Source organism: Lathyrus oleraceus, chromosome 1, assembly GCF_024323335.1.
Source record: "Lathyrus oleraceus cultivar Zhongwan6 chromosome 1, CAAS_Psat_ZW6_1.0, whole genome shotgun sequence".
In the NCBI taxonomy this organism is placed as follows: domain Eukaryota; kingdom Viridiplantae; phylum Streptophyta; class Magnoliopsida; order Fabales; family Fabaceae; genus Lathyrus; species Lathyrus oleraceus.
The window spans coordinates 103,171,686-103,243,774 of record NC_066579.1 but is presented as its reverse complement, the minus strand read 5'-3'; the positions used below and the strand labels follow the sequence as shown (position 1 = coordinate 103,243,774).

Sequence of the window (72,089 nt, the reverse complement as noted above, 5' to 3'; positions counted from 1 at the left end):
TTTCATTTTATTAGATATTACGCGGTATTTTCTTTCTATTTATCTCAGGTGGTTTATTTGAAGCACAAGTAAAAAAGGAAGAAAAGGAGGTGCAAAAAGGAATGAAAAGAAGCAAATATCAAAAGCCAAAGCCCAGCCCAAAAAGCACAGGCGTTGTGCCTGTGACGAGCGTCATAAAGGCTGTGACGAGCGTCACGCTTTACACATTTGTGTGACGAGCGTCACACATGGTGTGACGGACGTCACACCATTCCCCTATATTTTTGGCACCAGGAACGCAACAGACCACGTTGAAGCTACTTTCACGCTTGACCCTTGGAACGTGAAGACCATGTACACGGAAAACCCTTGGAAGCAGTTACAAAAAGTAGCAGTATAAATAGTAGCTTTTTGGAAAGCTCTCGGTTCCACGCTTCTTCGCCGTTTTCTCTTTTTCGCAATTTTTCTCTTCCAGCAGTACAAGCACATTTTTACAGCATTGCTTTTACGATTTTTATATTGTTTCCTTTGCAATTTCTATTTTCTTTTTCAGCACTTAGTTAATTCTTTTTTTTTTCGCACAATAGTTTCTACACCGGAAACTATTGTGTACCTTTCACCGGATCTAACCTTACGTTAGAATCTAGTTTTTTATTCCTTCGCTTTTATTTTTCTGTTTGATTGAAGAATTCAAGAACAAATCCAACCGGCCTGTGGTGGAGTGTTCAAGACTGCTATTTAATTTCTCAGGTTCTTTAATTATTGTTTTAATTTATATATGCCCTGCTTTACTGTTTATTTATATTATTTGCCTGAGATGAATCTGTTTATGCATGATAATTATTTAAGTCTGCTTAGCATGTCTGGCTAATTTATTTAGGTATCGGTATGTAAAGTAAGCGGAATGAAGGAATCAAAACCAAATTGGTTTAATTAAGTTTAAAATTAAAATCACTCTTTTTACGGTCTCAATTTACAGGTTTAATAACAAGGTTTTTGTACGAAAGTAAAAGACATAAAGAAGTTAAAAGCATTAGAACGAGAGTTTGAGTTTTCGACTGGACAGTGTAAATTGGACATTAATTCTAGATCAGGGCGAGAGCAATTTTTAGAGTTAATTAAATTTTAATCTTTTTCAAAAAGTATTTTTAAAGATTGAATGTGAGGACGAGAGTTAAGCATTTGAATTTAATTATATAACCTAAGTCAACAGAGCGAGAGTTTGAGATAAGGGTGTTTAAACGATTAGTGTTTTCTTAAAAAGAGTTTCTACGGATTCTATTGTTTTCAAAAAGTGGTTTTTGACTTAACTAATAAGTGACAGCTACGTTAATATAAAATCATAGTTTATTCAACAGAGCGAGAGTTTGAGATAAGACTTTTAATCAATAGTGTCAACTGAAAGGATTTATTTTAAAACCAAGAAACCAACATAGAATTGATTCCCTAATTACGACGAACTACATACCGATATCCGCTTATTAGATATTTATTTTAGATCTTATTTTAGTTTTAGCTTTTCCCCCAAACAATCAAAGTATTACCTGCCTTAGCTTTACGAAGTAACCTTAGATAACGGTATATTGATTCATAAGTCCCTGTGGGATCGATATCTTTTAAAACTACGCGATAGAACTGTGCACTTGCAGTTTGTACCCCAAATTCGACTCATAAAGTCGCGATCAATACTCACTTATATCCTTAGTGATGGACAATGAGTCTTCCATGCTTATTATAGGGTTAACCCCTCACTAGCATGTTGAAGCTATCCTCACATGGTGGATTTGTGGTCTGGTTGAGTTTTCTCCCTTTGATAACAAAAGACCTTAAGGCTTTTTGATCCCTCAATTCATCAATTCATTTTTGAGATTTTTACCCCGAACTACGAGGTTTTGATCCTAATCTTTTTATAAGATGGTACGTAGGCAATGGGTTTATCCATCCAAACACAAAAAATGTAAATAACTTGTATATCCTTTTCTCATCTCTTCAATCATGTTTGCACAAACAAAAATTTTCACAAGACAACAACCTTTGCAACAAGTATGAAAAGGGCTCCCTAGGAGTACCTAGGATGTTTTGGGTGCCTAACACCTTCCCATTGCATAACCAACCCCCTTACCCAGATCTCTGTTTCTTTTACTAGTTTTGTTAAAACTATTAGGTTTTTGTTCGCTTTCTAACCATTCCTTTGGATAAATAGAAGTGCGGTGGCGACTCGACTTGTATGATTTGCCTTGGATTTAGTCAATATCTCCAATGGTAACGAATACCCCGCTACAAGTATGACTGAGGATGCCTTGATTGAAAATCTGACTTAAGACTTCGAGCTCCACAGCTTACAGAAAAAAGTCTTATTAAGTGACCAAGGGTCTTTTGGTCACTCTAATTAGACTATGGGATTATACAATATCAAAGGATTTAATTGATCAAAATTGTTTTTGATCAATTTAAATTAGAGGGTTTGATTTGATTTTGGGAACTAGGTTAATCCTAATCTAGTGGTTAGAATTAAATCCAAAGGTTATTCCTAAAGGAGTATGCAATTGTTAATCATGGTTTGGTTAAAAATCTATGTCAAAAATTCCTAAGGAAACATACAATTATATGGTCAAAATGTCAAAATGACCCCTAAGGGTAAAAAGGTCATTTCACAATAATATCCAATCATGAACACAAATTTATTTCTAATTAAAATCTAATTAGAACCTACAAATTGATTAAGCCCTAAAATATACTTTAACCTAATGTTAAAAAATTAACTAAATTCCAAAATCTAATTACTTTCTAATTTTTAATCTAATATAATTAAAACTATATCAAAATCCAATTAGAAACTATACAAAAAATCTAATAAAGTCCTAAATTTTAATTTTAATTAATCTAATCACAAAAACCTAATTGGCCTAATTACCTAACTAAACCAATTAAAATGCCAAAAAAACAATTAACCAAAAAACATCAAAATAAAATTAAAAAAGGTAATTAAAGAAAATGGTAATTAAAAATTGTTGGGCCAAGGGGGGTGTATGCCCTGTATAGGGTGTGCAAAGTGGAATTCAGGCGTGTGGGCCTTGGCTGAAAAGCCCAATGCATCTTGCTTCTGGCCTGGGGGTGCATCAAGTAAATACATGGTGCATGAGGAATCTACGTATGTGCCTGATCATAGAGGCTACAGAGTATTGAATTTTGGCCAGGGGTGTAGATGTGAAACTGGTGTGAGAGAGTGAAATTCAATGGGGTTGAGTGAACCAAGCCCAAACACAAGCAATCCAAGGAAGTGGTGTTGACTGGCCAAGAGTCAATAGAAATTTGAATAGCCATTTGCGCGCTCACACTCCTGGCCATTCTCAGATCATCTCATTGGACTTCCACCGTGAGCCACCGCACCGGAAATCGCTTTCGACGGTGGTGGCCACCAAAACACACATCGGAGCTACCAAAATGTTCATCTCCTCACGCTCTTCTTGAATCTTTAGTCAATTTCACGAAATTGGAACCTCACAACCCTAACCGAAGCTCCACTCTCCAAGAACCCTAAAGTGTAATCCTCAAATTAAATTTTAACCTCACTGATTCAAATCTCTAGGTATGAGGGCTTTGAATCCTCTCTTCACTCTCTACATGCTGGTAACCATGAATTGAAGAAATGCGAGGGTTTTTAGAATTACCTTGTCGGAGTTGGCGACGACGATGATTTAACTCCAGGTAATGCTTTTCACTGCTTGCTTCTTGCACTGGTCGTAACCTCTTCTTCTTCTCTTACTTCTGGATTCGAAAATGGTGAATTGAATGCTTTGGTGTTGGACTGAAGAGGCTTAGCACAAGCTATATTGAAGCTCTAATGATGAGCTTCAATGGCTTTGGGATTGTGCGTGTAGTGAGATTTAGGGAGAGGAAGGAATCTCAAATAGTGCAAGGATTTGAGGGTAATGATGCCAAGGGTGTTGAAATGATGACGAGGAGTGAAGTATATATGCATTAGGTTTGGAATTGATGAGTTTTGGAGTTTGTTAGGATCATGTTTGGAAGCTTGCTTAGGAGTTAGTTAGGATGGACTCAGTGAGTTCAAACTGTTAACTCACTGAGTTGGCAGTTAGTTGGTTGGATTGGTTAGTTAGGATGAGTGAACCTGAATTTGTTTTCCTTTGATTGGTTATGACAGGTTGGCTTAAGTGCAATTGATCTTAACATGAATGATGACCTGTTGAGCAGTTTCACCTCTTAATTTCAACTTGATTAATGAACTGGTTTAGGCAGTGTTATGTTGTTCACTGTTATTCATATACTTGTTCTGATTTTATCTTGAACTGCATTGGTCTGTTGGTGTAGGGCATTGGTGTTAAATTGCAATGAATTTGGAGCCAAATTGCAAGTGAATTTAAAGTTGAATTTAGAATGGACTTGTTGTACTGTGAGTTATCCAATATTTTGACTTCAGTGGCCTTGCAGTCATAGCTTCAATGTGTTAAACCAGGTCAGTCTAGAGTACATTCTGGTGTTGGCATTGAGTTGATTGTGCTTTGCCTTGTTTTTTATGCAGTGATAAAAATCCTATTAACTGAACTTCATGGTGGATGCAATGAGTAATTGTAGTGGTAAATTCATGACCATCAAGCTATGTATAAACTTGACGTTAATAAAACCAGAGTCGCCACCGCGCTTTTATTCTTTCCAAAGGAAAAGGGTAAAAGTACGAACAAAACCTAAAGATAAGAAGTTTTCAAATCAAAACTAATAAAATGCCAGAGATTACATGTAAGGGGGTTGGTTACACAGAGGGAAGGTGTTAGCACCCAAAGTATCATAGGTACTCCTAGGGAGCCCTTTTTGTGTGCAAGTCGTTTGATCTAAATGATGTATGATAAAATATAGAGTGGGGGATGAGAAAAGAATTCACTAATTATACTTTTGTGTTTGACAAGATCTTCGGTCTTGTGCCTACGTACCAACACAAAAATGAGGGATCAAAACCTCATAATTCGTGGTAAAAATTTCAAAGAAGTCGGTGAATTGATTTTAACAAAAGTTTAACAAGAAGGCACAAAAGGACAAAGTTTTGAATGGGGTTGTTATTTCTTTTTGTCTTTTGAATTTTAAGTCAATATGTTTAAGTTTACTTACAAATTTGATTTAAGAAAAGTTTTAAAATTCAATGGCTTAAGGCCAAAGTTTCTAATCATTAAAACATGTCTAAGTTTGAAATAACAAGCAAAGAAGATTTTTGAAAAGAGAGAGAGATTTAGAAATTTAAGAAGTAGGGGGGATAAAGAGACTACCCTAAGCAGAAGTTAAAAGTTAAGAGTTAAAAAGGTCTGACCAATGGGATGTAATCCAACACACAAGAATGTCATATATGTCGCAACGCGAAAAACAACCGGCGAAAAAAAAAAGTTTACAGAGCTGCCACCGACGATATTCATCCTATGACGGAAAGGAAACGCAGGACTAACCTAAGAAAGGGAAAGGAACGGTCTTACGACCAGATATTGCAAGGTACGGGAGTCGGTTACGTAAGGGGAAAGTATTAGCACCCCTCACGTCCGTCGTACTCGACGAGATCCATGCTCAAAAGAATAGGAAAAGGTTGCTAATAAACTGCTCAAAGAAATGTACACACTGGAATAGTAAACAGGTGAAAGAAGATGGAGGAAGTGGACTCGGCAGGATGTCGCATCCTGGGCCTACGTAGTTTGTCAGAAACAAACATCAGAGTCAACGTAGTTCGGGGAGATGGGAAACATGCTCGCTAGGACATCACATCCTATGCCTACGTATCTTCTCTATCCAGAGTAAGAATCAGAGCACTCGTAGCTCGGCTAATGCACGCCGAAACAAAACACGGAAAGGAGACGCTGAGACGTCAGAAGAAACACTCAACAGGAAACAGAATGCCAATCCATGGACTTATATCCGACTCCAAACAAAACCCACATAAAAGGAAATAGAATGACAATACATGGACTTACATCCGACTCCAAACAAACAACACAAACAAGGAAACAGAATGCCAATACATGGACTTACATCCGACTCCAAACAAACAACACAAACAAGGAAATAGAATGCCAATACATGGACTTACATCCGACTCCAAATAAGAGCACACACTAACCAGCGAACACCAAAGAAAAAGGTTATCAGACTGACAAACTAATAGGGAGTCTGGAACTCGAGCCTAGTAGCTGTCACACAAACACAAAGAGACGCTGAGACCTCAAAAGACACAAAAAGATTTAAAAAGAAAAAGGGTGCCCGGAGAGATCTCGCTCGATCTCCTGCCTACGTATCTCATCTGGTATGAGAATCAGGGCAACGTAGTTCCCCTTAACAGAGGAGAAACTCTCTTCTAACCAGAGACCAGGGAAATAATAAACTAAGAGGGAGACTAACTCGAGCCTAATAGTTGTCATGCAATCCACAATCCCTAAGTTGAAGTCTCTAAATAGAACCCAACTCACACAGGAAGCAAGTCAGCTCAAAAACAATAACACCAGTGAACAAGTATCACACACTATACACAAACAAGAGGCTCAGACAAATGGTTGGGCTTTAGTCAAGAGGGGTCATATCAACCTCGACAAACAAGCCAAAACTGTAGGGGTATGCTGAAGCTCTTAACCACTAACATTGAGAGTTAGGGTGAAGCTGATCAAAGATGATAATAAGGATGAGACCTCATGCTCTTAACCCTGGCCTGGGTGAGCTCAAATCAAAGAAAGCGTGGGGATCTAGAAAGAGGGACCCTATTCCACTTGACTGAATCTATACAAAGATCTTGGGTACATGTTCTAGAGCATCAGCATGTAGTGCGAGCATAAAGAACGACTCACTGAATAACAGGGGATTGATTGCTAATCCCTTCTATCTATCAATTGCCTCTTCACTTAGGAGGACTTATCAAGTAACATGCCTCACTTGGAGGTCTTTGGCACAAATGTAAACAAACACAATCAGAGCCTCATAAGGAGGACTTCAACCAAAATGCCTGCCAAAAAGGTGACAGGACTTCCAGACTTCATGGAGTAAGAAGGCTAAACTACCTCAGTGGTGTATCAACCACACTCCAAAGCTTAAGCAAAAGCAAAGCTAGCAAGCAACTAATGTACCTGTACAAAAGCTACACAATTAATATCTCAATCAGAAAACCAACAGACAAACAATGGAATCATTCAACAGTTTTACACAATGCAAGGCACAAATGCAAGCACTCAAGTGAGTTCATCACATCAATTGACCTACAAAACAACAATAGTTAGTGCTCAAAGGTATTTGCATCTCACAAAGTGAGAACAAATCCAACCATTAGTGCTAAACGTCCAAACCTGAAACACAAAGCACAATTAGTTATGTACAAAAAACTAGTTCAAAGACTAGGTTCAAAACCAAACCAAATGATCAAAACAGAAGTCAATCTTTTGCATAATGCTCATTCAAACAATCAACAAGATATCCCTAAAAGGACCAAGATCAATTCATAATGAAAGTGCTTCAAACAATTCATGTAAAGCAAAGGCAAACAATATGCACAAAGTTGGACATCCAAATTAGAAAATCCAAATCAAAACAGAAAAGCATCCAATGGTCTTGAAATTTTTTATGTGAATTCCACATGTTCTGAACAAGCAATGTGCAAAAAACTAGATCCAAAAGAGCTCAAATGGTAGGTAAATGAAAATGCACAAATGCAATGCACAAAATGTGACACCAATTGCCACAACATATGTTCATGTGTCCAAAACAGTGATGGCATATGATAAAAATTCCAAACAAAAGCTCAAAAATCATATCACATGTGAGGATCAAGCATACCAAACTTCCAATCAATTGGATCAAGAATGAGCATTTCACAAAGCAATGAATGTAACATATCAAAATGACACAATGCTCAATCAAAATTTACAAGATAAAAATCCAGCAACAAACAATTCATGAAACTAATATCAAAAAAATACTAGAAATTAAAACAAGCATGTGAAAAAAATTGGGATCAATTTGGACACTTCTACTATTTTTTGTGATTTTTTGAAGATGAACAAATAAAATGGAATAATGTGAAATAATGAAGGGAAAATAAAATTTGAATAAAATCTGGAATGCATGAGCTAGGTTCGAACACGCGCGCTGAAGGTAAATGAGAATGCAACAAAATAAAATCAGAAACATGCAATGCGCCAGGATCGAACACACGCTCCCAAGGATAAAAAATGAGAATCCAAATTAAATTCACAAAGCTGCAATAGCCAGGTATTGAACTCACGCTAGCCAGGTCAAATGATAATAATAAGCAAAATTCTAAAAAAAACACACACCAGGGATCGAACGCGCGCCTCAAGGATCACAAACGCCTATGAAACGCAGTGTTTCATTAATACACATGGCGCGCTCAGTCAGCAGTCTTCGCATACTTGGCACGGTCAAACCAATCGTGGCCAATCATTTGGACAAGCAAGGCATTACGTGGCTATAACGTGGACTAAACCCTAGCCTTGAACCAGACGGTGGCGCAACCGTCTTCCCCGGTTGGATCCACGACGGAGCTCATTAATTTTTTTCCAGAATTCGATGAAATTTATACCGAACGAAAGCTCACTCAATGCTGATTCTAAATATCATACTCACTAATCCTAAATCATCATGAATTCTTTGGATCGAGCAAAAACATTATTGACATCAAAACTTTCAACTCAACATACATGCTCAATATTCATCCGTTTTCAAAACTAAACGTATCAGTGTGCTCAGCAATGCAAGATCTACCTAATCATGGCAAGAAATTTAAGAAAAGAGATGATGAATTTTTCACTTACTTGAAGTGGCAGTGATGGAAATCGTGTGTTCAAGCTCTCAAACTTTCCAGATCTTCTCCTATGCTTGTATCTTGAAGCTTTAAGCCAAAGTGCACGGTTGAAATCTCTCAGATCTTGTTCAATTTCAGAAATCTACTTCCATGTTCATGCACTTGTTCTGCTCGAGATCTTGCTCAATTGCCACAAATAATGGATGAATCTTCCTCAGAATTCAACAAGGATCATGAATATGCCAAGAGATTCAAGGTTTGTGTGAAGAAAAATGAAAATTGAAGAGAGAGAAAATTGGTGGGAAAATGGAAAATTCTAGATCTCAAATTCTGTTATGAGCAAAAACAGTTAGGGTTTGGCTTTTATATGGTTCACTAATGATGCTGAAATTAGAATTAGGCAATGGTTAAACATGATTAGTGAGAAATGAAATGAATTGCAAAAATGAATAATGAACTTGCATGGCCATGTCCCACGTGAGAATCCCATGCAAAGGTCCAATTTCACCCAAAACCAACCAATAAACACAATGGAAGTGGCATTTTGTTTGTAGCATCAACCAAATTTGAATTATCAATTTTCCCTCCAAAATGCATATGTGAGCAATGATGATCATATGAGCTTTTTCCATGCATGGAAAGGCTTGATTTGAAAAGTATTGGTCACAAGGAGTATTTTGCAAAAAGAATGGACCAATTTGGAGTTTTGGATCAAAAGTTATGCCACTTTGAACTTCCATGTATGCTTTGTGATCATTTGGCCATAACTTCTCAACCAATCATCAGATGGACATGATATAGGACTTTTTGAAAAGAGGAGAGAAATATCTTCAACTTTCATGTTCACCAAAAATCAATTTGAAGCTTCTTTGATGTTGAAAAGTCAAATTGAATGTGAACTAAAAACTTACCATTTTTGGAAATTTAAAATTACAGGTCACTTTCCATTTTGGGAAACTTTTGCAATGACTTCAAAATCTTCAAGATAGATGCTTGAAATGACAAATGGACCTATTTTGAACATGATTGAGGTGTTTAAATTCATATCCCCAACTCATAGCCCTCAGCTCTTGCATAGTTGACTTTTTGTGGTCCTCAGATGACCTTGACATGCCCTGATCAGCTTAAACCTCCACCACTCGGGGAAATGGTTTAGAAATGAAACCCTAGCTCATATAAGCTCCTCATAGCAATCATATGATCCTCATCCCCAACAAATACCTCATCTCCTTGAGAAACCCTGGTTGACAGAATGGCATTTATTAGGGTTGACCAGAGGTCAAAACCCTAATCCAAAGGAACTTGAGAATGAACAATGAAGCCCTTGAAGATGATAGAACCATGATGATGGTAATATATCCTTGCAAACAAGATAATTCTCAAAACCTCTGAAAGATCAGGAAACCCTAATTGAAGTGCAAACCCTCAGATGGTTGATCATTCATTCATAGAAACCCTCAGGCTTGAATCATACAACTTCTCCATCTTCTGAAAAGACTTTGGAGGATGAATTTCTTATTTTCATATGATATGCAAAATGCAATGCCTAATGCCCTAAAATATGAAATTCAATGTCTCAAACTAGTCCCAAGAAGAGGAGGGCAAATTTTGAGGTGTTACAGCTGCCCCTATTCAATCCACTGTGAACCTGTCGATGTGAACAGCCTCGGCTTTCAGATGATCAGAGTGAAGAGTGGTTGAATACCAAGAACAGACGAACAATTTACGCTCCGCTGGGAATTATTTTTTTTTTTGCTTTTCTTGAACCCCAAAACTTCTTGATTTTTCTTTACTTTTCTTGGACCCCAAAACTTCTTTGATTTTTATTTCCATCTCCGCCCGACGGAAATCCTTCCTCCAATATCGCGCTACTGGGGAATACCGTTGATCCAACGTCACGATGCCAAACTCCTCAGAGTAACATCTTCCAACTTCCATCTCCGCACGACAGAAATTCTTCCTCCAATATCGCACTACTGGGGAATACCGTTGATCCAACGTCACGATGCTAAGCTCCTCAGAGTAACATCTTCCAACTTCCATCTCCGCACGACAGAAATTCTTCCTCCAATATCACACTACTGGGGAATACCGTTGATCCAACGTCACGATGCTAAGCTCCTCAGAGTAACATCTTCCAACTTCCATCTCCGCACGACAGAAATTCTTCCTCCAATATCGCACTACTGGGGAATACCGTTGATCCAACATCACGATGCTAAGCTCCTCAGAGTAACATCTTCTAACTTCCATCTCCGCACGACTGAAATTCTTTCTCCAATATCGCACTATTGGGGAATACCGTTGATCCAACGTCACGATGCTAAACTCCTTAGAGAAACATCTTCCAACTAGCTAAACCAATTCTCAAACGGTAACCACGGCTTGAGACTAGCTTATGCTTGCAATGCTGATGCATGATTTTTTGCAATGGCGTAATGCTCCATAACCATGGAAATGCTACGCAATGAGTTATGCAATATACTATGCTTTTCTAATATGATGAATGCATAAAAATTATCCCCCTCAGGGGATGGCACGAGCTACTCTGTTGAGGAACTCGATATCGCTCCAATCTCCAATCGTGCTTGGGAATAACACTGCTGCTGGGGAAAACAACCCTTACTAAGGATGACCTCCGTTGAACCCGATTCGCTTGGGGACTTCGTTGGGGAAACAGCAACCTCCAGACTTGCTGGGAAAATAACAATCTCCACCCTGCTAGAGGAAACAACAACCTTCAGGCCTGGCTGCCAAAGAAATACCGATCTCGAACCTGCTGGGGAGATACGGAATGTTGACACGGAACACCTGTCGACTCGTCGAACACCGGCATTCACCATCTAACCATAGCATCAACTTTCCACTTCTTCAGACTTTGAAGAGTCTTCTTGATTCATCACCTTGTATTCTCGACTTCTCTCTACTCCGAGACAATCGATCTCCTCAGATTCGGGCCAACTCTTCAGTCCTCAGACTTTGAAGAGTCTTCTTGATTAACCCTCAAGGATCGTCGCCATTCCTTCGCCGTCTTTACACGATTCTTCAATTCCTTGTCCCTGATCGGACCTCAAAGGAATCTTTCATCAAAAAGCTTCACATCACAACCTGCAAGTGAGTGACAATATCTAACAGCACCTGCAAAAGAGATCGTTAGATAAAACGTGCCTCAGACGTGCCAAAATTTCAACACCTAGGTCACTCAACCTTCCGAATAAGATTTCAAGTTCTCAATCCTATAAACATGCATTGGAAGGGATCTTTATGTCTCAAAATGCAAAGATTCTTATCAAAATAAACTGATGTTTTTGCAATCAAAGCGGTAATGAAAACAAAAACAAAATTATTTGACTGAATATGCATTTTATTGATTGAAAAAGGTGGCTCGTAACTGAGCAATACACAGGAAGCAATCCCTGAAAAGAGGTAATTGCGCACAAAAGGAAAATCTATCCTAATGGCAATGTGAACCCGTGATCTCATCGAGTTCCAACCCAATTACAACCCATATGTCCTCAAGACTCTCCGCGCTTTCTGCCTTCTGAACAAGACGCTTCCGACCGATCTCTGTCGTGGATTATCCACTTGTCATATCCAAAGTACAAACGATCACGCTAGACGCAATTGTTCGTTTCATTCCCTCTTTTGCCTGGACCGCCCTCTTGGGTTTTCAGTCCACCGGGATACCCTTTTTTGCCCAAGCCGCCCTTGTGGGGTTTTCGACTTGCCGGGTGTACAGTTTTTTCTCTTTTTATCCCTAACTTTTTCCCGAACCTTTTTTTCATTTTTTTGGTTCGCCGGGATGCCCATTTTTTCCTGGACTATTTTATTCTTTTCGTCCAGCGGGTCTCTTATACGAAGTATTTTTTAACTGCGTCCGCATTCACAGGGGATGGAAAATCCTCGCCATCCATGGTCGTCAACAACAAGGCTCCGCTAGAGAAAACCTTCTTGACCACGAATGGACCTTCATAATTGGGTGTCCACTTGCCCCAATGATCGTTCTGAGGAGGAAGGATCCTTTTCAACATCATATCTCCCACATGGTATACCCGAGGTCGCACCTTTTGGTCAAAAGCACGCTTCATCCGCTGCTGGTACAATTGCCCATGACAAATGGCCGCCAGCCTCTTTTCCTCAATCAGGCTCAACTCTTCATACCGAGTCCTTACCCATTCAGCCTCTTCCAATTTCACGTCCATCAGGACTCTCAACGACAGAATCTGGACCTTAACCGGTAACACGACTTCCATTCCATACACAAGCGAAAAAGGCGTTGCCCCAGTAGACGTACGTACTGAGGTTCGATACCCATGCAATGCAAACGGAAACATCTCGTGCCAATCCTTATAGGTCACGACCATCTTCTGCACAATCTTCTTAATATTCTTAATAGCCGCCTCAACCGCCCCATTCATCTTCGGACGATATGGAGAAGAATTATGATGCTCTATCTTGAACTCCCGGCACAGTTCTGACATCATCTTGTTGTTGAGATTAGAACCATTATCAGTAATGATTCTTTCGGGAACCCCATATCTGCAAATGATGTCTCTCTTGAGGAATCTGGCCACGACCTGTTTCGTTACGTTTGCATAAGACGCCGCTTCCACCCATTTGGTGAAGTAATCGATAGCCACTAATATGAAACGGTGCCCATTCGAAGCCGTAGGCTCGATCTTTCCGATCATATTAATGCCCCACATAACAAACGGCCATGGGGACGACATCAAACTCAACGGGTTTGGAGGCACATGCACTTTGTCAGCATAAATCTGGCATTTATGACATTTCCGCACGAAGTTGAAACACTGAGCCTCCATCGGCATCCAATAATATCCAGCCCTTAACAACTTTTTCACCATTGCATTCCCACTAGCGTGGGTACCAAATGACCCCTCGTGCACTTCTTTCATCAATTGGCTTGCTTCTTTGTCATCGACACATCTAAGCAAAACCCAATCGAAATTCCGCTTGTACAAAACCCCATCCTTATTCAGATAGAATACCATGGCCAACCTCCTCAGAGTTTTCCGGTCCTTTTTAGACGCTCCCTCGGGATACTCTTGGGTTTCCAGATAGTGCTTGATATCATAATACCATGGCTTTTCATCATCAGGCGCTGTGTCGACAGCAAACACATAAGCCGGTCTATCCAGTCGCCCCACCTCAACACTAGGGAACTGATTCCACCACTGCACCTTAATCAAGGCGGCCAGAGTAGCCAAAGGATCTGCCAAAGGATTTTCTTCTCTCGGCACATGGTGTAATTCCACCTTGGTGAAAAACGTCAACAATCTCCTCGTATAATCCCGATATGGAATTAAGTGAGATTGATGCGTATACCATTTCCCGTTAACCTGGTTCACAACCAAAGCTGAATCTCCATAAATGACAAGGTTTTTGATCCGCAAATCAATCGCCTCTTCGATCCCCAAGATACAAGCTTCGTATTCAGCCACATTGTTGGTGCACTCAAATGTTAGCCGGACAGCAAAAGGAATGTGGGATCCCTTCGGCGTAACCAAAACAGCACCAACTCCGCTACCATTCACGTTAACGGCCCCATCAAACATCAGAATCCATTCGAACTCAGGGTCAGGCCCCTCCTTCGGGATCGGTTCCTCACAATCTTTCGATTTGAGAAACATGATGTCCTCATCAGGGAACTCAAACTTCATCGGTTGATAATCCTCAATGGGTTGCTGGGCGAGGTAATCAGACAATACACTCCCCTTTATTGCTTTTAGAGAGGTATACTGTATATCATATTCAGTCAAAATCATTTGCCATCTTGCAACCCGTCCGGTCAATGCCGGCTTCTCAAATATATACTTGATCGGATCCATCTTGGAAATCAACAAAGTGGTATGGACCAGCATATATTGTCTCAGTCGGCGAGCAGCCCATACCAAAGCACAACAAGTTTTCTCGAGCAGTGAATATCTTGTTTCACAGTCGGTAAACTTTTCGCTAAGGTAATAAATTGCATGCTCTTTTCGACCAGACTCGTCATATTGCCCGAATACGCACCCCATAGACCCCTCAAGGACCGTCAAGTACAGGATTAACGGTCGTCCCTCCACAGGAGGCATCAGAATCGGAGGCTCCTGCAAATACTCTTTTATTTTTTCAAATGCCGCTTGGAAATCATTATTCCACCAGACCGTTTGATCTTTTCTCAACAACTTGAATATGGGTTCACACGTGGCTGTTAGATGAGATATGAACTGTGAAATGTAGTTCAATCTACCTAAGAAACCACGAACCTCCTTCTCTGTTCTCGGTTCAGGCATTTCTCGTATCGCTTTTACTTTGGCAGGATCAACCTCGATTCCTCTTTCACTCACAATAAACCCCAACAACTTACCGGACCGCACTCCGAAAGTGCACTTATTCGGATTCAACCTCAGTCTGAATTGTCTCAACCGGTCAAACAACTTGGCCAGATCCACCAGATGCCCCTCTTCTGTTTGGGACTTTGCTATCATGTCATCCACATAGCATTCGATTTCATGATGAATCATATCATGAAACAAAGTCACCATATCTCTCTGATACGTGGCACCGACATTCTTGAGACCTAATGGCATCACCTTATAGCAGAAAGTGCCCCATGGTGTGATGAACGTTGTTTTCTCCATATCATCTGGCGACATCTTAATTTGGTTATAGCCAGAAAAACCATCCATGAAGGAAAACACCGAGAATTGAGCTATATTATCTACCAACATATCGATGTGAGGTAATGGGAAATCATCCTTCGGGCTAGCTCTGTTCAAATCCCGGTAGTCCACACACATTCTCACCTTTCCATCCTTTTTCGACACCGGCACAATATTCGCGACCCAAGGCGGATAATTAGTGACAGCGAGGAAACCAGCATCCAACTACTTCTGTACCTCCTCTTTAATTTTCATGGCCATCTCAGGTCGAGTTCTGCGTAACTTCTGCTTCACTGGAGGGCAGTCTTCTCTCAATGGCAACCTGTGCACAATGATATCGGTATCCAACCCTGGCATATCCTGATAAGACCAGGCGAAGATATCAACATACTCTTTCAACAAGGCTACCATCCTGCTCTTGACATTCACCTCCAAAGCAGCCCCAACCTTCACTTTCTTTCTGACCTCCTCGGTACCCATATTCACAACCTCGACTTGCTCCTCGTGCGGTTGAATTACCTTCTCCTCTTGTTTCAACAACCTCGCTAATTCTTCCGGCAGTTCACAATCTTCTTCGCCTTCTTCTTCGGCATGATAGATTGGATTGTCGAAGTCATATGAGGGTGTAACAGGATTGTTATCAATGAGATCCGGAGAATGATCGCATCTGCATGAATGGTGATTCATGCATTGCTTTAGAGCCGAAATGAGACAGATTAAAAGGATGAAAAATGAAAATAAACATTGCCATTTTTATTATTTTTTAAACTGCAAAAATAAATGAAAAACAGGGAACACCGCTTTTAATGCGAAAAACATCCTTTTATTAATGATGCAAATGTTGCAAAATGAAACACATTAGGTGGCCCTTACAATGAACCATTACGTTTCGGGCAAAACGTATGGCTTTCATGTAAACAGAATTGAAAAACAGAAATATTACTCTTCACGTAGAGTGACAGTGATGATCTTTTCGGCCTTCCAGTTCTGGATCTCCATCCCTGGTACGCACGGTTTTATCCACGAGTCCAACTCGCAGTCACTGTCAATCTCTTCACCCACCGCACAGACGCGATCTGGATCCTCAACAATTACATTCACCGTCATCGGACCATGTGTCGGCATGGGATTAGCATTAACATTCGACGTCGGTGCAAAATTGATGGCTTTAGAATCCACCAAATCTTGAACGACATGCTTAAAAGCTTTACAACCCTCAATGTTATGCCCGGGTGCACCAGAATGGAACTCGCACTTGACGTTCTCATCGTAACCTGCAAGCCTTTGATCTGGTCCTACCGGAGCCAACGTCCTCGGCTGAACCAACCCAAGATCCATCAGCTTCTTAAACAGGAAAGCATATGTCACAGGCGGCCTATCAAACTGACGATCAGTCATCCTTCCTCTCACTTGATACCCCGCCCGTTGTGTTCTCTGCTGAAATGGCTGTCGTTGCTGTTGCTGTTGTGTAGGTTGATTATCAGCAGGAATGGTTATTGCAGCAGTATGCTGGTAATAACAATCCCTACCATGTCCTCTCTGGGCATACACAGCACTTGTGTCACCCTCCTTCTTACGCTGACCGTTCCCAAATGGCTTCTTCAATCCAAGCGACGAAGCATCTCCCTGTATCTTTCCCATTTTCAGCCAGCTTTCAATTCTTTCACCTACCACCACTATGTCTGCGAAACCAATGACGGGACAACCCACCATCCTTTCAGCGAAAGTCCCCTGAAGGGTACCCATGAACAGATCAGACATCTCCCGATCCACCAACGGCGGTTGAACTTCGGAAGCCAACTCTCTCCACCTCTGTGCATACTCTTTAAACCCTTCATTCGGCTTCTGAGACATACCCTGCAACTGGGTACGGCTAGGAGCCATGTCAGTATTGAATTGATACTGTTTAAAGAAAGCATCTCCCAAGTCCTGCCAGCTCTTGATATCCGATGATCTCAACTTGGTATACCACTCCAGAGACCCACCAGACAAGCTATCCTGGAAGAAGTACATCCATAGCTTCTGATCCATAGTATAGGCAGATATTTTTCGGACAAAGGCCTGGAGATGAGTTTCCGGGCAAGAACTCCCATTATACTTGTCAAACGTGGGCACTTTAAACTTTTGCGGGATCACAATCCCCTCAACTAGCCCCATATTTGTCATATTGATAGCCCTAGGAGAGGTATGGCTTTCCAGAGCCCTGATCTTCTCTGCCAGTATCTGAATTTCTTTGTTTGGTGGCTGAATACCGTACTGACCAAATTGCTCATTCAGCACGGAGAACTGATCTTCTTCTTTATCCTTCATGGCCCCAAAGAAAGGAGGAAACTGATTATCCTTCAAATTATTGCCCCCAGGACCTAATCCACCGCCTGCAGCAAAACCAAAACCTCCCCCATTGTTGATCACTACACCAGATGTAGTCGCCTTCCTTCTGGGATCGCCACCATCCCTAGAACCACCAAGACCATCGTTGGAAACACCCTCTTGATTATTGCCACTATTGGCAGCCGAAGCCCGCTCAAGTTTCTCTACCTTCTCAACAAGTGCCTTCTGCCCCAAGGCGAACCCTTGCATGACGTTGATCAACTCTCCCATCTTCTCTTTCAGCTCAAGAATGTCAGCGTTGGATGGATCCATCAGTTTGGATTTGTTGCGCCTGGTAGGGTATCTGTGCGGACGAGCTACGTGCAAAGGAATGATTCTACGTGCGCGAGCAATGATTCCTGAGTCAATCAAACATGTTAGAAACTGACACCTGCAAAACAGAAGACAGGTTATTATGACTCACGCATGAATGCAATGTCTATCCGTATGAGGAACATTCTGTCCTTTGATTCTGGCTTCATCGAGACGGATAATAATTTGACAATAACATTCTGACATCAGGATGTCTCTCAACCAGAATCTCAATCGAGAATGTACCCTGAGTATGGATAGACATGAGTTAGATGCAAATGAATGCAACATGGGAGTGATGCAGATGCATGAATGCAATGCATAATGCCATCCTCCAAGTCATCTGAACATCAACTATATTGGAGTCCGGCCTCTGAACTGATCACAACCATCTGAGGGACCGCGTAACCACACATCCAACTCGGGGTTCCGAAATAAACGAAACGGAGGATATATAACCATCATCACAGAAAAATCACCGAACGAATAACAATAAGATCCTCTGAACAAGTACCCTCAAATTCAGCCTGGGGATTCGAAATAAACGGAACCCGCTCATAAATACCACTGACAGAACTCCGGCGTGTCAGAAATAAATATCCATAAATCCAACTGAACCAACTTCACCATCAAAGAGTCACCATCAGAACCTGTACTTGTAAGAACCAAACCCTCCCCTCACAGGTGAATTCTAATAAGGTCATTCTAAGGCGGATAATGGTCTCGACAATCGGACAAGATACTCAACGGGTTTGCCCTTTCGGGTGTGCCGTTGCAGCTCTCATAAGATCATCTAAACCAAAGATCCGGGAAAGAAAGGTCACCGAAGTCAACAACTCAAAAGAGGTAACCCAACCAAAGTGGACTACTCCACCCAGAAGAGCTCTCTCAGAAGAACCTCGTTCGGCTGTGGTATGTCACGTCGCAACAACATGCTGATCCAACATGTGAGGAGACGTGAGACCACGCTAATCCTAGGTGTATACTCGGGCCTGGGTTTTAGCCCCACTCAGAACACCCACCCCAAGTCAAAGGAACCAAACCTGTCCAGAATCCAGCACAGTAATAATATGATGCATGCAAACATATATGCAAATATATACAATCACAGTATAATAATCATGAATGCAATAAATAAAACAGTAAAAGCAACCAAAACTACCCTAAAGAGCGCTAGGATTGACTCGCTTAGGGAAGATGGACCAGCAAGAGGTCAACTTAGTCCCCAGCAGAGTCGCCAGCTGTCGCAACGCGAAAAACAACCGGCGGAAAAAAACACAGTTTACAGAGCCGCCATCGACGCTATTCATCCTATGACGGAAAGGAAGCGCAGGACTAACCTAAGAAAGGGAAAGGAACGGTCTTACGACCAGAGATTGCAAGGTACGGGAGTCGGTTACGCAAGGGGAAGGTATTAGCACCCTTCACGTCCGTCGTACTCGACGGGATCCACGCTCAAAAGAATAGGAAAAGGTTGCTAATAAACTGCTCAAAGAAATGCACACACTAGAATAGTAAACGGGTGAAAGAAGATGGAGGAAGTGGACTCGGCAGGATGTCGCATCCTGGGCCTACGTAGTTTGTCAGAAACAAACATCAAAGTCAACGTAGTTCGGGGAAATGGGAAACATGCTCGCTAGGAAATCGCATCATATGCCTACGTATCTTCTCTATCTAGAGTAAGAATCAGAGCACTCGTAGCTCGGCTAACGCACGCCGAAACAAAACACGGAAAGGAGACGCTGAGACGTCAGAAGAAACACTCAACAGGAAACAAAATGTCAATCCATGGACTTATATCCGACTCCAAACAAAACCCACACAAAAGGAAACAGAATGCCAATACATGGACTTACATCTGACTCCAAACAAACAACACAAACAAGGAAACAGAATGCCAATACATGGACTTACATCCGACTCCAAATAAGAGCACACGCTAACCAGCGAACACCAAAGAAAAAGGTTATCAGACTGACAAACTAATAGGGAGTCTAGAACTCGAGCCTAGTAGCTGTCACACAAACACAAAGAGACGCTGAGACGTCAAAAGACACAAAAAGATTTAAAAAGAAAAAGGGTGCCCGGAGAGATCTCGCTCGATCTCCTGCCTACGTATCTCATCTGGTATGAGAATCAGGGCGACGTAGTTCCCCTTAACAGGGGAGAAACTCTCTCCTAACCAGAGACCAGGGAAACAACAAACTAAGAGGGAGACTAACTCGAGCCTAATAGTTGTCATGCAATCCACAATCCCTAAGTTGAAGTCTCTAAACAGAACCCAACTCACACAGGAAGCAAGTCAGCTTAAAAACAATAACACCAATGAATAAGTATCACACACTATACACAAACAAGAGGCTCAGACAAATGGTTGGGCTTTAATCAAGAAGGGTCATATCAACCTCGACAAACAAGCCAAAACTGTAGGGGTATGCTGAAGCTCTTAACCATTAACATTGAGAGTTAGGGTGAAGCTGATCAAAGATGATAATGAGGATGAGACCTCATGCTCTTAACCCTGGCCTGGGTGAGCTCAAATCAAAGAAAGCGTGGGAATCCAGAAAGAGGGACCCTATTCCACTTGACTGACTCTATACAAAGATCTTGGGTACATGTTCTAGAGCATCAGCACGTAGTACGAGCATAAAGAATGACTCACTGAATAACAGGGGATTGATTGCTAATCCCTTCTATCTGTCAATTGCCTCTTCACTTAGGAGGACTTATCAAGTAACATGCCTCACTTGGAGGTCTTTGGCACAAATGTAAACAAACACAATCAGAGCCTCATAAGGAGGACTTCAGCCAAAATGCCTGCCAAAAAGGTGACAGGACTTCCAGACTACATGGAGTAAGTGTTGGAAAATTGCCATCCAAGGCGCAGCGGAATTTAAAAATTTCTCCATTTAGTGATCCTTACGAATGGGCATGATCAGTGATAGAATCGTTACCTCTTGTGGCGATTCAAACCTTTGGTGCAGATCTCTGATAATGATCAAAACCTTTGATACAGATCCACGGGGCGATCACGAACGTTGAACGATGACAACGTCTCTACTCAGTCCACACGAACGGATTCCTTCAATCGCAGTGCTAGCTGTTATGAATGAAGGCTTTGAGTGAGAGAAAGAGGGAAACAAAATTCCAAGTCTCTACTTGAATTTCTGTCTGAGTGGAGTGACAATGCTTCTACCCAAGGGGTTCTATTTATAGAACCACTTGTGTGGGCTTCAAGCCAAAAAGCCCACTTAAGTGTATTTTGCTCATATCTCATAATATGCCAAAATCACTTAAGTATTTGGTACCTTACCATATTTCGTTTCCACTTAAGTGCACCGTACCTTACGATGTTCCTTAATTATTCTATCTTTCATCAATCCGTCCTTTGTGTGTGACCCTATAGGTTTTCGCGACGTTGGCAATTATATTAAATCACACATTTAACATAATAAACAGTGAGCGGTATCTAGCAACACATCACTGCTACCCAAGTCACGAAAATGTCATGTGATCTGACAAAACCTCCTGTGATAATAATTATGTGTATAATTACCCCTTTGCCCTTATGTCTATATTGAACACAAGGTATAGACCGTGTCACCCTTGTCCAGTTCAATATTGGGCCCATAGACATTTATCCTGTTATGCAGGATTGGCAAATTCCATCTAGGACACTCATGTCCCTCAGCATGCTTCGTGGAGTACCCATCAACTGTCTTTATGGTTATCCAGTTACGGACAACGTTGGATCAGCAACAAAGCACTCGACTCTACATCTAGGATCCATAGTGGTTTCAGGTCGAAGAGTGGTATACACTATTATCACCATGAGAATAACTTATGACACTTTGCATAACTTTCTATATAGTATTCTCATAGCGGGTCAATCCGGTATAAATATTACTCCTAATATTCATACCTATGTTTAAGACTTGATAACTCTTTATCCATGATCCATGAGATGTGATCATCAGTCTACAAACATAATAGTCTTAATGCTTTAATGTTATCCCACTTCACACTAAAGCTCGACTACGGATACTTTAAGAATAGTGTCCTTATGTTTAATGTGTTCTCATGATTAAGTCACACTTAATACATTAAACGGACTATCTATTCTAGGGACTTTATTAATCAACCATAATAAAGAAAATGCCTTTTATTTTTAATAAGTAATTCGATACAAGTACCAAAAGTATTGGCCTCTAGGGCTTACACCAACAGTAAGAAGGCTAAACTACCTCAGTGGTGTATCAACCACACTCCAAAGCTTAAGCAAAAGCAAAGCTAGCAAGCAATTAATGTACCTGTACAAAAGCTACACAGTTAATATCTCAATCAGAAAACCAACGGACAAACAGTGGAATCATTCAACAGTTTTACACAATGCAAGGCACAAATGCAAGCACTCAAGTAAGTTCATCACATCAATTGACCTACAAAACAACAATAGTTAGTGCTCAAAGGTATTTGCATCTCACAAAGTGAGAGCAAATCCAACCATTAGTGCTAAACGTCCAAACCTGAAACACAAAGCACAATTAGTTATGTACAAAAAACTAGTTCAAAGACTAGGTTCAAAACCAAATCAAATGATCAAAACAGAAGTCAATCTTTTGCATAATTCTCATTCAAACAATCAACAACATATCCCCAAAAGGACCAAGATCAATTCATAATGCAAGTGCTTCAAACAATTCATGTAAAGCAAAGGCAAACAATATGCACAAAGTTGGACATCCAAATTAGAAAATCCAAATCAAAACAGAAAAGCATCCAATGGTCTTGAAATTTTTTATGTGAATTCCACATGTTATGAACAAGCAATGTGAAATAAATTATATCCAAAAGAGCTCAAATGGTAGGTAAATGAAAATGCACAAATGCAATGCATAAAATGTGACACCAATTGTCACAACATATGTTCATGTGTCCAAAACAATGATGGCATATGATAAAAATTCCAAACAAAAGCTCAAAAATCATATCACATGTGAGGATCAAGCATACCAAACTTCCAATCAATTGGATCAAGAATGAGCATTTCACAAAGCAATGAATGTAACATATCAAAATGACACAATGCTCAATCAAAATTTACAAGATAAAAATCCAGCAACAAACAATTCATGAAACTAATATAAAAAAAATACTAGAAATTATGAAGGGAAAATAAAATTTGAATAAATAAAATGGAATAATGTGAAATAATGAAGGGAAAATAAAATTTGAATAAAATCTGGAATGCATGAGCTAGGTTCGAACACGCGCGCTGAAGGTAAATGAGAATGCAACAAAATAAAATCAGAAACATGCAATGCGCCAGGATCGAACACAGGCTCCCAAGGATCAAAAATGAGAATCCAAATTAAATTCACAAAGCTGCAATAGCCAGGTATTGAACTCACGCTAGCCAGGTCAAATGATAATAACAAGTGAAATTCTAAAAAACACACACACCAGGGATCGAACGCGCGCCTCAAGGATCACAAACGCCTATGAAACGCAGTGTTTCATTAATACACATGGCGCGCTCAGTCAGCAGTCTTCGCATACTTGGCACGGTCAAACCAATCGTGGCCAATCATTTGGACAAGCAAGGCATTACGTGGCTACAACATGGACTAAACCCTAGCCTTGAACCAGACGGTGGCGCAACCGTCTTCCCCGGTTGGATCCACGACGGAGCTCATTAATTTTTTTCCAGAATTCGATGAAATTTATACCGAACGAAAGCTCTCTCAATGCTGATTCTAAATATCATACTCACTAATCCTAAATCATCATGAATTCTTTGGATCGAGCAAAAACATTATTGACATCAAAACTTTCAACTCAACATACATGCTCAATATTCATCCGTTTTCAAAACTAAACCTATCAGTGTGCTTAGCAATGCAAGATCTACCTAATCATGGCAAGAAATTGAAGAAAAGAGATGATGAATTTTTCACTTACTTGAAGTGGCAGTGATGGAAATCGTGTGTTCAAGCTCTCAAACTTTCCAGATCTTCTCCTATGCTTGTATCTTGAAGCTTTAAGCCAAAATGCACGGTTGAAATCTCTCAGATCTTGTTCAATTTCAGAAATCTACTTCCATGTTCATGCACTTGTTCTGCTCGAGATCTTGCTCAATTGCCACAAATAATGGATGAATCTTCCTCAGAATTCCACAAGGATCATGAATATGCCAAGAGATTCAAGGTTTGTGTGAAGAAAAATGAAAATTGAAGAGAGAGAAAATTGGAGCGAAAATGGAAAATTCTAGATCTCAAATTCTGTTATGAGCAAAAACAGTTAGGGTTTGGCTTTTATATGGTTCACTAATGATGCTGAAATTAGAATTAGGCAATGGTTAAACATGATTAGTGAGAAATGAAATGAATTGCAAAAATGAATAATGAACTTTCATGGCCATGTCCCACGTGAGAATCCCATGCAAAGGTCCAATTTCACCTAAAACCAACCAATAAACACAATGGAAGTGGCATTTTGTTTGTAGCATCAACCAAATTTGAATTATCAATTTTCCCTCCAAAATGCATATGTGAGCAATGATGATCATATGAGCTTTTTCCATGCATGGCAAGGCTTGATTTGAAAAGTATTGGTCACAAGGAGTATTTTGCAAAAAGAATGGACCAATTTGGAGTTTTGGATCAAAAGTTATGCCACTTTGAACTTCCATGTATGCTTTGTGATCATTTGGCCATAACTTCTCAACCAATCATCAAATAGACATGATATAGGACTTTTTTAAAAGAGGAGGGAAAGATCTTCAACTTTCATGTTCACCAAAAATCCATTTGAAGCTTATTTGATGTTGAAAAGTCAAATTGAATGTGAACCAAAAACTTGCCATTTTTGGAAATTTGAAATTACAGGTCACTTACCATTTTGGGAAACTTTTGCCATGACTTCAAAATCTTCAAGATAGATGCTTGAAATGACAAATGGACCTCTTTTGAACATGATTGAGGTGTTTAAATTCATCTCCCCAACTCATAGCCCTCAGCTCTTGCACAATTGACTTTTTGTGGTCCTCAAATGACCTTGACATGCCCTGATCAGCTTGAACCTCCACCACTTGGGGAGATGGCTCAGAAATGAAACCCTAGCTCATATAAGCTCCTCATATCAATCATATGATCCTCATCCCCATTAAATACCTCATCTCCTTGAGAAACCCTGGTTGACAGAATGGCATTGATTAGGGTTGAACAGAGGTCAAAACCCTAATCCAAAGGAACTTGAGAATGAACAATGAAGCCCTTGAAGATGATAGAACCATGATGATGGTAATATATCCTTGCAAACAAGATAATGCTCAAAACCTCTGAAAGATCAGGAAACCCTAATTGAAGTACAAACCCTCAGATGGTTGATCATTCATTCATAGAAACCCTCAGGCTTGAATCATACAACTTCTCCATCTTCTGAAAAGACTTTGGAGGGTGACTTTCTTATTTTCAGATGATATGCAAAATGCAATGCCTAATGCCCTAAAATATGAAATGCAATGTCTCAAACTAGTCCCAAGAAGAGGAGGGCAAATTTTGAGGTGTTACAATATAGAAACCCATTTCCCCTTGGACTTTGACAAGTAATAAGCAACATTCAAGCATTATGTGAAGATCAAGACATCAAATAAAGATAGCCAGAATATCCAAGCAAGCCATCCAATAGCTAGCAGCCTTCAGTGTCTTTCCCATGTAGCAGATGAAATATTCCTTGATCAACTCAGAATAAAACATTAGACATAGACAATAATAACAAAACAATTAAGCACTGAGACAGAGTAGCAGATGAATCCAAGGCATCCAAGGTCTTGTATCAGATGAATGCACAAGTAGAGGTAGCTCAGTCTCAAATGTTGGCATTGGCGAAGTCCTTTAGCACAGGGAACTATGCCTAATTTTAATCCAAAAAGCTCATATCAAAGTCCAACAGTCCACCAAGATATTTTGTAGGGTTTTTATGGTTATTAGGTGTTTTAAGGTCCTAAGACCACAAACAAAAACAAAGACAAACAAACAATATATACAATCACAAGATATGACTCAAGTGAGCAAAGTGAAAATGACTTAAACATAAATAAGTTGCATGAAATGTAAATGGCAAATGAATGGTAAATGACTGAAATTTAAATTGCATAAAGTAAATGACTTGAAATAAAGAGAAAAATGAATAAAAGTTAGTCAAGTGTTAGTCAAATGTTAGTGATGAGTTTTGATTTTGTTAATTCATTCTTTGGAGAATACTCAACCATTCATTCACAAGTATGGATCCTTGAACCAAGACATCATCCATGAGAAGAGTGTTGGTGTAAGCCCTAGAGGCCAATACTTTTGGTACTTGTATCGAATTATTTATTAACAATAAAAGGCATCTTTCTTTATTATGTTTGTTTAATAAAGTCCCTGGAATAGATAGTCCGTTTAATGTATCAAGTATGACTTAATCATGAGATCACATTAAACATAAGGACACTATTCTTAAAGTATCCGTAGTCGAGCTTTATTGTGAAGTGGGATAACATTAAAGCATGGAGACTATTATGTTTGTAGACTGATGATCACATCTCATGGATCATGGATAAAGAGTTATCAAGTCTTAAACATAGGTATGAATATTAAGAGTAATATTTATACTGGATTGACCCGCTATGAGAATATTATATAGAATATTATGCAAAGTGTCATAAGTTATTCTCATGGTGATAATGGTGTATACCACTCTTCGACCTGAAACCACTATGGACCCTAGATGTAGAGTCGAGTGCTTTATTGCTGATCCAACGTTGTCCGTAACTGGATAACCATAAAGACAGTTGATGGATACTCCACAAAGCATGCTAAGGGACATGAGTGACCTAGATGGAATTTGTCCATCCTGCGTAACAGGATAAATGTCTATGGGCCCAATATTGAACTGGACAAGGATGACACGGTCTATGCCTTGTGTTCAATATAGACATAAGGGCAAAGGGGTAATTATACACATAATTATTATCACAAAAGGATTTGTCAGATCACATGACATTTTCGTGTCTTGGGTAGCAGTGATGTGTTGCTAGATACCGCTCACTGTTTATTATGTTAAATGCGTGATTTAATATAATTACCAACGTCGCGAAAACCTACCGGGTCACACACAAAGGAAGGATTGATGAGAGATAGAGTAACTAAGGAACACCGTAAGGTACGATGCACTTAAGTGGAATACGAAATATGGTAAGGTACCACACGCTTAAGTGATTTTGGGCATATTATAAGATACGCACCAAAATACACTTAAGTGGGCTTTTTAGCTTGAAGCCCACACAAGTGGTTCTATAAATAGAACCCTTGGGTAGAAGCATTGTCATTCTACTTGGAATTTTGTTTCTCTCTCTCTCTCACTCAAAGCCTTCATTCGTAGCAGCTAGCACTGAGATTGAAGGAATCTGTTCGTGTGGACTGAGTAGAGACATTGTCATCGTTCAACGTTCGTGATCGCCACAAGAGGTAATGATTCTATCACTGATCATGCCCATTCGTAAGGATCACTAAATGGAGAAATTTTTAAATTCCACTGCGCCTTGGATGGCAATTCTCCTTCAGTGGTATCAGAGCCACTTACGAAACCATGAATCTGATAACAGTTTATTTTCTGTATTAATACGATTAAAGACAGAATGAATCAAAGATTAAATTGAGATCGATCAAGTTATATATATGATATAAGTAATCCTGATGCAAAATACATTATATATGATATAGTGTTCTTGTTTCGTTCATTCAAACACTCAATGGTTGTTTTCCTTTGAGCGATCAATGGTCGTTTGCTTCTTGATCCGACATTAGTATGGTGAAGCAATAACGTGTTGATCAATCATACTGAATCAACAATCGAGATATGTTTGACGGTCTGAAATTGGTGCATCAGGGTTAGTGACGGCACAGGGTTGTGTTGTCAAAGAGTTATGCGATTGAGGTTGTGACTGCACAAGAGTTGTGCTTTCTAACACTTCTTCGAACAGTGTTAACCGGTTAACGCATATGGTTAACCGGTTAATGCAAGACGAAATACAACCTTTTAAGTTTTTCAAAAAGTGTTAACCGGTTAACGCATTTGGTTAATCGGTTAACGCAAGACAGAAAGAAAATTTTCTAACAGTTTTTCAACAGTGTTAACCGGTTAACGCATTTGGTTAACCGGTTAACGCAAGGCAAAATTCACCCGTTCGGCTAACTCTGCGTAATGTGATCGATCGTCGAAATTTAATTTGGTTTTAATTAATTAAAAGAATTAATAATAATAATAATGTGTTTATTATTGTCTTGTGATGATCGGTTATGGTCTTAGTTTTCCTTTATTTTGTTTTAGGTTTTAAAATACGACCTGCGTGTCGTGCCTCTCTTTTAATCTCTCAATGTAACTTCTTTTCTCATCTCACTCCCTCGTATGTAAAACGAGTTTCTTTATGTAATGTAATGTTATGAAGAAAGCAAAGAAGTCAGTGCCAAAGGAGGACAACCTTGAAGATCTTGCTTGGAGAAGCTTAGATCGTTATTAGGTTAGCTTAGGTTCTCTCATTGGCTTAGGAGAACAATTGCGCTAGGGGCCATAACTGTTTCATTATATATGTATGTTGATGCATGTGTATGTATGTTGATGCATGTGAGAGACGATTTATATGATAAATAAGCCGGTGAGATCAGAATAATTGCAATTCCCTCAAACTAAAATATTAAGTTTATGCTTTCCAAGTTTTAACACTCATCAAGACTAGTATCGGATAATGTAGGTTTCACCTACGCGAGGTGCATGTTCTATATTAGTAAGGTGCGATGGGATAATTGTAATATCCAATTGTTAAAACAATGGGTCAAACTTGACTAAATAAATTATAATAAGATTATATATGTTTAGAAGCAAGAGTTGGGAATTATCCATGTGACGGATTGGAATAAGGAGTTATTCACCCAACTGAAATTTTCGAGAGTTGTATGAGATACAATTGGAAGGAGTTTCTACCTAAACAACCTAGTTTTATGTAATCCGCCTACGCGGACTTAGAACAAAGTGAAATATGGATCTCGACCCACTAGAAAATCTTCCAACGGGATTTTCCGAATCAAATGATGAGGGTCATTTGTTTTGAGTAAAATAGTGGGAGCATATTAAATTAAAGGCCTAATTAAATATGTCAATGATACTTATATTTTCATTAATTCTTATGTAGATTACCATGACAACAAACACCTCTAACAACATCTTGCGATCAATCCTTGACAAAGAAAAATTGTCTGGGACAAATTTTCTGGATTGGCACCGAAACCTGAGGATTGTCCTCAAACATGATAAAAAGCTATATGTCTTGGAGAAACCTGTTCCTGAAGAGGAACCTCCTAGTTCTGCATCTAAGGCAGAAAGAGATGCTTATAAGAAGCATGTCGATGATGCCAATGAAATTGCTTGTCTCATGCTAGCTACCATGAACTCAGAATTGCAAAAGCAACATGAGAACATGGCAGCGTTCGATATGATCAAACACCTGAAGATGCTCTATCAAGAGCAAGCAAGGCATGAGAGGTTTGAAGTTTCAAAAGCCCCTTTTCAAGGCAAGTTAGCTGAGGGAGCCCCTGTAGGTCCCCATGTGCTCAAGATGATTGGGTATGTGGAAAACCTTGAGAGATTGGGTTTTCCTCTCGGAAAGGAACTTGCGACTGATTTGATCTTGCAATCGTTTCCAGATAGATTTAGTCAATTTGTCCTAAATTTCAATATGAATGATATGGACAAATCTCTTCCTGAACTGCTCGCCATGTTAAGAACTGCTGAGCAGAATCTGAAGTCAAAAGGGAAGTCCATTCTGATGATCGGAAATGGAAAGAGACAGAACAAAAGGCCCACTAAGCAGGGTGATAAAGAGAAAGGCAAGGAAGTTGCCAAACCCAAACCCACCTTTGCTACTTTAAAGCCTACTGGAGGCATAGCAAAAGAAGGCACCTGCTTCCATTGCGGTAAGACCGGACACTGGAAGAGAAACTGCCCAAAGTACCTGGAAGATAAGAAGAATGGAGTACAGACTTCAACTTCAGGTATTTTTGTTATTGAAATTAATTTATCTACTTCTGCATCATGGGTATTAGATACTGGATGCGGTTCTCACATTTGTACAAATGTGCAGGGACTAAAAAGGAGTAGAGATTTGGCAAAAGGTGAAGTCGACCTACGAGTTGGCAATGGAGCAATGGTTGCTGCTTTAGCCGTAGGAACTTATGTATTGACTTTATCTAGTGGTTTAATAATTCAGTTAGAGAACTGCTATTATGTACCTGCAATTAGCAGGAATATTATTTCCGTTTCTTGTTTGGACAAGTTTGGTTTTTCATTTATAATAAAGAAAAATTGTTGCTCAATTTATTTGAATGATATATTCTATTCTACTGCACAAATGAACAATGGACTATATGTCCTTGATCTTGAAATGCCTATTTATAACATTAATACTAAAAGGATGAAACCTAATGAGTTAAATCCAACTTACCTTTGGCATTGTCGATTAGGCCACATAAATGAGAAACGCATTTCCAAACTCCATAAAGATGGACTCTTGGACTCTTTTGATTATGAATCATATGAGACATTCAGATCTTGTTTAATTGGAAAGATGAAAAAGTCTCCATTCACAGGAAAAGGTGAAAGAGCTAATGATCTTTTGGCCCTCATACATATTGATGTATGTGAACCACTGAACATACCAGCCATAGGAGGTTTTCAGTACTTCATCACATTTACTGATGATTTCAGTAGATATGGTTATGTGTATTTAATGAAACACAAATCAGAGTCCTTTGAAAAGTTCAAGGAATTCAAGAATGAAGTACAAAACCAACTAGGTAAGAATATTAAAACTCTTCGATCAGATCGAGGTGGTGAGTATTTAAGCCTAGAGTTTGATGACCATCTGAAAGAGTGTGGGATCCTATCCCAACTTACTCCTCCTGGAACACCCCAATGGAATGGTGTATCTGAGAGAAGAAATCGAACCCTGTTAGACATGGTCCGATCCATGATGAGTCACGCCGATCTTCCAAACTCCTTTTGGGGACATGCACAATTGACAGCAGCTTACACACTTAACCGTGTTCCATCCAAAAAGGTTAAGAAGAAACCATATGAGATATGGAGTGGTAAGAAACCATATATGTCTTACATGAAGATTTGGGGTTGCGAAGTTTATGTGAAACGACAAATTTCGACTAAGCTTGAGCCCAAATCTGACAAATGCTTATTTGTGGGGTATCCTAAAGAAACAAGAGGGTATTACTTCTACAATCCTTCTGAGGGCAAAATGTTTGTCGCTCGAACTGGAATTTTCCTAGAAAAGGATTTTATTTCCAAAGGAAACAGTGGGAGGAAAGTAGAGCTTGAAGAAATTCAAGAATCACAAAGCATCGATACACCTATGGAGGAATTATAGCAGGAAACGCAAGTAGTTGTGGAAAAGCAACCTGCTCAAGTAGAACAAGACCAGCGTAGGTCAAGCAGGATACGTCACCTACCTCAGAGATATGGATATCTCATAACAGATCAAGGTGATGTATTACTCATGGATCAAGATGAGCCTGTGACCTACCAAAAGGCCATAACTGGTCCCGAGTCTGAGAAGTGGCTAGAAGCCATGAAATCTGAAATGGATTCCATGTACACAAACCAAGTTTGGACCTTGGTAGAGCCTCCTGTAGGAGTTAACCCTATAGGATGCAAGTGGGACTTCAAAAATAAGACTGACATGGATGGTAAGGTACATACCTATAAGGCAACACTAGTTGCAAAAGGATATAAACAAATTCATGGGGTTGACTATGATGAAACCTTTTCACCAGTTGCAATGATTAAATCTGTTCGGATTTTACTTGCTATCGCTGCATATCATGATTATGAAATATGGCAGATGGATGTCAAAACTGCTTTCCTTAATGGGAATCTTCTTGAGGATGTGTACATGACACAACCTGAAGGATTTGACATACCAGAAGAAGCCCAAAAGATATGTAAGTTACAAAGGTCAATCTATGGATTGAAGCAAGCTTCCAGAAGCTGGAATCTTCGTTTTGATGAAACAATAAAACAATATGGATTCATCAAGAACGAAGATGAGCCTTGTGTCTACAAGAAGGTTAGTGGGAGCATGATCGTGTTCCTGGTATTATATGTAGATGACATATTACTCATTGGAAATGATGTCCCTACCCTGCAACAAGTAAAGTCTTGGTTGGGGAAATGCTTTTCTATGAAGGACCTAAGTGAAGCAGCCTATATATTAGGAATCAGAATCTATAGAGATAGATCACAAAAACTGCTTGGCCTAAGTCAGAGTATGTACATAGACAAAGTGCTGAGACGCTTTAATATGCATGATTCCAAGAAAGGATTCATACTTATGCAACATGGCATGTGTCTATCAAAAACACAACCCCCTTCAACTAAGGAAGAAAGGGATCACATGAATAAGATTCCATATGCATTTGCAATAGGATCTATCATGTATGCCATGTTATGTACTCGACGAGATGTCTCGTATGCTTTAAGTGCAATGAGTAGGTACCAATCTGATCCTGGTGATTCCCATTGGGTAGCTGTCAAGAATATCCTTAAGTACTTGAGAAGGACTAAGGACTCATTCTTGATATATGGAGGTCAGGAAGAGTTGGCTGTAATTGGATACGCCGATGCCAGCTTCCAGACAGATAAGGATGACTTTAGATCGCAATTTGGTTATGTGTTTTGCTTAAACGGTGGCGATGTGAGCTGGAAAAGTTCAAAGCAAGATACAGTTGCTGATTCTACAATCGAGGCCGAGTATATTGCTGCCTCAAGTGCAGCAAAGGAAGCTGTTTGGATCAAAAAGTTCATTAGTGAACTTGACATAGTTCCTAGCATTGTGGATCCCATTGGTCTCTATTGTGATAACAATGGTGCTATCGCACAAGCTAAGGAGCCTAGATCTCACCAACGATCCAAAAACATACTTAGGTGTTATCACCTCATTCGAGAGATAATAGATAGAGGAGATGTAAAAATATGTAGAGTACCTACACTTGACAATATTGTTGACCCACTGACAAAGCCTCTTGCGCAACAGAAGCATGATGACCATACTAGATCTATGGGCATTAGGGATATGCCTGATTGGCTCTAGTGCTAGTGGGAGATTGTTGGTGTAAGCCCTATAGGCCAATACTTTTGGTACTTGTATCGAATTATTTATTAACAATAAAAGGCATTTTTCTTTATTATGTTTGTTTAATAAAGTCCCTGGAATAGATAGTCCGTTTAATGTATCAAGTATGACTTAATCATGAGATCGCATTAAACATAAGGGCACTATTCTTAAAGTATTCGTAGTCGAGCTTTATTGTGAAGTGGGATAACATTAAAGCATGAAGACTATTATGTTTGTAGACTGATGATCACATCTCATGGATCATGGATAAAGAGTTATCAAGTGTTAAACATAGGTATGAATATTAAGAGTAATATTTATACTGGATTGACCCGTTAAGAGAATACTATATAGAATGTTATGCAAAGTGTCATAAGTTGTTCTCATGGTGATAATGGTGTATACCACTCTTCGACCTGAAACCACTATGGACCCTAGATGTAGAGTCGAGTGCTTTATTGCTGATCCAACGTTGTCCGTAACTGGATAACCATAAAGACAGTTGATGGGTACTCCACAAAGCATGCTAAGGGACATGAGTGATCTAGATGGAATTTGTCCATCCTGCGTAACAGGATAAATGTCTATGGGCCTAATATTGAACTAGACAAGGATGACACGGTCTATGCCTTGTGTTCAATATAGACATAAGGGAAAAGGGGTAATTATACACATAATTATTATCACAGAAGGATTTGTCAGATCACATGACATTTTCGTGTCTTGGGTAGCAGTGATGTGTTGCTAGATACCGCTCACTGATTATTATGTTAAATGCGTGATTTAATATAATTACCAACGTCGCGAAAACCTACAAGGTCACACACAAAGGACGGATTGATGAGAGATAGAGTAACTAAGGAACACCGTAAGATACGGTGCACTTAAGTGGAATACAAAATATGGTAAGGTACCACACGCTTAAGTGATTTTGGGCATATTATAATATACGGGCCAAAATACACTTAAGTGGGCTTTTTAGCTTGAAGCCCACACAAGTGGTTCTATAAATAGAACCCTTGGGTAGAAGCATTGTCATTCTACTTGGAATTTCGTTTCTCTATCTCTCACTCAAAGCCTTCATTCGTAGCAGCTAACACTGAGATTGAAGGAATCCGTTCGTGTGGACTGAGTAGAGACGTTGTCATCGTTCAACGTTCGTGATCGCCACAAGAGGTAACGATTCTATCACTGATCATGCCCATTCGTAAGGATCACTAAATGGAGAAATTTTTAAATTCCGCTGCGCCTTGGATGGCAATTTTCCAACACTTACTCCATGTAGTCTGGAAGTCCTGTCACCTTTTTGGCAGGCATTTTGGCTGAAGTCCTCCTTATGAGGCTCTGATTGTGTTTGTTTACATTTGTGCCAAAGACCTCCAAGTGAGGCATGTTACTTGATAAGTCCTCCTAAGTGAAGAGGCAATTGACAGATAGAAGGGATTAACAATCAATCCCCTGTTATTCAGTGAGTCATTCTTTATGCTCGTATAGATCCAACTTGGATAATTCAACAAGTATGCCACTAGCTCTCATGAAAGGAAAAAAGGTTAAGTCTCCATACAATACCATGAAGAATGGAAGACTTACAATCTTACTTACTAGAATGTCATGTCTTGTTGATTAAATTTAGCTCTATGTTAAGCAATCGTAATTGGACTTATGTAGAAGTCACAACTATCTGAGGTCGGGCATTAAAAATATAGGTGTTAATGGATGTTAGAGATTTGGTACAAATAACCAAACTCCTAAAACATACCACACACTAAAATAAATGGTGGGAAGGACCTATCTCAGTCTAGCTCATGTTGATTCATCTGACACAAGGTCATTGATGAATAAACTAGCATTAGACATGAAAAGATTTCATTCATCAATGATGAATTGGGGAAGAATAGGGATGAAGATGATTAGGGAAGAGAAATGAGAAACACAAATTGATCATGAGAGGAATTGCATCTAGTCAATATCGTCCATTCATTTTGGGAGATGAAATGTACATTTCATCAATCCTCTAAATCCAATGGCTTTGATCAAACAAAAGTCAAATCAACCATGACCAAGGCCCAAACAGAAAGTCAAACATCACAAGATCATAAAAATGGCTCAACATAATTTTCAAGCAATTATTCCATGAAAAATCAATTTAAAAATGAATTAAAATGCATTTTAATTTAGTCAAAATCTCAAATCCCTTTAAGGCACCAAATAAATGACTAAGGGATTTATCCTAGGTCAAACAAGGTCAAAGGACCTTAGACAAAAAAGTCATGATTTTTTGAAAGTCAGAAGTATTTTTAAACAATTAAAATTATGCATAAAAACATTTAATTCATGAAAAATATCAAAATTAATCCAAAAAATAATTTTAATTCAAAATATGAAAGAGAGAAATATTTAAAGATTTTTGGTGAAAGTCCCATAATTTTTGGATTAAAAATGAAATTATTATGAATTAAACAAAATAAATGGATTAAATGAAAAATCAGAAAACAAATAGAAATTCAAAAAAATAAGGGTCATCAGATCTCCCTCATTAATTGAGGTGGCAGATCTAATGGCCAACACGTGCTATCCACCAAATACCCTAGTCAATGCGCATGTAGCGATGGTAATCATAATGGATGATTAGGATTAAAACGTTTCAAACATATCAAATGGTTGGAGACATGTCACCACATCACCGGAGCCCTAGTTTCGGTTGTCTTCTCCGGTGGACCTCACCAGACTGAAAGATACAAAGATACAAGGACTGGAAGACACTATTTCAAAGGAAAAATGCTCAGAAGCTCGAATCTGACCTCAATTTTGTCAAATTCCAAGTATATTGAAAGATACAAGGATTTGAAATTTGAGGAGCATGAACTTAGTATTTTCGATTTGACCTTAAAGCAACTCAATCTTGTTGCCTACATTGGTAGGATTTCAACCAACCAATAATCAAGCAAAATAGTTAAGAAATTAGGGAGAATCGGAGAAGGGAAGTTTGAGAAAAATCACCATCAGGTAGCTTCAATTTGGATTGATCTTGCTTCCAATTTGCCTTGGCTCAACTCCAGATGCTTGCAGGAAGTGAAATGGATCAATGAAAGGATTGAATTCTCAGAGTTTCAATCTCAAAATAGAAGGAGAATTGAAACTCGATTTCAAGTGAAATCTATAAGTTTATCCTTTAATGGAGGATAGGGAGGCAATGGTTCAAAGCTTGGGCAAGAGGGATCCCCATTTTGATCACAATGGTCATGTATTTGTAAGGGTTTTGCATTGCTTTTCACACACTTGAAATTTTTTCCAAAATTGGAAATGTTAGTACATGCTTGCATGGGCATGTGATAGGCCCATGAGATGATTGGAAAAGGTCCACAAATGTGCATGAATGATGCTGAAAGCTTAACATGAGGCCATGCAATTGTACTTGAGAAATGATTATGTGATTCATCCAAATGGGACCATGAAGAGTAACCATACGCCAGTCCCCCAATTCTTGTCCAAATGAAGTGATATTGAACTTTTTGGAAAGGTGACATCAAGGGGAACAAATTTTATGTTAAAAACTTTTCCATTTAGAGCTTATATCATGATTAATTTTGAGGTGGAAGTTTGAGAAATCAAACATGATTGAAAATTTTCTAAGTCCAAAGTCAAATGACCACTTCTTCCACCTTGAATAACTTTTGTTATGCGCTTTAAATGGAAATGGTTCCTTCACAAAAGTTGTAGCTCTTTCATACCTATTCAATTTTGTCACAATTTTGACTTAATTTGGATTTGGCATGAGGGAGTTATGCATTTTAGAAGTTGAGGAAAATTGCTTGTTCAATGGTAATGGCCCAAAATGACCTATAATGTTTTCTCTTGGCACATGCCCTTTCAAGTTGAATTTGACATTTCTCAAAGAATAAAAGTTATAGAAGACATCTTGAAATTGATCATGAAACTTGTATGGCCTTTGTATCATGACAATTTAGCAAGTTATGATCCTTATAAGTTGACCTCTTAACTAGGGCACAAACAAAATGACCTATAATATTTCACCATAAAAAATGACTTTCCAAGCAAAACTAGCTCTTGATGCCAACATGATAGTTTTTTGGAATGTCATAAGGAGTAACTTTCATCTTGGAATAATTTTCATATGACAAAAATTGTAGGAGATAGGGTCTAGGGAACCCCAGTTTTGACTAGTTGACTTTCTCTGGTCAACCTCTTTGAACCAACTTGCAAACTTGAAGTTCTCTTGATCTTTGGGACTCATGGAGGATCATATATGCATAAGATAACGTGTGATTAACTATACCTTTATATATTTGATCATTTTGTGAAGAAACTTACTGAGTAAGTCACACAAGATACCCATATGAATTAGGGCTTCCAAGGTAAACAAACCTCAAACTCTTGATGAATTCTTGATCAAAATGATAAATAAAGAACATGAGGATTCACATATGATGTTTAGAACCAATTTTAACCAATGTTGGATTTATCTCATTGCATTGAGGGTCTCAAACCCTAGTTGTGAGCTTGATAGGGCATAGGTGGACACACAATCATACCTACAAAGAAACAAAATATACGTAGACATATTTTTGATATTTTGGTTAGTAAAAAAAAGAAAATAAGGTATGACACAATCCAATATACTTGGTGATCTCTTCAAATATAAACCCAATGAATGAGGGGTAAGGAGGATGTCAAGGTGTTATCCCAAAGCCAATGCAAATGATGAGATACCATGAGGGATCTTAGGGTCAAAATTGGGGTCTTACAGTAATCTGCTGCAGGACTGCCTTGCTTGGCTTAATCATTGATGTTGGTTTGGTGATGCAGGGTGTTACTGGCTCAGGTTCTGCATTGGTTTTTCTTTTGCACTGTAGGTTTTATCTCTACTGAGGTGAATAGACATTGGTTTGTTTGTAGGATTCACTTGGACTGCACTGCAATTGTTGTTGCTTATGCTTCTGTTGCAGAATGGATAGGTTAACACAATTATAGATTATGGCCTTGTATGTTGATGATGCCACTTACAATTGATGAACTTAATTTCCTTGTTATTTGATACAGGTCTGTCTTGCCATTGTTTTACCGTTATGATGCAATTTGTTTGATGATATTGCTATCACAGTGTGACTGGCTGCAGTAGCCATGTTTTGCTGCATGTATGTGTGGGATGTAGAAGGATTGTTCATGATGCCATGATTCTCTTGCCCATAACCATGTTTAGATACTGATAATCCAATGTATTGTTGCCTTGGTGATGTTTGTGGTCAGGTTTGATGGAGATGCTTCTAGTGTACAAGTCTTGAATGAAGTGTTGCAAGATTTATGAAATGTAGGTTATATGTATGTGTGCTTAGCTGCAGGTTATTGTTATGCATGAAGTTCTAAGCCAATCATGAGCATGTCTTGATGCCATCCTGTTATGCATTTTGGCTTATCAATTCTTTTTGGCATGCACTCATTGCCTCATGTTATTCACCTTGGTTCTGACTTGGGCATTGACAATAAGTTTGTGGCTTTAGTTTCATGGTATGTCAATAACACTTCATGGATTGGTGCATTTATGATATTTCTTGCTGGTTCTGACTTTGGTTTTGCATGGAGTTTGGTTCTGGCCGCTGCAGGATCATGATGGTAGGATGTTAGTGCAATAACACCCACATATGAACAATACCGCCCGACCTCAAATTCAAAGAAACTTGAAGCTTTAACAATGTCGGTTTCTCTCTTCCCTTTCTAAAAACTCTCCTAGGATTTCTCTTTCTTTGCCTCTTTCTTAACTTTTCACGTACTAACTCTCTCTCAACTTCATTATTTAAATAATTAAATAAAATATATTTTCTCTTTTATTTTATTAATTCTCACTATTTCCCTTCCATTCACAAATAATTCTACCAACCTCCCTATTTTATTTAAAGTAGCTATTTATCACCCTAAAACTCACATTCTCGTATTTCTATTATTTTTAATTAACTAAAAATATTGATAATTCTAAATAAAACCAATAATCTCAAAAATTATAATTAAATTAAATTAATCATTAAAAATTCAATTAAAAATGTTAAATTAATAAAAGTTGATATGTGTATTTTGATGCACCTTATTTTTACTATTGTACTTAGACAACTATATAGTTTATTATATTATTTTTACTCTTTTAGTATGATTTTATATTTAACTTTATATCTGACTTTATTTTATTTCGTATTTTATTTTCAGTCTAAATAATTATTTGATACATTGTCACTGTGCAAACCATAACTTGTGCTTCAAGGATCAGATTGATGCATTCTGATATGCCTTGGAAAGCTAAGAGAAAGAGCTATAAGTTTGGTGTTGAAGTAAAAAGATAATTTGGGGAGAAGGAAGATCTAATAATTCATTTAAGTTCGATACTTAATTAGAATAGTTAGTCTAGGCCGATTTTTGTAATTTTCGGATCGGTTTCCGTAAGTGCCTGAATTTCCCTTTTGTCATATTAGGTTTTTCACTGCTACAGTAATCCTATTATGCATTCACAAGAACTAGAAGCTTTAGACAAATTCATTGGGAACTAATCACCTACAGTGGATCTACTGTAATCGCGTCTCCATCATACTTTGAGGTTTTCATATTTTCCAATTAAATCTATTTTCATTTAAATTCTTCTCTTTGATAATCAAATGCTTAATTTGATTTCTTTTAAGGTTTATTGATTTATTTTGATGATTATATATTCCTTTATCTTAAATCGTGTTTGTTTAATTCGTGTTTGTATTATCGCGTTTACTTAATTCGTGATTGTTTTATCATGTCTGCTTAATTCAGAAATTATGAATATATATCTTGTGATATCAATTGCGCTTGTTTGATTGATACTGTAATCAAAAAGGGAATAGAGACCGCTTAGGGGTTGATAATTATTTTGATCGATGATAAGTTAGGAGACTGAACAGTATATCAACTTATTTCATAATCACTTTTTATAAGCACTTATTCTCAATCGAATCTAAACCCCCATCCTGTTTCACTTTCTTATTTGGTTAATTCAATACAAGAGTTCTTGCGATACGACTTGAGGTGTCGCATCCTCAACTACAATTTTATTTACTCGTTTTTGACCCATGTGCGACAACTGATAAAAAGTCTAATTAATTCCAATCTACCATAACTCCTCACATATATGATATACACTCAGTTTTAATACCATAAAACTCTATCCAAAATCCACAAACTTGAATAACTAACTTAAAAATACTCCAAAACTCTATTAAAATAAAATAATCAAAAATTAAGGTCTTACAAGAAGTGTCAAAACATAGTTCTTGATGAAATGAAATAAAGGAAATAAAGGAAATGACCTCTATTTTATAGTAGGGGTGTTCATGGGTGTGGGTCGACCCGCGAACTCGCTGACCCAATTTGAACCAACCCATAAATTACTCAAACTCATTCATTTACGGGTATATCGAATTCATCCCTTAACAACCCGTATAACATTGTTTTGAGTATCAAGTTTGTGTTTCACACGCGGACCCGTTGACCCAACCCATTGATGTGTTATTAGTAATTTCTTATTTTTTATTATTAATTTAAATAAATATATAAAATTAATATCTCACTAATAACCATAATTTTTTCAAAAAAAATTGTATTCTCCACCAACAGTACTACTAGACCAATGAGTTTACGTAATTCTAAGATTAAATGTTGTTTCTTATTTTCTTTTGTATCATTTCCAACTTATGTATTTTATGGAAATAACATGTATTGTTGAATTTTATACTATTATCAAGTGTTATGTCATGTTGATGAGTTTTATTAGATATTATATGACATGTTCCATCCAATTTGAGTGTTAGAAATGAGTATAATTATATTAAGTTATGTTACATTTTTTAAAACAAAAAAAAAATCATAAAAAAATAATTTTTTATTTGAAACACAACCCACAAACCCAATTCGATCCAACCCATAAATGAACGGGTTGGTTAGGGTTAACTTTTACAATGAAATTGTGGGTTGGACGACAAACTCAACCCATTGTAATTTGAACAGGCTGGGTAATGGGTTAGGCCAAACCCGACCCAACCCAACTCGTGCACAACCCAAATTTATAGGGTAGAGGTTGTCTCAAAAATGAAATTGACTTTAATGTCTTTTGAGACAATCTAACCAATTAGAACCTAATGCTAATTGATTAAAATCTTCTATGGTAATTGATTACTAGTCCCAAAAAGGAAATACAATATATTTAGCAATTGTACATCATTAAGATGTTGTCGTAATCGCTTAGAGCTCAATTTTGAACTTATCTAATCCATTAGAGAAGTGTTCCAATCGATTAGAAAAGGTAAAACTTTACCCATATCAATTCCGACTGCTCTCAATTCATCTGACACAACTTCAAAACATTTTAGAAAATACTTTCTTGAGAAAAATAAGTTCGTGTGTGTATACGTGTGTGTGTGTATGTGCATGTGCGTGTGTGTGTGCGTGTGTGTGTGTATGTGCGTGCGCGTGTGTGTGCGCGCACGTGTGTGTGTGTCCATCTAACAAATCAACATCCAAGAGGTCCATGCAAATTGAATTCTCATAGTTGGTTTTACCATTTACCACCTTACCTTCGATAGGTAGTCCCATTAACATGTAGACGTCTTCTAACGTCACGGTACATTCACCGGTTGGAAACCAGAATGTGTGTGTCCCGGGACGCCATCTTTCATATAATGCAATAATAAATTTAGTATCCACCGACCAAGACATTATTTTGCTTACATGTACAAAACCAAAGAGTTCGACATAAGGTTGAATCATTACATCCATGTGTAAAAATTCGTGGACACGAGTTCGAAACTTATAAACATCCTAAAAAAGAAACAACAAAATACGTTACTTTATAAAAACTATAAAAAAATAAGTAATGTTATAAAAAATTGTTCTAGAAAAATAATACATAAATTAAATGCTTACATAAGTTGCTTATGTTTGCAACTGTGCCTCTATATGATTCATCCATAGTGAGGAGAGACATCTTATCGTAGTAAATATATGAAACAATGGTTATTGCAGATGAAAGAGTGATTGTTGCAGAGGAAGAAGTGATTGTTGGTGATGAAAAAAAATGAATCTTGCATGGCTATTTATAACGAGGGACATGCAAATACTTGCAAAAGTTTGAATGCATGGATAAAAGGGCTTGCATGTAGGCGCCAATTGGTTTGGCTTACACATGCAAAATTACCATGCTAGCGCCATATGGATTGGCGCCTCATAGGCTTGCATGCATGCATGGTCTTCACATAGCCTGACGCCTGCATGGCTATCTGCATGCTGAGTTACGAGGTCTGCAAGGTGCCACATGGACTGGCGCCCATGTACAAGTATTACATGTAGGCACCAATAAGACTGATGCTAGGGATTGCATGCATTCCATATTACTTTTCTATTTAAGTGTCTTACCATTACATCCTACAATCAACACAAATTCATATGCACTAAAAAAATTACTTTTCATCTGCACAAAAAATATTACAATGTCATTTGCATCCAAACATACTATCAATGCTTACTGCAACGGTGAGACATATGAGTGTGATCTATACGGGTTTTGTTTTTGAAAGACCGATACTATCTGACTTACGATCAAGAGAGATTCAAATTTCTTGCATTTGAAAAAACGAATTGAATCCTGCATAGGATCTGGTCTCGTGTCACAAATCACGTATCAAAGTCCAATTTATTTCGAGAACAATCAATGTAAATTTTCCCGCTAAAGGTACATGACGATGAATATGTTGAATATATGTTTGTTAGTCACGAACATTCTTGTTGCAACTCTATTGACTTATATATTACTCTTCAACCAAATATACCATCTCAACAATCTCAGATGACTTATCAAGTTGAATCTGATGAATTTAATTCAGAAAACTCAGGTGAAGTTGACCTAGAAGCAGAAGCAGAAGTCAACGTCGTTGATGAAGAAGAATAAGAGACCGAGACACAGGTCGATCATATGTTGAACAACAATATTGAAGATGACGATCATCCAGCACCATTACCTCTAAGTCATGTATATAATCCGCCTCAACATATGACAAACATGGATCTACATGACGATGAAACATCCAACAATGTTTTTTATAACCCGTATCCACAATCAGAGGGTGAGTTAAAAGTGGGAGACATGTTCCTTACTAAAGAAGAATGTGTGCGAGCTATCAAAAAATTTCACATGAACAACTCAACTGATTTTACCGTGAAACGCACTAATTCGAGAAGGTATGTCATCGAATATCGTAACATCCTTTACAAGTTTCGGTTGGCTGCGTCTCACAAGAAGAGAAGCGACTCTTGGGAGATAGCTTCTATAGACCCACCTCACAGTTGCATTACAACTAATGTTATACAAGATCACCGTAAATTAAGCGCTACATTGATATGTCAAGATATTTTGCCGCTTGTTAACAAAGACCCATTAGTGAAGGTGAGTATAATAATATCTCATATCGTCATAAGATATAATTATAATCCATCTTACAAGAACACGTGGATTGCGAGGACAAGACGACAACAATAATGTCTTTCCCATTGCCTTTACTCTTAATGAAGGTGAAACCGCTGGTGGTTGGGGTTTCTTCCTTCGACATCTCAAAACACATGTCGCTCCACAAGCCAATCTCTGTTTGATTTCAGATAGACATGTTGCCATTGAGAGTGCTTACAATAACCATGATAACAGATGGCATGATCCTCCTTCTACCCATGTCTATTGCATTAGACATATCACACAAAACTTCATGCGTGCAATCAAAGACAAGAACCTTTGCAAAAATATGGTGAATGCAGGGTATGCTCTAACTCATCCGTCATTTTAACATTACCGTGATGAAATTAGATTGTCTAATGCAGATGCAGGAAGATAGGTGGATAACATACCAGTAGAGCAGTGGACAAGGGCATTTGACAGAGGCTGTCGATGAGGCCACATGATAACAAACCTTGTGGAATGCATGAATGACGTATTGAAAGGCATTAGAAATCTACCAATAACCGCTCTGGTTAGAATAACCTATTTTATGTTGGCATCTACCTTCGCAACCAGAGGTGAAAGATGGAGTGCAATGTTAATGTCGGGTCAAATATTCAATGAATGTTGTATGAAAGTGATGAAAGAGGAAAGTATCAAAGATAGCACACACGCGGTTACAGTCTTTGACCGTCATAGGCAAAATTTCAGTGTACAGGAAACAATGGACCACAATGAGGGGAAGCCAAATTTATCCTATGCTGTCAAACTAAATAGAAGTTGGTGCGACTGTGGAAAGTTCCAGGCCTTCCGTATTCCTTGCTCACATGTTATTATGGAATGCACACATACTCTCCAGGACGCTTATGGCCATCTATTTGATGTTTACAAGGCCATTACCGCCATGAATGTGTATAACAAAAGCTTCTCAGTGCTACCAATGGAGGAATACTGACCTCCATATGAAGGTGACATAGTTTGACACAACCATGAGATGCGAAGAAAGAAAAAAGGACGACCAAACAACACGCGTATTAGAACAAAAATGAATATGACTGATAAAATGATAAGATTATGTAGTATATATCGTCAACCAGGACACAATAAGAACAAATGTCCCAATCTATGAGCAACATCTGCATCATAATTTAGTATCTCCTTTCAATTTTTGTAACCTTGAATTTTTATCTATCACTATCTTTTTGTTACAACAAGGTTAATAACAAACATCACTACAACATAAGCGAACTTAAAACAGAACATTTCTAACTGATTACAACAATCAAACTAATGTCATCTCGACCAAACATCATTTCCATAACATCCTTATCAGTTTTTACTCGCATCCAACCAAATATACTATAGAGTCTCTCAATACTTCTAATTTTCCCCTTTTGGTATTTTTCCATCTAATAACGAACCAGCTCCCTCTTCAGTTGATCGAAACTACAAATGTTCCAAAAGAGCATCAACATCGGAGCTTGTCTCTCGAATAAATCACTTTTCCATAGCGACGACGAACACCAAACATGTTTGCAATATGACAAAATGAGATGTGGAAAAATGAATCACATAACACATCTATTTATAAAAAAATTTGCACATTACACTGAGGTGCCTGACCAATTGACGTCTCCTCTTCTAAATTACACATGGGCGCCAATTGGATTGACATCACCATGTGCTGTAGCCAATCCAATTGACGCCCTCATTTAAAAATTAAGGGCATGCGCCAATTGGTGTGACGCCTATGCCTTAAGTATTTTTTTTGGGAAACTGGGGTAGATTGGATTTTTTTTTTAAATTGGATTATTTTGGATTTTTTTTTAAAATGTGGGGTATTTGAGTAAAAAATTCAATATTATTTCAAGTAATAATAATGATGAAAATATAATTCAAAGGAATGTTATTTCTTAACTTGAAACAAACAAATTTAAATAGCTCATTTTTAGAATGGAGAGATTAAAAATTAAAAAATCAAATTAGGGAAGCTTAATATTTTATAAAACAAATTTTTGTAAAAATATAAAACTCATATTTAAATAGAATATTTAAATCTTAGTACTAATGTTTTGATAAAAAAGAAAACCTTACTACTATTATTTAGATGTGTTCAAAATCGAATCAACTCAATAGAAAACTGCTAAACTAAATCAAATCAAAATCGCAAAAAATCGCATTTGATTCGGATGTGCTTGAGTCATTTTTTAACAAAACCGCGCGGTTCGGTTTTGTTTGCGGTTTGTAATTTGCAAACTGAACTAAATTAAACCAAACCCCATTATGTTACAATCCAAATTTCACTTATCCCACATTCAATTCAAGATTATTAGTATCAACCTTCTCAAATCTCTTTTAATAGTATTACACCTTCTTCTCATCTTCTTTGTCACGTATATTTCACCTCTTTAACTATAATCTCTCCTCTTTTATGTTCTTTATTTTCGATCTTCTCATTTTTATGTTATTATTTTATCTTCAAATCTTATAAAAAAAATAGAATTAATCAAACCAACCAAAATCTCATTGATTTGATTTAGTTTTAATTTTAAAATTCAACCGAATTAAATAGAAGAGACATATTTTTTTCTCTTGAATTTATAGAGTGAAAACCATCCGTATCGTACTGCCATTATTATCTTATGTCGGCTATTATTATCTTATGTCAAGCATTATATTTTGATGGTTATGTTACGAGCAAATATTCTTCCACTAAGCATACTTTCGGTTAGTTGAGATTCATTTTCTGTGAAGCAACGCTAACTCCTTTTTTCCTCACACTTTTTTGCTGTTTCTGTGTCCTCACACTCATCATACATCAATAACAACAATTACGCTACTTTCTCTTTTCTGCTTTCAGAGCTTCTTCTAGGTTCTCCATTTCTAACTTCAATTTCATGTTTTTCATACAAGCACGTGTGTTTCTGGTTCTTATTTTAATATTTAATTAACATTGTTTGTTTTGTAGTTGTCTTTTTTTTTTGCAGGAAAATAAACAATTCTACCATGTCGTTTTTTGTTTATCCTAAATTTTATGTTTTTTTTGTCTGTTTTTGTTGGTAGTGAGTGGCTATTATTTGTTGTGTTTTGTTGGTTCAATTTTCGGAGTTTTTTGTTTTGGTTCTGAAATTTTGTTTGAACTTGCCAATCTGGGTATTTTGAAAATATTGAATATCTATGAAGCACTCTTACATTGATACGATAATTTGAGAAAATGGAAGTGATTGAATGTAATCACATATGTTGGTGTGGAGCGGATGTTAGACGCAACATACGTCCGACATTCGGTCACGTCTTTAAAAATCGACGAAGAAATCAAAGTTGATGTGACTTGATTTTGTATAATAGATCATGATTGTGTTGGAAAAACAACCGTTGATTTTCTCGTTAACACAAATCAACTATGAGATTACTTATTTTAGCCTCTGAAGTGAATTGTTCACTTCAGATGCGCTAAATTCATTTCTTACGAACTTTTAATGATCGTTGTTAATCGAGAGTTTGCTTATGCTATGCTATGAGTTTGATTCTGCATAGTTTACGGTTTTTGTTGTTATTTATTACGAGAATGAAAATCTGTTTGTGACGAGAGACTGCTTTTTGTGCAGAAACATTGCAATGGCAACTTGTATACCTGCTGGAAGGGGCACATTGCATTACAGAGTGACAGACTACAAAGGACGAAGCCGTAGAAGAACTGCATGGGTTTCTGATATGCCTATCAAGAGATGCTTACAAAAAGATCTTTCATGGTAAGCATTTTGATGCATAGTCATGTCATATCTCACTATCGGTTTTCTTATCTTGAAAATGAGATCTTCTTTGCTTCTTATGAGTCATTGTTGAATGGATTTTACTCGCTTCTCAAGAGTCATTCCATGGTTAGTTTGCTGTTAAAACATTTACGCGGAGCATTCTTAAGGTACGGTTAGAAGAATTTTAATCTAGGAATCAAGATTAGCGATCTCATATCTTGCTAATATTAACATGTGTAAGAAAGAATATCTATGTAGCACCGACACTTCAGATTCAAAATGTGTCAATATCTGGTGTCCTAAATTGGTACATGTGGTTACATTCAATAATTTCATTTTCTCAAAGTATCATCTGCGTCGACGTGTCTGTGTCTGTGTCCTGTCTGGTATTTGTGTCAGTGTTTCATAGAAGAATATTTGTTTTCTTTGCTAGAGTCAAATTGTGAAATCTTACTTCATAGATAGACTTTCGGACTCATTCTTCTTAGAGAAACTAATGATTTTTAATTGTTTTGGGGTTTATATTTTTAGGTCTAAAGCGGTATCCAATTCCAAGGTACTGCAGATACACAGATGTGAGTTTTCTGAACCTCAGCTTTGTAAGAATCGGAAACTCTTCAAAGTCATTTCCTCGTGCATAAAAGACAGTCATACAAAATACTTTGACTTTTCCGTCATTGGGAGTGGAATTGCTGGCCTCGGATATGCGCTCGAAGTTGCAAGATATGGAACTGTTGCAGTCATAACAAAGGCCGAGCCTCATGAATGCAACACAAATTATGCTCAAGGCGGTGTAAGTTCTGTGCTATGCCCTTCAGATTCCGTGGAGAGTCACATGAAGGATACCATTGTAGCTGGTGCCTATCTTTGTGACGAGGAGAGTGTTCGAGTATGTTCTAGACCTATTAAATTTCATGCTCAGAACAATGGCTCTGTTAGCTTATCATTACTATTTCATTGAGCATTACAACAACGGTAGTTCCTATTTACTACTGCGTTGAGCATTACATTACCTTCTAATTCATTTTGTCCAGGTTGTGTGTACCGAAGGACCAGAGAGAGTGAGGGAACTAATTGCTATGGGCGCATCGTTTGATCACGGGGAAGACGGTAACTTGCATCTAATGAGGGAGGGCGGTCATTCACATAATAGAATTGTTCATGCTGCTGATATGACTGGAAAAGAGATTGAACGCGCTCTATTGAAGGAAGTTACCAGCAATCCTAATATTTTTGTGTTTGAACACCATTTTGCTATAGATCTTCTCACTTGTCAGGTTTGTTCTCTTTTCTTTCGGTATTCCTAATAAATATTTGGAAGTTTAAAATTTGAAGAGCATTTTGAATGTTTTGATGCATTCGTTAACTGAAAAGTGCCACTCTTGTTACAGAATGGATCTGATATAACTTGTCTCGGTGTTGACACACTGAATACTGAAACCTTAGAGGTGGGAAAAGCAATTATGTGTAATTGTTTGAGACCAAAATCACTGCCATCATTGAATATATTTTCTAATCTTTAATCTTTTTTAGCTTTTTTAGGTGGTAAGATTTCTTTCAAAGGCGACTTTACTTGCGTCAGGGGGAGCTGGACATATTTATCCTAAAACTACAAATCCATTGGTATCTCTCTTTTACTTGTTTACTTGGATGATATGTTCTAAATTTGGTAATGCAATGATCGAAGTATAAATAAAAAATAAACGAGCAAATCAATGTGTTCTACGATAAGCTAAAAACATTGAGCAATCAAATTGTCTAATTTCCCATTTTGTAGTGTTGATACTTGATTGCATGTTTAATATGTTGATTTGTATATGCTGTATCGATTGCAATGTATTGAAAGTCTTATTTGAATGTTAATTTAAATTGTATTTTACTATCACAGGTAGCCACCGGTGATGGAATTGCAATGGCACACCGAGCTCAAGCTGTGATTTCCAACATGGAGTAAGTTGATTGCTTCATAACCGCTAATATTTACCGGTGAAGGAATAAGGATAACCATGTCAACTCTTTTAGTGTTTTTTATGATAAAGTATATCATATTTTGTTCTTTTCTGTTGTGATTTTTTTCTTCTGTTTTTTAAAACTCATGGTCGATGCAGGTTTGTACAGTTCCATCCGACCGCTTTAGCCGATGAAGGGCTTCCTATGCAACCAACCAAGCCTAGGGATAATGCATTTCTGATATCTGAAGCCGTAAGGGGTGATGGTGGCATCCTTTATAATTTAGCCATGGAAAGGTTTATGCCTTTGTATGATGAAAGGGCGGAGCTTGCTCCAAGGGATGTAGTCGCAAGAAGTATAGACGACCAACTTAAAAAGCGTGACGAAAAGTACGTGCTCCTTGATATCAGCCATAAGCCGAAGAACCAAATTCTCTCACACTTTCCAAACATTGCTTCAACGTGTCTTCAATATGGTTTGGACATAACACGTCATCCGATCCCCGTTGTTCCAGCCGCTCATTACATGTGTGGAGGAGTTCATGCCGGGCTCCTAGGAGAGACGAACGTGAAAGGTCTGTATGTAGCTGGTGAGGTAGCGTGCACAGGTTTGCATGGAGCAAATAGACTTGCTAGCAACTCATTGCTCGAAGCACTAGTTTTCGCGCGAAGAGCTGTTCAACCGTCTGTCGATCAAATGAAAAGCTCTAGCCTCGACCTGACTGCATCAAATTTATGGCCAAGACCTATTGTGCCGTTTTCACTTGGAAGTAACGCGAAAGACAAAATTTTATCAGTGACCGATGAACTGAGGAAAGAACTACAATCTGTCATGTTTTACTACGTAGGAATAGTGAGGTCAACAATGTGGTTAGAGACAGCGGAGAGAAAAATCGGTAGTCTTGAGGCGAAATGGGAGGAGTACTTGTTTAGGCATGGATGGAAACCAACAATGGTGTTCCCCGAGATTTGTGAAATGAGAAACCTCTTCTGTTGTGCTAAGTTGGTGGTTAGCAGTGCACTCTCAAGGCACGAGAGCCGCGGATTGCATTACACCATTGATTTTCCGAATCTCGAGGAAAGTGAGAGACTTCCAACAATCATTTTTCCAAGTTCACCTTTGAACAGTACACGAAGTTGTTCTAGGCTATTACAGAAGCAACCTATGTATCAATAAAGCATCAATTTCTATCATTATATATATGAATAGGTAACTTTAATTGAAGTTCAGCAAAATAAATACCAAAAGAGAAGGAAATAATCACTAGCTAGAATTTGCTATTCAGAATGTCTTTCCTCTCTCTTATAGTTGTTAACTCAGTGATAAGACTTTGACATTGTAACCTCTAAGGACAGAGTTCAAATATAGTTAGATATATAGGTGATTTGGGTCACTCTACCTTCTATACTTTTATGTATTGGCACTTATGTATGCAGCAACTCTCTAATATTGTTAGAATATAACTCTGAAGTAGAGATGTTTCTTGCACATTTTTTCCTTTATTAATGGTAAAATCTACATTGAGATAACTTGCGAATATGTTAGAATGTTTGTATTTGTTTAGAGTTCCACACTTAATAAATATGTCCTGAACATGTGTTTACAAGTGGGGACAATTCTCACCCAATAGAACGGATTTGTAGAGATGAGTTAGACTCAATCATACATTTTTAAAATGGTATCAGAGCCTCGTTTAAGATCTAGTAGACCCCTTCCTATCAGATTTCTGCTATCAGGTTACTCATCCACTATTTATTTTCACACCTCGAATTGTTGATATTATTATTATTTTCACATTAAGTACTTATGATGTGAAGGCCCTCGTGAGTTGTTGTTGTCTTCTTACCAAGAGTTTAGGATAAGGACAAGTTAGTTTGTCATAGTGGTCCAAAACATGTGATTGTTTTATTTCAATAGGAAATGATTTTGTTAGAACTTAGAAATGTACAATGGCTCCATGTATTTTATTAGTAGTGCCAAATTCACCTCTTGGTGTGATTCAAGTAGTTATCAATTCCAACTTCGAACTCAAGTTACATCTTTGTCACATTCACACATTTAAGATTATCATAGGTTCGAATTTAGGCATAGATATGCATCAGTGTTAAATTAATCTCTTGAGAGAGAATTTTTCTCTTGTGATTCTTCCCGTTTCGAGGGATTAGTCTCTGCAGTTGCATGCAGAGAATAACCTATTTATACCAAAATATCATAACAAACTATGATTTTTAAAATAAAAAATAGCAAATTTAATATATGAGTTTCACATCAATACAAGTTTTGTTTGTCATTTTTTAATAAAAAATGGTATAATAATTAAAAATGATAAAAAATTTAGTGCATGGTTTTGTAATTATGTTCAATGTTTAATTAATTTAAGACAAACTTAAGCAAGAAGACAACTGTGTAATTGTAAAAAACTATATGCAACAAAAATTGTCGGTGTATACATATATAAAATAAAGTACAAACCTCACTGAAACCATGATCCATACTAGTGAGTGAGTGAAATCTGCAATCTCCTCAACATGAATTCTAGGAGATTTATTCACTTACTTTGGTGTTTCAATCTGTATGTAGCATTTACATTCATTCAAGTTTCATCTGAGAACAATGTTCATGATTCAAAGAAATGTGACTACCCTGCAATTTACAATTTTGGTGACTCAAATTCTGATACCGGAGCCGGATATGCAGTATTCGCAGGTGTAAATCCTCCCAATGGCATAAGCTTTTTCGGAAGCCTATCGGGAAGGGCTTCTGATGGTCGTCTCATCATCGATTTTATCAGTAAGTCGAACCATTATCATGATAGATTCACACATCAATGAAATTTTCAACTTTAAGCATATTCAGATTAACATATTTAAAGTTATTTGCTGATTTAAGCAGTTGTGAGAATGTTAGAGAATGTTGGATCTTTGCAGGTGAAGAATTAAAGATACCATATCTAAGTGCTTATTTGAACTCAGTTGGATCAAATTACAGACATGGTGCAAACTTTGCAGTTGGAGGCGCGTCCATTCGCCCGGGCGGTTACAGTCCAATCAACCTTGGTGTTCAAGTATCTCAGTTTGTTTTGTTCAAATCACACTCCAAGATTCTCTTCAATCAACTCTCTAACAACAGTTAATTTCTCATCACTTATCATTCTCTTTGATCTATTATGAGTGACAATGATAGTGAAAATTGAATCCATGTGATGTTATTTATAGGGACAGAACCGCCTTTTAGAAGCGGTCTTCCGAGGAATGAGGACTTCTCTAAGGCCCTTTACACCTTTGATATCGGACAAAATGATATTGCCATCGGTTTGCAGCACACTTCCGAGGAACAGGTTAAAAGCTCAATTCCTGATATCTTGAGTCAGTTCGCCCAAGCAGTGCAGGTAAAAACCAACTAGTTCTCCGATTTGTTTGATTTCGATCGCAATGCAATTTCACTAGTTCATTACTATGTTTTAGGATCTATACAATGAAGGTGCAAGAGTGTTTTGGATTCACAATACAGGTCCGATCGGATGCTTACCCTATGATATGATCTATTATCAACACAAGAACGGTAACTTGGATGCAAATGGATGTGTTAAACCGCACAATGAGATTGCTCAGGAATATAACAGGAAGCTAAAAGACCGAGTGTTTCAGCTAAGAAGAAAGTTTCCATTAGCCAAATTTACGTATGTTGATGTTTACGCAGCCAAATACAAACTTATCAGCAATGCAAAGAGCCTAGGTAACTTTCAAATCTCCAAAACACACATCATCGACTAGCTTTCATGTTCGTGTCACGATCTTTCTTATTGCCGAACAAATCAGTCTAAATTTTGACTTGTATGTTGATTTGTGGCAGGTTTTGTGAATCCATTGGAATTTTGCTGTGGAAGTTACTACGGTTACCATATAAATTGTGGGAAGAAGGCGATAATAAATGGAACAGTATATGGAAATCCATGTAACAATCCTTCGCAACATGTTAGTTGGGATGGTATACATTACTCCCAAGCAGCAAATCAATGGATTGCTAAACAAATTGTGTATGGATATTTATCTGATCCACCAGTTTCAGTTGTGAAGGCATGTCTTACATGATTTAGTAGTTTCAGTGAGCATGAACATGTATTTTGATGATTTATCAAGTGTATTGTGATTATAAAGAGAGCATCAACATGAGAAACGGAAGCTATATAGAGAAGTTTAGAGTTGTGGTATCACTTGCAAGCATTTCCAAAGTACTTTCACAAATTCTGTGTTGATGTAATTTTTTGTTATATTGATTTTATTTATAACAATATGAATATTTGTACAATTGATTACAAATGTTATATATATCGAGAATCAAATCATATTTAATTTTTTAATTTGTCCTAAGAATGAAAAATATATAGGATTAAGGAAAACAAAACCGGTCCCTATTAACCTCATCTCAAATTGATGTTTATGGTACCGATTGTTAGTTGATTTAGTGGTGATTGATGTTGAATTTGGTAGGGAAGACCACAATTAGATTCCCACAACTCCGATCTGAAAGGGGCTAGAACCACTTGATGTCAGAATTGACCCGAATCGGATTAGTCTGTCTAGTGGACCACATACTGGTGGTGAATTTTTTTTTATACGAATGGTTTTGAATTAGATCTCATTCGCTGTTTGTATCACATTCTTCCGTGCATCCTAATCTGAAGAGTGTTGAATTTGCCATGTCAATTAATGAGACGCGATCCAACGCTCCTTGTTTTTTTAATTTTTTTCTTTTATTATTTTTAATTACTTTTTTCTTTTAAAATTCATAGTAATTTCATTTTTCGTCCAAAAAATCCCAAAATAATTTATAAAATTCTCTTTTATTTTTCTTCATTTGATTTTCATTTTTTTCACATTTTATCTCACTAATTTTCTATTTTTCATGAATTTTATCTTTTCTCCTTTGCTTTAATTGGTTTAAAAATATTTTTCTGCATTTTTAAATTCTGAAAAATTATTACATGCTTCTCATTTTATTTCTAACTTTCCATAATTTTTTTGACCATTTATTTGGTGTTTTGAAGGACTTTATCATTTTATTTCTATTTTAAAATTCATTTAAAAATACTTTTGGTGCATTTTTATTTTATTTGATTACATTTTATATTTGTGAGACCTTTGTGAGCTTCGGTTGGCCTTGGATCATGATGGCTTGGATCATAAGTCTCATCAAACTCAATGGATCTTGGGTGTTGATGGGGTGAAAACCCTAATCCACCAAAATGGATGATTGATTTTGATGATGACTTGATCAAAATTTTGATCCAATTTGGGCGTGACCTCTCTTGTCCCCATCTTCTTCATCTCCGTCTTTTCCCTTTGATCAATTGGATGACTTGTATCCATCTTGTTCATGATGTGTGGATTGGTACTTGACGAACTTTCATCATTTCAAATCTACCTCCTAATTGATCATGGATCATTTAAGGTACTTCGAATTGATGCATAAGTTTGTCCCAAGTGTCATGAAGTATGAATTGAAGTAATTGACCATCCTCCTAACCTTTGTGTTTGATCATTCCTTCCTTTCTTTTTTGTGTGGCATGACTTTAGGAGAATGAGTTACATATAATTTCTCTAGCATGTATTAACACTAACATTATTATTAACCGACCTAAGATAATTGTGACTTCTACATAAGTCCAATTATGATTGCTTATCATAGCGCTAAATTTGTCCCCAAAAAAATATATTTTTATAAGTGAGATTGTAAGTCTCCTACTCCTCATGGTATTGTGTGAAAATATTGCTCCCTTTTCATTTGTGAGAGCTAGTGACATACTTGTTGATTTTTATCCAAGTTGGAGCCCTTATCATAATGATGTATAAGTTCATGTTTTCATGCTTGTGGGTGAATAGTTGAGTGTTCTACAAAAAATGACCAAACCATCTTTCATTTTTGATTACTAACATCATTTACTAGCATTTTACTTGTATTAAATTTTACTTCAAAGTCATTTACTTTATGCTCTTTTATTTTATGTCATTTACTTTAAACTTTATGTTTAGAATCCCATCTCATATATTTGTGATTATGTCATTTGTTCTTTGTATATTTGGACTTTTCTTTTATATTCGTGTAAAGAAAACATTAATAAAGAAAAACCTAAAAAGAAACTTGTTTCTTCTGATTCATGGACTTGTAGTTATTATCCTTGACATCATTGTGGAGTTATGGACTTAGAATTAGGATCTTGACCTTTGCTTTGGGACGTATGATTTGAGACCTTGGGATTCATCTGATACCTTTGACTTTGGACTTCCTTTGGAGACTTGGTTGAGTTATTTTGATTTCATTAGATGCATGGATTATTATTTGCTTATTTGGCTTGCTTGAGGCTTAATCCAAAGGAGGGAATTCTTACTTGACTTATGTCATAAGGCTTGTTATATCTTGGTTAGATCTTTCTTCCCTAACTTTTACTTTATGTTCTAGGATAGTCTCTTTTTCTCCTCCCCTTCTTAAATTTTCAAAACCCCCTCCCTCTTTTCAAAAACATTCTTGTTTTCCAACTAGAATCCTTTTCTTAATAAAACTTGACTTTTGTCAAGTTATTTTCAAAACCCTTTCCTAATAAATGCTAATTTATCTTAAGCATATTTAGACCAATTTGAAAAGACTTAAAAATGCATAACTCATTCAAACTATTTTGTGTCCTTGGTGCACTTTTCCTTTTAAAACTTTTCTCAAAGTTTAGACACGAGTCATTTCCATAGTTGAGATATAATTCTCCTATCTCCATAGTATTGATGATAATTCTTTTCCATCTAAGAGAGTCAGTGGCATACTTGTTGATCTTTATCCAAGTTGGAGCCCTTCTCATGATGATGCAAATATCTCATACTTGTGGGTGACTAGTTGAGTATTCTCCTTAAAATGACAAAATGTCTTTTCATAACAAATGAATCAAAACAAACACCTTTGTTATTTTTACCACAAACTACAAGGTTCTGATCCTCCATTTCACTTTGTTGGTACGTAGGCATGAGACTCCAAAGGTCTTGGCAAACACCAAAAATCATAAAAAACATTTATTTTCCCAACTCTCCAATATTTTACAAACAACACCCCTTTCAAACCAAAATGTACATATTTTCAAAGATGTTCCCATGGAGTACCATGGATGTTTAGGGTGTTAATACCTTCCCTTTGCATGACTAACCCCCGAACCCTTATCTTTTTTTATTAGTTTTGTTCGTACTTTTTCCCTTTTCCTTTGGAAACAATAAAACCGCGGTGGCGAATCTTACTTTATGAGTTAAGTTAATCAATAACTTAATCTCAAAACTTTTATCGCTACACCTGACATACTAAATACCCATGCAATTTGTTGGTGTAAGCCCTAGAGGCCAATACTTTTGGTACTTGTATCGAATTATTTATTAATAATAAAAGGCATTTTCTTTATTATGTTTGATTAATAAAGTCCCTAGAATAGCTAGTCTGTTTAATGTATCAAGTATGACTTAATCATGAGATCACATTAAACATAAGGACATTATTCTTAAAGTATCCGTAGTCGAGCTTTATTGTGAAGTGGGATAACATTAAAGCATTAAGACTATTATGTTTGTAGACTGATGATCATATCTCATGGATCATGGATAAAGAGTTATCAAGTCTTAAACATAGGTATGAATATTAAGAGTAATATTTATACCGGATTGACCCGCTATGAGAATACTATATAGAAAGTTATGCAAAGTGTCATAAGTTATTCTCATGGTGATAATGGTGTATACCACTCTTCGACCTGAAACCACTATGGATCCTAGATGTAGAGTCGAGTGCTTTATTGCTGATCCAACATTGTCCGTAACTGGATAACCATAAAGACAGTTGATGGGTACTCCACAAAGCATGCTGAGGGACATGAGTGACCTAGATGGAATTTGTCCATCCTGCGTAACAGGATAAATGTCTATAGGCCCAATATTCAACTGGACAAGGATGACACGGTCTATACCTTGTGTTCAATATAGACATAAGGGCAAAAGGGTAATTATACATATAATTATTATCACAGGAGGTTTTGTCAGATCACATGACATTTTCGTGTCTTGGGTAGCAGTGATGTGTTGCTAGATACCGCTCACTGTTTATTATGTTAAATGCGTGATTTAATATAATTGCCAACGTCGCGAAAACCTACAGGGTCACACACAAAGGACGGATTGATGAGAGATAGAGTAACTAAGGAACATCATAAGGTACGGTGTACTTAAGTAGAATACGAAATATGGTAAGGTACCAAATACTTAAGTGATTTTGGCATATTATAAGATATGGGCCAAAATACACTTAAGTGGGCTTTTTAGCTTGAAGCCCACACATGTGGTTCTATAAATAGAATCCTTAGGTAGAAGCATTGTCACTGAGACTCAGACTCAAGTGAAGACTTGGAATTTCGTTTCCCTCTCTCTCTCTCACTCAAAGCCTTCATTCGTACCAGCTAGCACTGAGATAGAAGGAACCCGTTCGTGTGGACTGAGTAGAGACGTTGTCATTGTTCAACATTCGTGATCGCTCCGTGGATTTGTATCCAAGGTTTTGATCGTTACAAGAAATCTGCACCAAAGGTTTGAATCTCCATAAGAGGTAACGATTTTATCACTGATCATGCCCATTCGTAAGGATCACTAAATGGAGAAAATTTTAAATTCCGCTGCGCCTTGGATGACAATTCTCCTTCACAATTGACCCCCCCTTTTCTTCCACTTCAAACATATCAGTGTCGCCAACCAACATCTGCTGTACATATCCTTGAGGTCACACCTTCCCCTGAGGTCATTGAAGACTCTCCTCCGACGCCTTCGCCATCACCATATTCAATCCTGGAACTTGAGTCTGATCATCCGATTTCCCTTCGAAAAGGTATACATCAAACATGAAATCCTTCTCCATATGATATTGATTTATGTTATCATTGTCTTTACCCTTTGCAGTATACTTGTTTATCTTCTTTGTCTTCTGTTTCTATTTCTAAAACTCCAGATGAAACATTATCTCACCCTGAGTGGAGGCAATCAATCATTGATGAAATGTATGCTTTTCAAAGTAGTGGTACTTGGGAACTGGTTCCTCTACCCCCTGGGAAATCTTTAGTAAGTTGTCGTTGGCTTTATACAGTGAAGGTTGGACCAGATGGTAAGATCGATCAGTTTAAAAACCACTTGGTAGCCAAAGGATACACTCTGATTTTTGGGTTGGATTATAGTGATACCTTCTCGCCTATAGCCAAGATGGCATCTCTCAGACTTCTTTTAGACATTGCAGCCATTCGACATTGGCCTTTTCATCAACTTGACATTAAAAATGCCTTTTTACATGGTGATCTTCAAGAGGAAGTATATATGGAGCAAGCAACTGGGTTAGTTGCTCAGGGGGAGTCATCAAATATGGTTTGTAGGCTACATAAGTTTCTTTATGGTTTTAAGCAATCTCAGAGAGCTTAATTTGGTAGATTCAGCATTGTAGTACATTAGTTTGGTATGGTCCATAGTGAAGCTGGTCATTCTGTTTTTTATCGCCACTCAGCCCAAGGGTGCATCTATCTTATTGTGTATGTAGAGGATATTGTCATAACCGGTAGTGATAATAAGGGAATACTCCAGGTGAAACAACATCTCTCGAATCAATTTCAGACAAAAGATCTTGGTAGACTTCGCTACTTATTGGGAATTGAGGTGATCCAATCTAAAAATGGTTTGGTGATTTCCCAACAGAAATATGCTATGGATATTTTGGAATAAATAAGGTTGTTGAATGATAAACCAGCTGATACTCCTATGGATCCAAGTGTCAGACTTCTACCCAATCAGGGGGAGCCTCTATCTGACCTAGGAAGATATAGAAGATTAGTTGGAAAGTTGAATCATCTCACAGTCACTCATCCGAATATTTCTTTTGTAGTTATCGTGGTAAGCCATTCTTAAATTCCCCTTGTCAGGAACACATGGAAGGTGTTATCCGGATTCCGAGATACATCAAATATGCTCTAGGAAAAGGTCTCGTGTATAAAGATAGAGGGCATACTCAGATAATTGGATACTTTGATGCTGATTAGGAAGGATCACCCATTAATAGACTATTCACCTTTGGGTATTGTGTACTTGTGAAGGAAACCTTATATCCTGGAAAAGTAAGAAAAAATGTAGTTTCAAGATCAAACACTGAGGCAGAGTATAGGGGCATGGCAATGGCAACATGTGAACTTATTTGGTTAAAAAAATAGTTGCTCAAGGAACTTTAAATTGAAGAAGTGAGACCAATGACACTTATTTGTGATTGATCAGTGCATTTTGATGCACCTTCTTATACTATTGTACTTAGGCAACTCTATAGTTTATTCTATTATTTTTACCATTTTAGTGTGTTTTTACATTTAAGTTTATTTTTGCTTTTATTTTAGTTTCGTTCTTTATTTTCAGCATAAACAATTATTTGATACCTTATCACTATGCAGATCATAACTTGAGTTATAGAAGTCGAATTAATGCGTTCTGATATGCGTTGGAAAGCTAAGAAGAAAAGATAAAAATTTCATGTTGAAGTCAAAAGCATATTCGGAGTGAAGAATGGAAAAATAATTCGTTGAAGTTCCAAACTTAATTAAAATAGTTAGTTTGGGCCGATTTTTATAATTTTCGGGTCGGATCCCATAAGGGCCCGAATTTTCCTTTTATAATATTAGGTCTTTCACTGCTACATGAATCCAATTCTGAATTTTGATGATACAATATTGCTTATAAGATTTCATGGAGAGCTAATTCCTAAAGAGTTGATCTGTTGTATTCGAATTCCACTTTGAGGTTTTTATTAATTTCAATTTAATTTCAATTTCTTTTCAATTCTTCATATAAACTTGTTTGCTTAATTCGATTACTTTCGTTTGCTTAATTCGATTGTTTCTTATAGGATAGAGTTGATTAAATTTGATTGTTTGTATGATCCTTAACTATAATCATGTTAGCGTAGCTTTTTTCGTTATCGTGTTTGATTAAGTCGCGTTTGCTTAATTCGCGTCTGCTTAAATCTGTTTGCTTAATTCAGAAATTAGGAACATACATCATATAATACCAATTTGCGCTTGTCAATGGGTATTGTAATCGAATGGGATTGAATCCGGTAGGGAATTGAAATTATAAGAATCGATGATAAGTCGGAAATCGATACAATATATTAGCTTATTTATCAATTTTGCTTTTACATTTAATCATCTTCAATTTAAGTTTTGAACCTTAAAAATCCATTCTTCTATTCGTTTGGTTATAACATTCAAGAGTCCTTGTGATACGATATTTGAGTGTCGCTTCCGTTTTACTACACTTTTAAACTCGTTTTTGACCCATGTGCGACAGTGGATCAAAAAGAGCATTCTGTTTTTCAAATAGAATTGCTTTATGAAGTTGTTGATGAGGCTTATTCTGATTTGTTTTCACTTGATTTTCCATCTCTATCTGGGTTTGATGATGTTTATTCATGTGATGATTGTACTGACACTAACCTTTGTGTTGTTTGTGTTGAGATTGATGTTGCCTTGCAGGGTGACAGTGTAAATGAAGTTGTTTATGTAGCTGAAGCTCTTGACATTCCAGCTGCCCCAAACATACCATCCATTGAACAACCACATTCTTTAGAGCCTAAACCACTTCCCGATGATTCATATTATTCATCAAAGCTTCAACTTAAGCAGAAACATAAGAAGGGAATTGGATGGACCTTGGCTGACACTCGTGATATTAGCCAATTCATATGTATGCATAGGATCTCACTTAAAGATGAAACAAAAATAGTGAGGCAACCCAGTAATCCTTTGATTCTTGATGTTGTGAAAAAGGAGATCACTTTCACGTGCCCATTCAACACTTTTACTTATAGAATATTCTTTTTTGATCCTGGAATACAAGGCAAATGCACTAATCAAAATTTCAATGTCAATGGGCACTACCCAAAGCTACTCCATGAGAACCCGACTTTGAAAGAAGAGACTGTAGAAGAGCTCTATTTAGGAAAGGCTGCTTATGAAATCATTTATCCGCCTTGACTCCTCGGATGTGTTCTTTCCTTTCTCTCACTCTTATTTTATATGTATGCTCTTTCATTAAGGACAATGTATGTTTTAAGTGTGGGGAGGGGAACCATTTATTTGTTATGTTTTCTTTGTTTTGTTTTCAGTTTGTCTTTGTTTTAGGTCAAAATTTAAAATAAATAAAAAAATTGCATGCTTTTTCCTTTGGTTTTTGAGTTATAATTATGAGTATTTTTCTTAATTCTCTTGACTAAATTCTTGTGGCGGGATGTGAAAAATTTGCTGTGCATTTTTAGTATGTGTCGCATCACGCGAAAAACCGGCGGGAAAAGAAGAACAACAGAGCCGCCACCGTGCGTTATTTATCCCAAAAGAGGGAAAGGAAACGCTCAGAGTAAACCTGGGAAAGAACATGGTCTCGCGACCAAAGAGGATGGGTTCGGGAGTCGGTTATGCGAAGGGAAGGTATTAGCACCCCTACGCATCCGTAGTACTCTACGGGATCCACGCACAAAAGGAAGGAAAATGGTTGCTAAACACTGCTCAAACTCACACACACTGGCTGAAGGAGACAAAAGAAACTGACTGAAACTGACACTAACTCGGCAGGATATCGCATCCTGGGCCTACTTAGTCTATCAGGCATAGACATCAGAGTCGAAGTAGTTCGGACTGGGGAAACGACACATGCTCGCTAGGATATCGCATCCTATGCATACGTATCTCCTCGGACGAGAGAAGAATCAGAGCATTCGTAGCTCGGCTGACACACACACAAGCAAAGCGAACACAGGCAAACATGGAGCCCGAATGCCAATCACTGGACTTACATCAGCATCCGAACCAACAAACACACACTGGAACCCGAATGCCACTCGATGGTCTTACATCAGCTTCCAAGCACACAACAACACAACAAGTTAATAGGGAGTCGGGGACTCGAGCCTATAACTGTCAAGCACACACACAAAAGAAAAGAAAAGGCGCCCGGAGAGATCAACTCAATCTCCTGCCTACATACTTCATCTGGTATGAAGATCAGGGCGATGTAGTTCCCCTACGGAGGGATAAAGGACTAGCCTAACCAGATAACAGAGGGAGACACAACTAGGGAGACTACGACTCGAGCCTAGATGTTATCATGCAAATCATCCCTAAGTTAAGGTTTCTAGCTAACTGGCACAGGGAGAAGAAGGGTCTCGATTGCAACTAGGGCAAGAGAAAGGGGAGGTCTCAATCGCAACGAGGGCGAGAGAAGAGAATTAGTGTTAGTTGTTAGTCAAACTCGACAAGACATCGCATCTCGTGCCTACGTATCTCATCTGGACATGAGAATCAGAGTTGCCGTAGTTCGGCTAAACAACTCTAAGCATGGCTCACACAGGGAGTAAGCCACACAGACTTGACTCGCACAGGAAGCAAGTCAAGCACAACCTGCCTTGCACAAGGGCAAGTCTAAACCAAACCTAAAGAGGCAAAGCAAACAGGCAATCACAGGAAGCACACTCTATATGCATACAAGAGGCTCACACAAGGGTTAGGTTTTAGTTGAGGGGTCATATCAACCTCAACAAACAAACCTCTGGAAATGGGGTGAAGTGTGCTCTTAACCTTGCCATTGAGGGGCTAAGGTGAAGCAGATGAAAGGTGAGTGAAGATAAGACTTCACAGCTCTTATCCCTGGCCTGGGAGAGCTCAAGACAAGAATGTGTGGGTTCAGAAAGTGGGAACCCTTCTACACATTTGAAACTGACTCAACTGTACAATTGTACAAGATCTTGGGTTTGTATCTGCAATGCATCAACACAGTGGTGTGAGCAAAGCAGATGACACACTGAATAGTGGGGGATAGATTGCATATCCCTACCTTCCACCAATTGCCTCTTCACTTAGGAGGACTTTGACTCTATGCAAGGACAAAATTAAACAGTCACAAACATTGCCTCTTAAGGAGGACTTCAGACAGTTGCCTGGCCAAGTAACAGGCCAGGTCTTCCAGACTACATGAAGTAAAAGAGACATACCTCAATGCAAATTGCTTATACAAGCAAAGCAAAGCAAAAAGTTCACAAGGAACTAAGCAACTAAAAGCACCTGAAACAGTCAAGCAGATGTTAGTATGCAACTTCAAACAAAACAAACAGAAACAGACACCAACAGTCAATTAGAGGCACATGGATGTGCAAGGCACAAGGCTTAAGGCATGTGAGCCACGCCACCTACAAAACAAACAAGTTAGACAATGATATTTAAGCAAGCTCAATCAAAAGAATTGGTCTCAATGGCCATTTGATGGTCAACCTGAAAACACAAGCTCAAAGGTGAGTAACAGGACCACTAGGGCAAGCCTAGGGTCAAACATGAATGAAAAAGTCAAAACAGCAAGCAATGCCCAATCAAAATCAAGTTCAAACATTTAAGAAACAAACCCAATTGGTTTCACATTCATATCAATCATCATCATCATTTCATGAACAATTTAGGTCAAGGTATAGCAAACAGAAGCTCATAGAAGTCAACAGCAAGACTTGAATTAAAAGCAAACTCAAACACTTCCAAAAATCACCAAATAAATCATGATCAATCCTAACACATAGCATGGTAAGCATGTCAAATTTCATCTCATTTGGACAAGTTTAAGAGGTCAAAAACATTTAATCGGGACTTTGTCAAAATTAAATCGAGCATTGTGTGAAAAATTACCCTAAGTGTCTAAGGGGACATGTTCCTACCCTAAATTGATTTCACACAAAAATCCTAGGTCTGAAAGATCAAAATAACCACATGAAACGCACAAGATGACATTTAATCGGTAGAACTCATAAAATCGGGATAAATTCACAAAATGGCCTAAAAAGTCCATTTCATGTTAAGTAAAATAAAAATCAAAAAATGAAAATCAAAATGGAAGTTTATAAAAAAAGATGCATTTTTTAAAAAGGCAAGAAACACAAATGGGGGAGGTAGGATTCGAACCCCTCCCCCTGATAATTCAAACCAGCGCGCCCACCACTGGGCTATGTGTCAATTGGTGACTCAATTTCGCTTCCAATCAAAATAAGGCATGCAACACTTTTAAACTTAAAATTCGCGCGCCCTGGCTCCATCTTCTTCCCAAACTCAAACATATTTTTTCAAACATCAACAACATGTATCTTCCTCTACAGTGCACGAAATCAAATGAAACAAAAACCAAAATTCATCTATTTCATGTGCTTAACACAACCATGGCCATGAAATTCAAAATGGTGCACTGTGCATAGAGATACATCATGATGAACACAGAAACCCTAACCCCCTAGCAGCAAAATTCAAAATCACACACAAGCAAAATTGGATGAAAATAGGCATTCAATCATGTTCAGGGGGTTGAATATAGCATTTCTCATTCACACATTAAGACATGAAAATCATTCTATCAAGCATTTCGAAGGCAAATTGCTAACCTGGACAGGGCAATGTTGAATGTGATGCTGGAGATGCTTTCAATGCTTGACAGGTATCCAAATAGCTTCAAAGAGTCCAAGGCAAGCTGTTTGACACCCTACTTGAACTTGAATCAAGCTGGAAATGAAGTTGGCCACTGAACTGGTTTTGCTTGATTTGGTGAAAATGCCAAGATGTGGTCTTTTGAGCATAAGTGAATTTTGGTCTGTGTCTTGCAGCTAGTAAGGTTCACAATGACAGGAAAATGAGGTTTGATCCTTGTTACAAGCCAGGCCAGGTTAGGTTGCTTTGGAAATTGGACAGAAAAATGGGAAAATGCCAAGAGCAAGGTGAATGTTCTTGGAGAAAGAATGATGTTGGTCTGCTGCTATCAGTATTTTCAATGACAGAAAATATGTTTGATTCTTGACACCAGCAAGGCCGGGTTAGGTTACTTGGTGTTTTTGGACAAAAAGTGCAAAATGGCCAAAAGTGATCTTTTGAGAGAATGAAAAGCAAAGGTTTTTCAGTTGGTTAGGTTGCTTTTGTGGTAAGGCAAAACCTTGGCCTTTTGAACTTTGGACAGCTTTTGAAATGCACACCAAATGAAGCTTGAAAAAAATGTGAAGTTGGTTTGTTCTATGTGTTGTGCTACTGCTCAGGCCAAATGGTTTGTGGCTGCCATGACAGAAAAGAAAGAGGAGTGAACTCTGCTTTTGGATGTTGCCTAGTGTGGTCATGCCAAGCTTAGTTCATTGGGTGTTTGGACAGAAAATTTTGAATGGCCAAGAATGAGAAGTTTGGTTGTGTTGCTGCCAGCTAATGGTTTCAAAATGGTGTTTGGACAGTGCACATAATCATGGCCAGGCTTGGTGACTTTGGAGTTTTTGACAGAAAATTTGGAATATGCAAGATGTATGGTGTGTTGGTTACAGCTAGTAATGCTGTGTAATTGACAGAAAATGGTGCACAAAGGAACTGCTATGTTATCTTTGATGGCTGCCAGTAGGATTGATTTTTGACAGGAAAATGATGAGAAAGACTGCTATGTGCAGTACCAAGCATGGCAAGTTGGATGCTGTTAGAAGTTGCTCTTGTTTTCAACAGCATGGGCAATTTTGAGAGAGAATTGTGTGCAATCTATCGCTGCTGCTACCAGTCCTCACAATGACAGAAAAATCCTTTACCAAACCTGCTGTTGGCTGTTGTGGCTGTCCTTTAATGACAGAAAATCCGTCCTCAAAAACTGCTGTTGAGTGTTGTTCTTGGCAAAGGCAAGTTTTACAGATTTTTTAGAAAAATGCAAGTGAGATCATGTTTTAGAAAATGAAATGCCGTTCTGTCAGCAATGTGAGGGCTGCTATTACTGACTTCTCATGACAGAAAATCATGGACAATTCTGCTGCCTTTGTGGTACAAGGCATGGCTCATGGATATGTGGGATATGGTGGTTGCAAATTGTACTTTTCTTCCCATTTTCAAGCAACTAGGCATGGCTATGTGATGGGTGCAAGTACTTGCACGAATTTGACTTTGTACATGCTGCAAATAACATTCCAAGCAAGTTCCAATTGGCCCCAAGTGTTAAAAATGCATAATTCAAAAAGTCAACCATTGGTCAAACTTGAATTTCACATATGCTAGGTTCAAAAATGCCATTTTGATTGGCAAGGTTTTGGTTCATGAAATTTATATTTTTGGAAAGAGGAGATGAAATGTGACTTGTAGGAAAAACCCCACCAAAATTGGCCAAACGGTTTGAGAGATATGGCCCTTTGAAGTTCAAGATTTTCTGAAATCGATTCGATCATAACTTGCCAACCACACATGGGAATTAAGAGTTCTTGGACTTTTTGGAAATGGGAGAACAAGATCTTCAACTTTCATGTTGGGCAAAAATTCATTTGAAGCTTGTATCATGATGTAAGTTTGAGGATCAAGACTTTCCATTTTTGGCAAGTTTCAGTTACAGGTCCAGTTTCCATTTTGGGAAATTTCTGATTTGGCTTCAAATTCTTCCATGATGGTGTTTGACATGATGTATGAGGACTATTTGGCCATGAATGAGCTCTCACAAACCAATTCCAATCATCAAATCACTGGTTAAATGGACAGTTGACCAACAGTTGACTTTTAGGGTTTCTGCCTGACTGAGCCTCTTCTGATGAATTCCAAACCCTAATTCCTTGAGAACTTGACTTCAAATGATGTCCCAAGTTGTATGACCTCTAGATTATTGATCATGGTGCCCAAATTCCACAAGAATGGCCACCATCCACTGCTTTGACTGACTGTTGACTTTCTAGGGTTTTTTTGACTGTCTGTGTATGAACTGATGACCTCTGAGCCTTCAACCCTTGACATGAACACTTCAAATGGACCTCCAAGTCATGTGAACTTGTTGGACAAACCCTAGGGCCTTGGTTCCTTGAGATTTGTGCTTGCTTGCTTGACTGACTGATCTCCTGATCAGTTTGACCTAATTCTTGCTTGCTTGCTCTTGAGGCAACTGAGGGTTATGCAAATGCTATGCAATGGACCATGATATGCTATGACCTAATATGAAAATGTATGTACAATGATAGGTGCAAATTTGAGGTGCTACAGCTGCCCCTATTCAATCAGCTGGGAACCCGGATGTATGAGAGCAACGGCTGTCAGACTTTCAGGGTAAACAGGGATTGAATACCAAGAACCGTAGAATTTGCACAATAGGGATCCACCAATGGAAACGTCCACTGGGATTTGATTTTTATTGCTAGGTATATATTTTTTTGGTTTTGTTTTTAAAGGGTACAGCCACATCCAGACATCGCAACGACGATGTATGGGAAAAGAAATCACAACTAGATGCCAACGGACAACTAGGAAAAACTCGACGTTTACCAAGACCAACGGAGAGGTAACCAGACATTAATGAATGACTGGAAAAGATGCAACCATACGTCAGCGGACGTAATGGGAAAAACTCAACGTTTACCAAGACCAACGGAGAGGTAACCAAACATTAATGAATGAATGGAAGGGATACAACCATACGTCAACGGACGAAATGGGAAAAACTCAACGTTTACCAAGACCAACGGAGAGGTAAATCCACATGGGGACAGGTACAACTAGACGTCATAGGACGAATAGGAAAAACTCGACGTTTATCGACACCAACGGAGAGGAGGAAACCCTATTGGGGAGAGTGAACACAACCAAATCATCAACGGATGATTGGGAAAAACTCGACGTTTATCGAAACCAACGGAGAGGTAAATCCACGTGGGGACAGGTACAACTAGACGTCATAGGACGAATAGGAAAAACTCGACGTTTATCGACACCAACGGAGAGGAGGAATACTTCTTCGATTTGAAAATCGGAAATTGGCCTGAACGCCACTTCGGCCTGAATACCGGAAAATTGGCCTGAGTGCCATGAGTACATCGACCTGATCGTCGGAAACTCCTTCGGTCTGAATACCGGAAAATTGGCCTGAGTGCCATGAGTACATCGACCTGATCGTCGGAAACTCCTTCGGTCTGAATACCGGAAAATTGGCCTTGTGCCATGAGTACATCGACCTGATCGTCGGAAACTCCTTCGGTCTGAATACCGGGAAATTGGCCTTGTGCCATGAGTACATCGACCTGATCGTCGGAAACTCCTTCGGTCTGAATACCGGGAAATTGGCCTTGTGCCATGAGTACATCGACCTGATCGTCGGAAACTCCTTCGGTCTGAATACCGGGAAATTGGCCTTGTGCCATGAGTACATCGACCTGATCGTCGGAAACTCCTTCGGTCTGAATACCGGAAAGACATAAGACATATTATCTATAGCCGTCAAAACGTAGATAATACACTCGCATGGAAGATTATCCATAACCGGGTTGTAGGTTGTTAAATGAATAATCGACCGAAAGGAAAGGCATCTGGGTACCAGACTAGGTATGCAAAAGATGACCGATCAAAAGAGGATAAAGCTGCTTACTCGGAGCGAGTATCCAAAAAGAAGGGGAAGACCCAATGGGGACAATACTGCTTGATCAAGGCAAGTATCCAAAGGGGAAAAGAATATCAATACCGCAAAGAGGGGATTACATCTACCGGTTTGTAGGCAGAAAACCACAGAAAGGTAACCAGTCATCGATAGGATGAGCACAAAGGGTTAACTCCAACAAGGGGAGGAAAGTGGGATTTTACAACTACCAGCTAGTGGGTAGAAAACCACAAAGATAGGACTTACAGCTACCGGTTTGGTGGTAGAGGCCATTGGAAAAGTAACCAGTCATCATCGGGATGAGCACAAACGGTCAACTCCAACAAGGGGATGAAAGTGGGATTTTACAACTACCAGCTTGTAGGTAGAAAACCACAAAGATAGGACTTACAACTACCGGTTCGCAGGTAGAGGCCAATGGAAAAGTAACCAGTCATCATCGGGATGAGCACAAACGGTCAACTCCAACAAGGGGATGAAAGTGGGATTTTACAACTACCAGCTTGTAGGTAGAAAACCACAAAGATAGGACTTACAACTACCGGTTCGTAGGTAGAAGCCAACAAACGAATCTACTGAGAGACAGAGTGAGAAAAAAGGATTTACAACTACCGGGTAGTGGGTAGAAGACCGTAAAGAGAGGACTTACAGCTACCGGTTCGTAGGTAGAGGCCAACAAATTCCGCTGAGGATAAGATGAATGAGTGCCGGTTAGTGAGCGACTATTCATTTATGCCCCAGGGCAGCACAAGAGATAGTCAACAAGAAGCCAATTTAGGATCGATCCGAAAAGGCAGACTGAATCAAGACTCATCCTAATGAGGAAAGAACTCAATAGGGAAAACCCATCCCATTAGGGAGGGAACGGAAGCAACCGTCATCCACGAGGATGTATCTCAGTGGGGAAATGGCAGGAAAGGATAGACACTTTCTGCTTAAGGGGTTGGCTCTACATGGAGAGATCAGACACACCCGACTCTGCTAGGAAAATCTACTGGAGAGATCTGTATCACCAAATAGCAGGAGGCAACAATCAACAGATACCCGGCGACAGCTGCAACATGAGTATCCAAATGCTATGATTATGCATGTATGCATTCTACCTAAAACATATGATGAATGCTGACAAACAGACATGCTCCAACCAACGGTCCGGGAATCAACCATCCGGAGAGAAAACCAAAGTCCTCATTCTGCATGGGAGGAAGAGCCACAAGAGGCTTCCGGAGGGATCGTCAGTCGCAACCGGAGAACAAAGTTCAACATACAGGCGGATGCGCCACAACAACTTGTGCTAGAGATACCAAGAAGCAATCAGATCTCTGATGAAGATAGATAGGCATTGAGAAAGCTTTTCATGCCAATAACTCCGTTGGGGAATCTATCTGAGGGACATGATGGAGTACTGGGATGTCAATTTGCAAAATACTGAATCTTCCAAGAAAAGCACCCATGCTGGGGAGAGATGAAAACTGCTCTGCAGGAGAGGCGAAAGTTGAAGTCTTCGGTAAACACTCTGCTAGGGGAGCTGCCCCACAATAATGTCCGAAACAGCAAACTTGCCGGGGATGCCCCACGATAGGGCTCAAACAGCACTCTACTGGGGATGCCCCACAATAAGTGCTAACGGGGATTTGGAGGAAGAATCTGTACTGCCGGGAACATGAAGATGAACAACTTCAAACAACACTGCGTCGTGCAAATTCACTGAGGAGAGACCATACGAGGTTCTGCAGGACAAAGATACAGTCATGCTCGAGATACGAACAATTGTCTTACCTGTTGGTAATCATACCACCCCCGGGAGAGCACTGTGGGTCTCCTAAGTATCCTTCCATCATTGTGAACGTTCACTTTGTTTAAGAACAATTTTTTTTGAAAAATTTGTTTACTTTGAAAACAATGATACTTTATCAATTAAAAACATGCAAAACATTTGTTGAGTTGAAACAAATAAGAGTGCAAATAATTGGATAAAAGCTCAAATTGATGTGATGGAATGATAGTCTGCAAAGGGCGAGACTCCATAGATCTGTGCAAGTTTGAAATCGGTGATGTATATTGGAGAGGGATACATTGAACATAATGACCTTTCCTCTACCATTCTGAATTTTCGATGTATCCAAAGCTTCAGTCGACGATAAATCGAGAATTCCTGACGGATGACAGATATAGAGCACGGTCTTGTCAAGATGCAGTTACTTGCCAAATCCCTATTTTTTGCCTAGATTGCCCCAGTGTGAGGTGCTCAATCTAGCGGGATGCAAATTCTTTTTCAATGTCTCTAACTTTTGCCTGGATCGCCCTTTCGGGTTTTCAATCCACCGAGACGCTCCTTTCTGCCTAAGTCGCCCTTTGGGGTGTTCGACTTAGCGAGCTGTTTTTTTTTTTTTTTAGGCGAAGTATTTCTTGACTGCATCAGAATTCACAGGACGAGTGAACTTCTCCATCCATTGTTGTAAGTGTCAAAGCACTGCCTGAAAAGGCTCTCTTGACAACACATGGACTTTCATAGCTTGGGGTTCACTTGCCCCTGGAATCGGGCACGAAAGACAAGACTTTCTTGAGCACAAGGTCACCTTCTCGGAACACACGAGGCTTGATCTTCTTGTCGAATGCTTTTTCACTCTCTGCTGATATGACTGACCATGACACATGGCAGTTGATCTCTTCCTTTCGATCGGATTCACTTGGTCGTAGTGACTCTGAATCCATTCAGCATCAGTCAACTTGGGACTTTGAGGGTGCTTTTGTTCTTTTGTTTCTTTCTTTCTTTGATTTCTTTTGATTTCTTTTGATTGATTTTTTGATTTTGCACCCTCCTATTTCTCTTTTTTTTCTTTTTCTCTTTTTTTTTTGATGCCCCAGCTGGCTGTTCCACTGATTCTCGAGATGCAGCTGAGTGATCTTCTTTTCTTGCTCAAGAAGTCGGGAAATCTCGTCAAGAATCCCTTCAACATCATCTTCTTCCGTTTCGAATACAGGGAATTCAAAATTGGGAGATGACGTCCGATCATTATGTTCAATGGGTTTGAGAAACAACCTGCATAATGATTTCG

General features: G+C 38.3%; 2 protein-coding genes across 4 annotated transcripts; both read left to right on the top strand.

Moving 5' to 3' along the window:
* Positions 1-46,437: 46,437 nt before the first annotated feature.
* Positions 46,438-51,087, top strand: LOC127119666 (L-aspartate oxidase 2-a, chloroplastic). Of its 3 annotated transcripts, none has more exons than XM_051049972.1 (8): positions 46,438-46,580; positions 47,462-47,605; positions 48,140-48,497; positions 48,643-48,885; positions 49,000-49,056; positions 49,151-49,231; positions 49,497-49,558; positions 49,717-51,087. In XM_051049972.1, exons 2-8 carry the CDS (start codon positions 47,472-47,474, stop codon positions 50,732-50,734), a joined length of 1,953 nt encoding a protein of 650 aa, XP_050905929.1. In that variant the 5' UTR covers positions 46,438-46,580; positions 47,462-47,471; the 3' UTR covers positions 50,735-51,087. The 3 variants fall into 3 exon arrangements, with proteins under 3 accessions (XP_050905929.1, XP_050905912.1, XP_050905922.1); XM_051049955.1 differs by having other exon boundaries at positions 46,516-46,725; XM_051049965.1 differs by lacking the exon at positions 46,438-46,580 and adding an exon at positions 46,598-46,769.
* Positions 51,088-51,978: 891 nt separating this feature from the next.
* LOC127119662 (GDSL esterase/lipase At3g27950) lies at positions 51,979-53,918 on the top strand. The gene is made up of 5 exons (XM_051049943.1): positions 51,979-52,348; positions 52,486-52,686; positions 52,774-52,946; positions 53,023-53,293; positions 53,411-53,918. Exons 1-5 carry the CDS (start codon positions 52,087-52,089, stop codon positions 53,647-53,649), a joined length of 1,146 nt encoding a protein of 381 aa, XP_050905900.1. The 5' UTR covers positions 51,979-52,086; the 3' UTR covers positions 53,650-53,918.
* Positions 53,919-72,089: the final 18,171 nt, after the last annotated feature.

Coding starts and splice junctions, on each gene's coding strand:
- LOC127119666 (XM_051049972.1), top strand. CDS start 47,472: ATGGCAACTTGTATACCTGCTGGAAGGGGCACATTGCATTACAGAGTG. Junction 49,057..49,150: donor TGAATACTGAAACCTTAGAG/GTGGGAAAAGCA, acceptor TAGCTTTTTTAG/GTGGTAAGATTTCTTTCAAA. Junction 49,559..49,716: donor GCTGTGATTTCCAACATGGA/GTAAGTTGATTG, acceptor TGGTCGATGCAG/GTTTGTACAGTTCCATCCGA.
- LOC127119662 (XM_051049943.1), top strand. CDS start 52,087: ATGAATTCTAGGAGATTTATTCACTTACTTTGGTGTTTCAATCTGTAT. Junction 52,687..52,773: donor CAATCAACTCTCTAACAACA/GTTAATTTCTCA, acceptor TGTTATTTATAG/GGACAGAACCGCCTTTTAGA. Junction 52,947..53,022: donor AGTTCGCCCAAGCAGTGCAG/GTAAAAACCAAC, acceptor ACTATGTTTTAG/GATCTATACAATGAAGGTGC.